Source organism: Gopherus flavomarginatus, chromosome 22 (genome assembly GCF_025201925.1).
Source record: "Gopherus flavomarginatus isolate rGopFla2 chromosome 22, rGopFla2.mat.asm, whole genome shotgun sequence".
Lineage (NCBI taxonomy): Eukaryota > Metazoa > Chordata > Testudines > Testudinidae > Gopherus > Gopherus flavomarginatus.
Window position 1 is genome coordinate 15,698,929 of NC_066638.1, and position 71,929 is coordinate 15,770,857.

General features: G+C 48.8%; 1 long non-coding RNA gene across 1 annotated transcript; it reads right to left on the minus strand.

Moving 5' to 3' along the window:
• Positions 1 to 760: 760 nt before the first annotated feature.
• Positions 761 to 4,321, minus strand: LOC127039157 (uncharacterized). Its single transcript, XR_007770903.1, has 2 exons — positions 4,040 to 4,321; positions 761 to 1,606 (listed from the first exon to the last, which is right to left on the minus strand). It is a non-coding gene; the product is annotated as an uncharacterized LOC127039157 (long non-coding RNA).
• Positions 4,322 to 71,929: the final 67,608 nt, after the last annotated feature.

The following is a 71,929-nucleotide window of genomic DNA, read 5'->3' on the forward strand; positions in this document are numbered from 1 at the left end:
GCACAATAGCCAGACCGAGAGGTTGAAGCTGAGTGTTTCCCCCTTTGAGCTCTGTTGTGGGTTCATTGCAATGAGGCACCCAAGAGCCTTCACTGGCTTTGCTGTTGCCTACCGACAGCTCTTAGCTAAACTCATGCACCTGCTGTCCACACACAAACACCGGCACCTGCTAGCTAAAAATACACACACTTGCTATTTGTAGTCCACACAGGCATGCGTCTGCTCTATACCTAAATATACACCTGCTTCCTGTGTACACGCCCACCTGCCTTCCCATATTCACGTCCAAACTCATTCAAGGAACTGCTGTCTACATACAAACACTCACTTCAGTACATGTCCATGGACCCCTGCCCTCTAAACACGCACACACCTATCATCTTGTGACCTCTTTCTTGTAGGCTTAGGAATTTCTCAGAGTATTTCAGCTTCTACACACACACACAGCCAGACTCCTAGCCGGTGTAAGTTGATGTAAGTTCAGAGAATATGGTGGAATCTGACTCACTAACGTTCACCTGCCATCTACACAGCTTTCCATCCAAATACTCACTCACACGCTGATACACCTGCTGTCTGCTATGTGGTCACACACACACCCCTCTCATCTAGATAAGTAGCTCCTCACAGACACATCTGACACATCCATATGCTGCCTACTCTTCCTGCAGTCACATGCACTATATAACTACAAGGCACATACACATGCACCTCACACATGCAAATTTCTGCTGGTCACACACTAGAAACCCCCTGCAAGTACAAAGTCTTGCACAACTGGTTTATTTCAATGGCGCTTTTTTTTTGCAAACACATTGTTGATTTACTATGGTTATCTCGGGAGAGAATAAATTGGCCCCAACCCAAACCCAGTAAAACCTGGAAAGTGTTTCAAATTTACAGTCGAGAGCAGCGCAGATGCTGAGTGCTTAGGATCGCTGCAGCTCTAACAGGGATCCTGTATTTCCCAGTGGAATCCAGTGTACACAGCACAGACTTTCAGGTTTAGCTTGAAAAGGAGCCTTACCTGCTCTTGATGAAGGCTCATCTCCCAAGAGATTCGGTGCCACACTGACTTGTGCATATGGTGAGTCCTAGAGAGACCTACAGGTCACTAGAGCAGGTGCTTCTGCAGACCCCATCAGAAGGAATGGGCCAGTCTTACCCCAACTCCTGTTGTGGCCATGGAAGGGATCCCACTGGCCCAGCTATTTCTAAGCCTGTCCCTCACAATCTCACATCCTATGAGCTCTCCTATAGGGTGGACAGAGGAGCCAAGACAGCTCATTGTGTAGTGTCTCTGGGCATGATTTTACCTTCACTCACACCTGTGTAAATCAGGAGAGACCCCACTGAATAATAATAATAATAATAATAATATAAAATATTTAATAACAATTAATACCTAGCTCTTCTATATTTCCATCAGGTGATCAGTGCCATTACCTCTGTTTTACATATGGGGAAACTGAGGCAGGTTGGCAAATTGATTTGACCAAGGTCAGCCAGCAAGCTAGCAGTGAAGATGAAATGAGAGCCCAATGGCTAGCATGCTACACTGGGATTCAGGAGGGCTGGGTCCTCTTCCTGGCTCCACCACTGGCTGCTGCACAAACATGTAATGAGAAATCAGCATCAGAACTTCCTGCAGTCTAGCTGCACATGCTTTTGACTAGACCATGCTGCCTCCCACTAAATCAATGGGTTTACACCAGTGTAAATCAGAGGGAAATAAGGCATTTGTACAAGCATCGAAGGCAAGTGCATTTATCCAAACCAAACCTGCTATTTAACATTTTTTATCAAGGACCTGGAGGAAAACCTACAATCGTAATTGATAAAGTTAAGGGTAATGCAAAGATTGGGGAAGTGGTAACTAATGAAGGTCACTGAGATAATGTGATGTGGATCTCTTGGTAAGCTGCGGGGCATAAGCAAACAATATGTGTTTCAATGTAGCTAACCGTAAATAAGAAAACCTGCCAATCCTGGATGAAGAAATAAATAATCCTGCGAATAATGGAAAAGCACTAGGCTGTGATGGAAACCCAGCGGAACTGATAGAAAGCCTAGGGGATGAAGGCTTGAAAGCCCTGTTAAAGCTAATGAAGGATATGTTTGAGACGCAAGATAACTGGAACACTGTAGACCTTAGCGATCTTATGAGAAGAAAGATTTGATTTGCAAGGCACATTTTGAGGGGCTCAGTGAGTTTATGGACAGTGGAAGGGAAAGCTGATGGCAGAGAAGCACAAGGCAGAAAAAGAAGATCTTGGATGGAGGATGTGTTATCCTGGGTGGATTGAAAGGACTATTCACCCACAAAGTAATTAGCAGAGGAATGAGCTACCATGGGTGGAAATGCCACATAAGAAGAAATGTAACTGTATACACCTAGGAACAGAGAATACAGGCCCTGCTTACAGGATGGGAAGCTGTGACTTTGAAAAGGATTTGGGAGGGGGATTGGATAATAACCTGACCATGAGCTTGCAATGCGATGCTGTGACCAAAAGGACTAATGTGATCCTGGGACGCATAAACAGGGGCATCTCAAGTAGGAGCAGAGAGGTTATTGTACTTCTGTATTTGGCTCTGGTGAACCGCTGCTGGAATCCTGTGTCCATTTCTGGTGCCTACAATTCAAGAAGGATGTTGATAAATTGGAGAGGGTTTAGAGAAGAGCCACGAGAGTGATTAAAGAATTAGTAAACCTGCCTACAGTGATAGACTCAAGGAGCTCAATCTCTTTATCTTAACAAAGGGAAGGTTAAGGGGTGACTTGATCACAGTCTATAAATACCTACAAGGAGAACAAATACTTGATAATGGGCTGTTCAGTCTAGCAGAGAAAGATCTAACACCATCCAAAGGCTGGAAGCTGAAGCTAGACAAATTCAGCCTGGAAATAAGGTGTACATTTTTAACAGTGAGAGTAATTAACCATTGGAACAATTTACTGAGGGTCCTGGTGGATTCTCCATCACAGGTCATTTTAAAAGCAAGACAGGATGTTTGACTAAAAGGTGTGACCTGGTCAAACAGGAATTAATCCAGGGAAGTCCTATGACCTGTGTCATGCAGAAGGTCAGACTAGATGGTCACAATGGCCCCCTCTGGCCTTGCAATCTCTGAGCCCAGCCTCTCCCATCACTAAGAAGGACTTCGCTGGGTAGATGTGGACAGAGCAGGGATGGTAGAACTGGGGGGAGGGGCTAGCACCCCAACAATGGATATACTGGAGGGGGTGGATTGATGGGTCTGTCTCCATAATGTTTTCTACCTCCACAATATCTCGCGGAGGCAAGAATGGGACTAGTCTATTTTCTACCTTCATGCACACATTGGGGAGGGGGGTACAGAGATGAGAGCGGGACCCAGAGCTCATGAGATCAGGCCCACCACCAGGCAGCAAGTGAGACTCCCCAGCCCAGCCAGAGCCCACCTTCCAGCCACTCTGGGTCCCAGCACAGACACCCAGACCAGGGAGGGGTAGGAGCATGTGCATCAGCCATGGGGTGGGGTGGGGGACAGGGCACCAGAACCTGGATGGGAGGCAGGGGTGTGTTGGTGCACAGGGCACAAGCTGCCAAGGAGTTGGGGAGACACGGGGCACTGGGCACCAGCTGCCAAGGAACAGTGGGAACTGCCAGGACACCCCTTCCCAGCCTGGATCCAACTTCCTCACATCCCACCCCTGAGCCTCAGTAGCACCCTTGCTCCCCCTCCTATCCCATCCCCATCCCCATCCTGTTCCCAGGGAGCTGCCACACACACCCTGACAGAGCATGTTTCTGGGCCTTTGTGAGGGAGCCTGTTAGCACAGGAAAAGAGGGGGACTATATGGCACTAGAAGGCCCCAAAGAAATGATCAGAGCTGTGAAACCAATTTCTAGTGTCTGGTCAGCAGACACATCCCTATGTCCAGGACACACTTCAAAGCATGACAGCTGCCACCGATTGCTCTAGGCACAGGCAGCTGAGAGGCAGAAAGTTCTGGGGACACTGTTGTGGAGAGAACATGAAAAAGGTTACTCACCTGCATCTGCATTGCTGGTACATGGACACCCCTCTTTCTTCTTCTGGAGGTCACATGCTGCCATATTTCTTCACCATCCCTCAGTCCCCTCTGTGCAGTGTGCTCCGATTCTTCAGAATGTTGTGCCCATAGAAGCATATACTGACGTCTGTCTTATGCAACGCAGGGTTGATACTTGTTTCTCCAGACTTTGAACCTTCTCTTCCAATATGGAGACCAGCTTGTACTTTGAACAGACAAAGTCACTTCTGTCCTGTGGGAGAAAGACAAACATGGCACATCCTGTGCAGGTCACAACAGCTGATCGCTCACCATCCTTATTACCTTCCTTCTAAGAGTTTCCTCAGCTGTTGCAGTAACTACTCAGAGAAGCCTGCAAGATGAAAGCCTCAGTGGGCTCCCCCCAGGCGAACTCCCAGTCAAACTCCCTCTGTTAGCCTCTCCGCTGCTCCGTCGATTTAGTTGGGAATTGGTCCTGCTTTATGCAGGGGGTTGGACTAGATACCTCCTGAGGTCCCTTCCAACCCTGAGATTCTATGTTTCTATGAATCCTGCATTATGATGCCATTCACTAGTGGGTACCTAAGCCCTAGGGAAGGGCCAAGCCATCAAGCTATGAGCTATGGGGCTGAGGACAGGGCTTGGGAAGGGAGTTTGTAAGTGTGGAGCCATCTCTAGCTGATGCATTTCCTGGCGCCATCAAGGAAAGACACTTTGAGGTGCTGAGCAGGGTGGAAAAGGCCTTGTGCTCCTGCTGGCAGTATTCCTCATGACCTCCAGGTGGCAGTTCTGCTCCTCCCTCCCGGGTTGCGGGGTCCCTGCAGGGCGGGCGGAGCTCATGGTAAATTACCGCCCTGCTCAGCTGGTGCCTGGGGACAGGCAGCTCACCCAGTGTTGTTTTTGTCTGAGGAACTGACGATGCAGCTGCTATTAATTGGACGTGGCTTGTAATGGAACGAGGGGACTGTACTGTAGTGCGGGCGGGCGGTTCGACGATCAGGAGAGATGAAGAGCGGGTGGGATCGCATACGGGACATGCCGCGCACCCCGCACCCACTCAGCTATGAGCCCCCTCTCCAGTCCAGCAGGCTGGACAGGGATGTAGCGAGGATACACACACACACACAATGAGTACTTCTATGGCCTCCTCATCACCGTGCCAAGGCTGACTGATTAGTTCCTGTAGCAGGTAGTCACCTGTTCCTGCCCTGAAAGGACTTGAAGCCAGCCCTGGGAGAGGGCTGGGGCTGCGGCTAGTAAGAGCCGCAAGCCTCGGCTGATCGGGAAGGCAGCCACAGCTGGGGCCACACCCCATCAGACTGTAGCTGGCCTTATAAAGGCCAGGGAAGCCAGGAGTTAAGTGTATCTTTCTCTAGCTTGCTGGGGGAGAAGGGCCTGGCTGCTGGGGGGCTGAACAAAGCACCTAGAGTGGAGCAGGCCTGGGGGAAGGCCAGAGGCGCTGGGGGAGCTCCAGCCTGGAAACCCCCCAGGCTGCAGGCATTGTTCAAGGCCGGAAAGGATCCTGGGGTTGCAGAGGGGCAGCCCAGGAGTAGACAAAGGCAGCAGGTGCAAACCCCCCTTGCCGGTGATGAGTGGCAATTACACTGCAGTCTGCCCCAGGGACTGAGGCAGTGGTCATAGACTGAGGCGAGGTGGGGATGGGGAGGGTGGTTCCCTGCGGAGGGGAGACCCAGATCTGTGGGGGTACTGCCAGGGGGCAGCACCCCTGCCTCAAAGGGGCACCGGGCTCCAGGAGGGACTCAGGCCTAGCGGCCAGAAGGACACTGGCCTGCAGAGGGCGCTGCGGAGGCTGGAAACACTAATTCCCTGGACGACCAACAGGAGGCGCCGCAGGGGTGAGTCGCGGCACCGTGACAGTTCCCCGGTGTCAGGAGCTCCGTGTTGTGCCTTCCTGCTGGTGCCACAATGCCCTGAGCAGCAGCCTGGCGTCCACTCTGAGATGTGCCACTGACGCACAATTCCCTCCTTCCTCTGGGCGCGAGGCGCTGAAGTGATTTGCTTGTGTCACAGCAGCAAATCACCCCTCTGCAGCCGGAGCGTACGCAGTCGCAATGTGCCCACTTCCCACTATGGACCTGGGCCAAGGTGCGGGTAGCCCATGTAGCAAAGAAGTAGAGTTCTCACGCCCCTGTCTGGGGGTGGGGATAGTCCAAGTTATCACGGGGGTAGAATTCCCTGTCCTGGAGCTGCACTCTCTCCTCGGGTATCCAGCACCTCAACGAAGCTAAGGCTTAAGCTGGGCTGAAGGCCAGTGAGTCAACTGCCTTGGTAAGAACTGGGCTGAGCTGGCTGTGGTTGGAAGCTGCTCTTTGCACACACCCCCGTTCGAAAGTGCTCTCCTCCGCAGAATCCTTATTCAGGCATGCAGGTGGCTGGGAGGGGTCGGGGGTAAGAGCTGCTGAGTCACAGCCACTCCTAGGCACTAAAGGGTAAAAGGCAATCCCACCCGCTCCAGACAGGAAAATGTAACTGCTGTCACAGCCTGGGAAGACAAGAGAAGCCACAGGGCCTAACGCACGGGCGCGTTGCCAGGAGCCCTCGCACTGACCCTGGAGTGGGCTGCCTCCAACCAAGCTAAATGGAACCAGGCTGCACAGCCCTGCCAAGCCCCACTGAAATTCACCACATGTTGCAGCTGGTTTTTGAAACAGGGGCAAGTCACCCAGACCCCTGGCAGTTTGGGGCCATGGCATGGGAGGGAATCTAGCCCTCCCCCTTCACAGCGTGTTCTGCGGCAGACGCCTTCCTGATTTATTCCAACAGTGTGAAGAACAGCAAGGGAGATTTTTCCGTGGGATGCAATTTCTGTGGCTTTTAGCTTTGTGACTTGAGAAAGGCAGAGATGGGAGCGTGCATGGGCCAAGGTATTTCTGAAATGCTTCTTGTTGGCCAAATTGATCCCCTCTCCCCACCCCCATCCTAGTTAGACCCTGCGGCAGAAGCAGCCTCTCCCCTGGGCCGCAGAGTTCCATCCCACAGTACAAGAGACCTGAGTTTAGCAATTAGCTGAGAAAGCAGCGTGACCGAGAGGATCATGTGCTAGACTGGGAATAACGAGAGCGGCAGTATATTACTGGGTCTGCTCTGGGCTGCTGGGTGACCTTAGGCAAGTCATTTCAACTCTGTGTGCCTCAGTTTCCCTATGTGTAAAATAAGGATAATGATACTGACCTGCATTGATGAAAAGAGGTTTTATTGTTATGAATTAGAGCAGGGGTTGGCAACCTGCGGCATGCATGCCAAAGGTGACACACGGGCTGACTTTTAGTGGCATGCTGCTGCCAGCCAGGGTCCTGGCCGCTGGCCCCACTCAGCCCGCTGCCAGCCTGGATGGATGGAACCCAGGCTGGCAGCAGGCTGAGCGGGGCTGGTGGCCGGGACCCTGCCTGGCAAGGGGCCAGACGACGGAACCCCAGACCAAAAGTGAGCTGAGCCGCTCAGCCCACTGCCAGTCTGGGGTTCCGTCTGCTGCCCGCGCTGCTGGTCTGGCACGCAAAACCTTTTCTGGAAACACGAAACCTTAAATTAATGAAGACTTGGCACACCACTTCCCAATGGTTGCCAACCCCTGAATTAGAGGCAGCACACTCTTGCCCTTGCAACAGAATAGGGTTGTTTTTCCAGCCATCGGAAATAGCAATATAAGTGGATACAAGTGCTGGAAAGAGAGTAGATCTGGGGCCAGAGCCTGAGCTGGTTTCAATTGGCCTAACCCCACAGATTTCACCAGAGGCACCGTGACGTACGCTCACCGAGGCTGCGGTCTGATGGAAATGAAATTAATTTTCCAGCCTGCTTCAGGGATCCGGAGTTGTATTAAATCTCTCTCTAAAATTGTTGGAAAGTTGGTGCTCAGAAGGAAAGGTTAGGTGGAAGGAGAAGAGACTTTGGGATCCCCTCCCCAGGTTGCAGGATCTCATTTACACCAGTCTGGCCACAGTTGTAGTCACTGGTCCTGATTCTGCTTTTGGGTTTACCAGTGTAAACCTGGAGTAACTCCAGTGAGGTCGTCACACAGGGATAAAAGCCACCAGGGGCAGCTCTAGCCATTTCACCGCCCCAAGCACGGCGGCACGCCGCAGGGGGCGCTCTGCCAGTCGCCGGTCCCACGGCTCCGGTGGACCACCAGCAGACATGCCTGCAGATGCTCCACCGGAGCCACGGGACCAGTGGACCCTCCTCAGGGACGCCTGCGGGAGGTCCCAGGAGGGCCACCGGAGCCTTGGCACCGGCAGACCCTCCGCAGGCACACCTGCGGGAGGTCCACCGGAGCCGCCTGCTGCCCTCCTGGCAACCGGCCGAGCACCCCCCCACGGCATGCCACCCCAAGCACATGCTTGGCATGCTGGGGCCTGGAGCCGCCCCTGAAAGCAGCATGAATGAGATCACAACCAGGCCCAATGGAGTGTAGCGGGAGTCTCGCGGGTCTAATTGAAGGCAGGGTTTGGCTTGGTTTGTTTTAGCTCTTATGCAATATGCCATCTTTCATGCTGCTCTTTCTGGGAGACAGGAGGCTGTTTGCTGGCTTGGAAGCTGCAAAGGCAGGTCTGGGGTTCAAGGAGACCCTGGCATGGTTCCATCTTCCTGCTTACTTTTGTAACTATGCCTTAAAGGACAGAATGAACCATTTGTTCCCTCCTGAGCCCCCCAGCCACAGGAGATGCTTTGGTTAATAAGATCAAATCGTCCCTTCTCAGACGTGGGAGCGTGTCCTTGTGGTATATGGAGAACTGGATTGAAGCTGTAAAATGTCACTTTAAATAAGCTGGTCCAGTAAACGATATTACCAGGCCTCCCATATCACTTGAAATACTCAGGAATTGTTCCTTGTCCAGCCTGCAGACTAGCGACTCTGCAGGGAAGTATGCTATCCCACTAGAGTCACCGGGAGTTCTGTCCCTGACGGCAAACAGAGCAGGAGCGAGCCCTTTATGGAGAATTCTGCCAAGCACTAGAACACTGGTGGTTGTTTGTGTTGGTTACGGGGCTGGCGGGTACTGCAGAGTCATAATTGTGCTAACCACAGACACAGTCAAAATGTCCAGGGGGCACTATTTCTGAAGGAGCATATTGCTAAACATGTAATAGCAGGAGCATAGCACCTTGTGGCGCCGTAATTAGGGATGCCAACCCTCCAGCATTGCCCTGGAGTCTCCAGGAATTAAAGATTAATCTTTAATTAAAGATTGTGTTAAGTGCTGAAACCTCCAGGAATATGTCCAAGCAAAATTGGCACCATCCGAGACTGGGGCCACATTGCAATCTAAATAAACAAGACAAAGGTAGGAGGTGAAACAGAGGGAAAATGACTTGCCCAGAGCAGGACTGACAAACCAGGTCTCTTGGCTCCCATGCCCTACATCAAATTGCTTTCCTTTGAATTCCAGGGCTGTCTTTGGCCCTGGTTGTCAAACGTAGCTCTGCCTCGGCTGGACTGGCTAAGCAGCTCTCTTTGTTTGTTTCTGTGAAGATCAGGGCATGGAACCTGGAACAGCTGACATTGCCCCATTGCCACTGGCAGGGCAGGCAGAGCCCTCTCCAGGGAACACTGTGGAGGCTGAGCACCACAGGAAGTACAGTGCAAAAAGTCCAGGGTGACAGTGCCCTGCAGCCTTCTGATTGGTCGAGTGCACTATTTAACCAGAAGGGCGCCTCTGGACGTTGTCTGGGCAACCATATAGATTTCTGCCCTGCTGCAACTTCTGACCACCTCTTGTTTTCTGCTCTCCAGTCTCTGACCCTGACTTATTGAACCCAGTTTTAGCGATTCCTCTGACTCCTGCACACGGATTGCATCTTGCGGCCATCCTTGAGATGGGGACACCAATCCAGCTAGGCCAGACCACCTATGCCTGAGTCCCTTACACTTTCCTTGACTTTTCTCACTTTTGTGTTGAAGTCACAGAACACACACACTGTGTGACATCTGATATGCATGACACCTTGGTATGATCTGGGGAACAGGCTTTATTTGAACTTCTTAGTCCTTCCACTTAATAATGAATTGAATAGTAAGAATCTTTACTTATTGTGCTCTTTACTGAAAGATTTCAAAGTGTTTGGCAAAGGCCAGTCAATATTTTAGTGTCATTCCATGTTACAGTTGGGGAAATTGAAACACAGGGGATAGAAGTGACTTTCTTATTGTTGCATAGCAGAACATTGGCTGGCTCAGGCCTACAAGCCCATGCCTCCTGATGCTCTGACCAGTAGACCTTGCTCTCCTTGCAATTCTCCGTATTGGTCTATTGTGTAAGCAGAGTCAGGATAAGCTCTACCCTGACATCTGGTGGAAAGAATTTCAGAGAGTGTATTTGCATAGGCATGCCTACCCTATCCCAGACTGCCGAGCTGTGGGACTGCTTGGTGACAAATGACTCACCCTCAGTTGGGTGGTACTTGCTAGACAAGGGACATGGGTTCCAAAACCCAGTGAATTGAGAGAGGCTGGGGACAGGTATTTGTGCCTGGTGGTGCAGTCTCCTTGTGGAGCCAGAAGCACCAGTTCCACCCCCTCCTCTCTCCACTACAGAATGTCAGAGTTGATTTTTTTTATTCCCTCAAGAATCTAAATACAGGTTACTGAGCTGAACTCACTTTGGGCTAATGGTGCACTAGCACTGGGACTCCCCTACTAAGAGTTGAAATCACTAAAGAGCTGAAATTACTGAGCTGAGAGCACTGAGTACTGTGCTAACTAGTGGGGGAGCGTGAAGATATAGTGTGGAACAGAGCAGTTGGCGGAGTGGAGCAGTTGTGGGGACGGCTGGAGCGGATCACGGGACAGCTGGTGGCAGCAGAGCGGCTGGTAGAGCGGAGTAGCTGTGGGATGGGTGGAGTGGCCCACAGAGCGAGCGGAGCAGAGCAGTTTGCAGAGAGAACTGGAGCAGCTCATGGAGCAGAGCAGCTGGTGGAGTGGAGCAGTTTCTGAGGACGGCTGGAGGAGCAGAGTGGAGCGGCTGGTAAAGCGGAGCAGTTCGTGGAGAAGGCAGAAGCAGAACCCACGGAGAGGCAGGGCAGTTGGCCCCGGACCACGTAAGGTGCCCCTTTCTACCCAGGCTGGGGGAGAGGGACCTCTACAGATAAACTCTCGAACTCTGGGGTGGCATTGACCAGAGACTTTTGGGTTGTTGGACTTTGGGGTGATTGGACTTAAAACCCTAAGGGGAAAAAGGACAGTGCCAAACGTACTTGGAGGTGGGTTTTTGTTTATGGTTTGTGTTATAACCTTGTTTGTGGTGTTTCTCCAATGGGATGCCGCATTGATTCCTTCCTTTATTAAAAAGATTTTGCTACACTCAGACTCCGTGCTTGCGAGAGGGGAAGTATTGCCTCCTAGAGGCGCCCAGGGGGGTGTGGTATGTGAGTGTCCCAGGTCACTGGGTGGGGGCTCGAGCCAGTTATGCATTGTGTTACTGAAACGGAACCCCTGGATACTGAACCCGGCCCTTGTTGCTGCAAACTCAGAGGGGCAGAAGGGTTACATTTGTATTTGGGGAACAACAGAGAAATCCTCTGGTCGTTAATTTGTCACCTGTATGTTTCTGTGGCTGGAATGTATGACTATACAGTCTGCTGAACACCACGACTGTGAGTTCGGGTCAATGAAAAGATTAGCCTTGCACTCGAATTCCTGTCAGTACATTTCAATCAGTGCAATCGTAGAAAAATGAATTGATTGCAAAACATGCCATGTAAAAAAGACAATGGAAATAAACCAGTTCGGCCCTGGGAAGAGATGTCTCAAATCAACAACAGCAGAATAAAGCTAAGGACAGGCTACAGCTCGTAAGTAAGTTTGTCCCCAGCTGGGGTCCTGTGTGCTCTGTAATTGCTTGTAAGTAAATAAAATACACAATCTTGGCTCCTCAGCCAAGAGGCTGTCATCTATTAACAGGATGAAGCTGAAGAAATCCCGTGCCAGCTGGGAATCATTCTGGAACTTCCCAGAATCGGAGAGTTCTGCAAACTAGGCAGTAGGGAATATCTTGTGGTCTAGACTTGAGCTGGTTATTCCCCCAGCGTGTGACCCTCCAGCACAAAATTAGTTGACAACGTAAGGGAAACATGCTGCAGAATGGCAGCCGAACATGCACAGCACTGCCATTTGGAACACTCGCTCTGCGGGGATGGATTGATGTCAGCGATGCCCATGAGGGGAAGTGTCTGTATGCAGCCTATGAAAGACAGCTGCGTATGTCTACATTGGCTTGGGAATTGCTCAGGTAGACGTAGGTGCACTAGCTTTGCTTGAGCTGGCGCACTAAAAGTAGCAGTGTAACCATGGTGACGTGACTGACAGAAGGGTCTGGCCACCCTGAGTTCAGTCCAAAGCCCTGGGAACACTGGCTGCTGGCCCCTTGCGCCCGTACAGAGACATTGGATTTTAGCATGCTAGCTCGGCCAGGTACGCCGCCCTGAGCTAGAAATCACACCCTCAGCTGCAGTGTATCGATTGTAGGGCCCAAGGGGTAAGGAACTCTGTACCCTGTGTGTGCCATAAGGTGTGAGACGTGCTTTCAGCTAGACCGAGTAGGCTAGTTCTAAAATACATTCCCAGGGATCAGGCCTCTTTAGCTCCCCTGCCCTTGGTGATGATCTACTGCCCAGTGCTGGAGAGGGCAGCGTACCAGATCAGTAACCTCTGCCGGCACCAATCCAGACACCTTCATTAATGTTGCAGGAGTGAGCATTTACTCCTCATTTGTACGATGAAGGGCCTCAAAGTCCTCTCTCATTTGTTGTCATCGTGTTTCAAAAGTGGAGTCATCCAATCAGGGAAAGGAAACGATAGTATGCGACCTAAGTGTCCAGTCACACCCCTCGAATCATCGAATTGAACAATTCATGAACAGGACTGGAAACGTTGGCCCTGATGTACAGAGCAGCTCCCGGTGGTTTCGGCTGGTATTGCGGGCTCACCGGCTCTGTCTACACAGCAGCTCTGCCCTGTGGCTGGCCCATGCTAGCCGACTTGGGCTCGCAGGGCTCGGGCTGCGGGGCTGTTTCATTGCCTTGAGCAGGGGCCTGGGCTCTAGGATGCTGCGAGGTGCAGGGTCCCAGAGCTTTTGCTCTAGCCCAAGGCTGGAAATCTACGCAGCAATGAAAACGCCCCGCAGCCCAAGCCCCGTGAGTGCGAGTGGTGGCCCAGACCAGCCATGGTTTTTCTTGGCTGTGTCGATGTACCTTCAGTGACTTGGAAAAGCAGAGCCTTTCCTTGTTCAAAGCCTGCGGTGAGACAGTGACTGTGGTCACATGCCCCCATCACACTAACCTGGTGCCAAGCTCTGCCCTTCCCGCTCCAGTCTGAGCCCTGTCTGAGTCCTGCTAGTAGGCGGCAGTACACTGCTCATAAATGCAGAGCTGGATCCCCTGTGCCACCAGCCCTGCTTGCCACTAATTGCCTTGCATGCAGCGCGAGTGGTACCAGGCCTGTGCACGCAGCTGGAAATGCGGTTCTCAGGATTAGCATCACAAGCTTTAACTACTCTTGTCTGGTCTCCTCTGAGGCGATCACAGATTCATTTATAGAGGGTGGGGGTGAGGAGGAAAGATAAAGCATCAATGATTGAATTGCTGTATGTTTGTAACGTGCCCCTCTTGGGGCTGGCAAGCCCATGGGGAATCCGAGGCAGGGCTGTCTCTGGCTCGGTGCTCTGTTTGAAAATAGGCAACGTCGCTTGGCAGTTTGTCTTACAAAAGCCAGATAGTTGTGACTGTTACATTGCCAAGTGAAGCTGAGTTCAAAACCCAGAAGGAGCCAGTTATTGTCCTGGGGCCTGGCGTGTTTCAATCCCTACTGGAAAGCAGGCAAGGTTTTCGGATGCCACTGCCTAAGGCATACAGAGTAAAAGAAAAGAAGTGCCCAACTCCCATAGGAGCCTAGATCCCATTTTCAAAAGGGACTTGGGAGCTCACAAGCCTAAGAGCCAAAGACTTTCAACGAGCTTTCGACTCCGAAGGGCCAATTCTCAAAGGTATTTAAGCACCGAGGCCTGGCTCTGTGAAGGGACTCAGGCCCTGTGATGCTCAGTGTCATCAGAGCCACAACACCTGAATTCAGCACCTAGGTTCCCTATACAACGAATGGGGAGAGCCAGGTGCCTAGATTGCGATCCACAAAGCCAGTGCGTTAGGCGGGGAGCCGCCTGAGCTAGCCAATGGGAGATACCGATGAGAAGGGCTGTGCTAAGCCCCGCCCCTCTTTCCGAGTCCAGGCTGTAGGGAGTCGCCTCCCTGCTTGGGCATCATGAACTGGGGAAGCCTGGGGAGGGTTGAATAATTAAATATTCCCTGGGCCAGAGACAGAGCAAGAATGACTTGACCTGGGGGAGGGTCTCCGACATCCCAGGTGAGTACCCTACCCACTGGGCTAAAGGTTGCAAGGGAGGTGCTCCGCTTCCACCTGCTTTGTGCAGAGTTAGGTGGCCTCTGAGCACACATACAGGATCAGGCCCTGCACACAACGTAAGTGGCCGAACTCCTCTCTTCCCCTGCTTCGTGGATTGCTCTGGGCGTAGGCAGGCACTCGGACACTTGGAGGGAGGCAACCATGTGCACACCAGAGGCAGAAAGGTCGGCACCGAGAGAACTTGGACTGCAAAACCATAGGAACCGAGTGCATTTATGTGCCCACTGGCAACCAAGCGGGAGTTTTGTGGATCGCAGTGGTGCCGAAAACCAGCTCTTAGGCATCTGAATCCCTTTGTAGAGCCCACCCCTAATTCCCACTGACTTCAATGGCAGTTAGGAGTCCAAAGATCTCTGAGGAGCTGGGCTAACTGCCAGCATCACTTCTGAAAGGGGGGCTTGGGGCATTTGAAAACGTGACTCTCAGACTGGAATCGGGTCCCTGAAAGCTGATTGGTTGCCCCCTCTGGTGACTGTTCACCTTCTGAAAGATAAGGATTAACACCCCTCCCCTGGTGAAAAGTGACTGCGCTCCACTCTGTGCTGCATTTCCCAGCTATACAGCAGGGCGTGAATTCCTTGGGACTCCTCATTCAGAGTGAAGAAACCAATCCAGTACCAGGCTCTGTGTGAGCCGTGCTGGTCACTCTGTCACCATACTCACACCACTGCCTTCCTGCAGAGGAGAAGAAACATAGCGCTCAGAGCAGTCCCTTCTGTCCTTCAGCTCTATATCTACACTGCACCCAGGAGCTACATCAGACCTGAAAAATGGCACCTCATGCTGGGGCACCAGTTACCCACTGAGATGAGCTGCTTTCCTCAAGAACCAAAGCTACTTTTGACAGCAACCTGGATTTTTCCTACAGGTCTCCCAGCCAAGCACTAACCAGTCCTCACACTGCTTAGTCTGTAAGAGCCAGTGAGTGCACAGACAGGTGACATGACTGCAGGCTGATGCGTTAACTTTCTGCTACCAATCTGTGATCTCAAACAGCTGTTCAATTTTCGTTTCCTCACCGTGGTTTTGCCCTGGAGGAAAGGCTGCATGAGATATGAACCTACGGCCTCATAAGAACTGGCAATTTGTGTGCAGACCCCAGGACATGCAGCCAGTGGATTGTATTAAAGGCAGACTTGCGGTGATGTGTAGGCTATCTGTGCAGACAGACATAATTTTTTCTGTTGTACGCTGTTGAATACGTGGGCTTTCTATTTTTATTTTATTCCTGGGTTAACACATTGGGCAGCAGCAGGACAGGGCTTTCTTTTGAAAGAGGAGGGGAAGAATTTTACATAATTCAGTTAAATTAGGCACCCGGGGAAATCCAAATTGGACTTGATCATGTTTCAGTGCCACATAGAGCCCCGTAATCAGCATCTGGAGCCATTAAACATCTCCCAGATGGACCTTGGAGCATGTATAATTAATTATGGAGCAAAGTCACTGCCTAGACTTCAAAGCAAACGCTTCCCCTCTCAGACAAAGTGGCAGTTCCACTAGCTAACGTAGCCCAGAGGGGGTTTATATGCGTTCGGCCCAGGTTCTCCCCGACCTGTTTTGCTACGTTCACATCTAAGCTAAAACCCAGGAGTCATAAAGCTGAGGCCCCAGTGAGTGCATTATAATGGGCCTTATGCACTATCCCTGGCCATGCCCGGGGTATAAGGCAGAGCTGCTGGCTGTTCAACACAGAGACATTTGGGTGATGAGGGGCAGGCCGGTTAAAGCAGCAGGAAAAATCATTTCAGGTCGATTGCAACTCCCTGGAGGCAGGGACTGTGTCTTTCTTTGGGTGCTGTGTAATGCCCTGGTGAGTGTGTGTTACAAGGCCCTCATCAGTTGGTCCAGCCCCCTACTCCACAGGCGTGGCTCTTCAGCTCAATTTTAGCAGCTTGTGCTTCTAGCTCTGGAGAGCCCTGGTTCAGTCCCCAGGGTGGATGGCATCTGCAATAGCAAATAATAATAAAAGGCTGGGAGGGAGGCCCAACATGTTTGGGGAAAGGTAATCCAGGAGCAAGGCCCCAGAAACTGCAGGCTGGTGGCTAAGTGCACCAGCCCAGTGGAGATAGCGGCCCGGGACTGGGCAGTGCCAGATGATGAGGAGCAGGGAAGAGGCAGTGTGTGCCAAGAAGGTGCAAGCCAACAGGAGCGGCCTGACCGCTGCCGTGCTTGAAGCCGTCCGGAGCAGCGGGGAGAGGGAGGCTTCTGGGGAATCGCTATAAACTGGGGACAGTGGCACTTCCCCCACCCCACCCTCATAAAGTGCCGAGAGCGGCAATGGTGAAAGGCAACGTCCAAGCAAAACACAGAGAGATAGGCCAAGATCAGAATGCTGGGTCTGAACACTTCCAAATGTGGCTCGCTTTGAAACGTGGAGCCATTGCCCAGCCTCAGGCCTTTTTACTTCTCTCTATCGTGTTCTGCAGCTGTGGTTAAGACCCGGGACCCAACTGGGTGTATTGCCCCTGTAAGCCATTAGCAGCAGGGACTGTTCTAGTGTATCTTGGTACAGTGCCCAGCACCATGGGGCCACATCCTAGCTGGGTGCTCAGCACATTGCTGTAGCACAAAGGCTGTTACTAGGGCTGTCGGAAGAGTAGCTTCCTGGGAAGCCAGGGCTCGGGGGGGAGTCTGTTAAAGGGAGCTGATGGAGAGCAGGCAGAGGTGCTTGGACTGCTCAGTGAAATCGACATCTGGGGCAGTGGGCTGCTGAGGAGAGGATTTAAACAAAAGTCTCCAGGAACAGAAAATCGGTGTTATTTATTAACCACGTTTTAATGCACACCCGGGCTCTGCTGCAGCTGGAGTTGATTAGCAGCGCCTGATCCTAGTGTGTCTCACTGACATATCTAGCGTAGGAGGGAATGGGATCTGAGAGCTGGTTTGCTGGGGAAAGCCGGGCTGTATTAAAAAAAAACAGATCCAGTTCACCCACCGATGTGAATCCGTGTAGCGCTGTGGATGTGCAGGCAAATGAAAGAAAGCAAGGTCCCTGCCCTGGCTCCACTTCTGGTGTCTAGCTGCTTCTAAGGACCTCCAGGATTTTCATTATTAAGAAGAACCCACGTGCCTGCTCTAGGAGAAGGAGGAGCCAATCACTCGATGCCTCAGTCTGTCCATGTCAACATCGGGGTAATCGCACTGACTAACTTCCTCTAGGTGTCATGAGCAATGTTAGCAAAGTGCTTTGGGATCCTGAGCTCACCGGCGCTATAGATGTGCTCAATGCTATTGTTTTAAATCAATGGAAGAAACACCGTTAATTAACAGGTAAATAGATATATTATTGTAAAGAAAGTCAAAACCATCCCAAATGAACATGTTCCCACTCAGGCTTCTCTCGGTAAACACACATCAAACAGCACATTACTGTGCTAACCTACCACGCCTCTCCACCCCCAACCATGCCGCAGTAACAGGCACAGTGCAAACACAACCATGCTGATTGTGTAGCAGACTAACTTACTTTTCAATTGTTTTTGTTATGATGTCAGACATTCGTTATGCAGAAAGCAAGTGATTTGAGGCTGAACAACAGCCTGGCTGCTCTGTCTCATGGCTTGGCATTGAGCTGCATGGCAGATTCAGGACACATTTTTTCCTGTATGTTGGACCTGTGAATGTTTAGATACAGTATGATTCCATTGATCGCAAGGTGAGGAAGGTTGGGTATGTGGGTAAAACATTTTACTGAGTTTTAGCAGAGCTGTGCATTCCAGACCTTGGGCAAATCATTCAATATTTCCAGACCTCAGTTCCCACAATTGCAACCATTGTCTGTTCAGAGTGTGAGCTCTCTGGTGCAGGGACTGTCTCCTTCTGTGTGTCTGTGCAGCCCCTAGCACAATGGAACCCTGATCTCAGTTTGCAGCCTGTAGGTGCTACCACAATACTGCTAATAATCTGCAGCTCCCTGTACTGCGTGCAGAAAAAAGAGGAGAGCCGATTAAATCGACACTCAAGCACTATTTGCTTTCAAACCTCGCTGTAAGCAGCTCCTGATTTCTCTCTCTGCCTCTTTCCTGGGCTGCTGATTCTACCTTCTGTGTAGCTTAAAAAAACCCAAACAAACTGGGACCTTGGTAGAAAAACATCTGTATCTATAAATAACAGCTGATCTGAGTGGGAACAGACTGTATCTTCACCAGCTCCCTGAGGCAGCCAAACTGCCTCAGCCCAGCCAACCTTGTTCCCTCACGTGCTCCTGTAACATACACAAGTGGCTGCAGCTTCACAGACAATTTCTGAAAAGAGCCTTTTTTTAAGAGAAAATATTTTTCCAGTTGTCGTTCACAGCTCAACTTTTCTCGGCCCTTTCAGGGCTGATCTGGCGGAAATTCGGGGAAGTTCTCTGGCCTGTGTTTTACAGGAGGTCAGACAAGGGTAGTCAATTATTTTTTGTCAAGGTCCACATTTCTTGGTCAACGTACAGTCAAGGTCCAGCCTACAGAGAAAATAATTAACAAAATAACAATAATGATAAGTTAATAAAAAGATTCTCCTACCTGTCCAGTTGTCCGTCCCCTCTGCTAATCTGTCTGTTATCTGTCTCCCACTCTGTCATGTTTTGCACAAAAGACAGCTGGGAAAAACTCAGTCCTAGGCTTCCACCAAAGACACCAGCGGGAGGTAAAAGGCCTCCATCCCTTTCCTACAGGCAGAGAACACCAGCTAGGAGTGACGAGGTTTGCCAGAAGCTGTGCTGGTCTGACTGTATCAGCATTTACCTGCTGTACGTTTAATGTGACTCGCACATTCCCTGGGACTGAGGTGCTGGCCAATCTTTAATTCCCAGGCCCCACTTCACATCCGCCCCCTTGAGTCACTGGGGCCAGTGGCTGGCTCTAATAGCGCATTGCCTCTGACAACAGCCCCACTAGGTTGCACTTATTTTCCTCCTGAAGTCTCAGCCATCTGACCCACTGCAAACAGGCCTGCTTGGCATTCTGTGCCTTCAGTCCCCCGCGGCTCCCAGGAGCAATATCTGCACACCTCCAGTTCCGAGACAGATAATAATACTCGGCTAAATTGTACAGCCCTCACTCAGGCAAGGTGAAGGGAAATGTTTTGATGCAATGGACAGGGCATTTGGTCGGGACTCAGGAGACCTGAGTTCTATTTCTAGCTTTGTTACTGATCTGCTGTGTGACCTTGGCAAGTCCATTCTCCTCTCTTGCCTCTATTTTCCCTTCCATCTTCTGTCTGTCTCATCTGGAGCAGGGACTATTTTTCACTGTGTGCGGCCCAGCGCCTAGCACAACGGGGTCTCAATTTCCTTTGGGACCACCAGATGCTACTGGAATACTGCTCATAATAAATGCAATTTGGTCCAATAATCAACTATATGTCTTCACAAGCAATTAGGCAGTCATCTAAATACATGTGGCCAGCACATCACATGCATGGTATTCTGGAAATCATCTAGCAAAAGCCCTCTTGTGCCATTGCAATCAGCATTCATGATGAGAAGAAAATTAGATTCCTTAAAAATGTCTCAGATCTAGTAAGATAAGGGACATTTGGCTGCTAGTACAAGGCATCATTCACTCCTCATCTATGCAAAAGGAAAGTGAATCAGGGATAGCAGTGTCAGTGCATGCAGTCTGTTAAATCTTAGATGCCCTGACTTTCTGTGCTAGTAATTTCAACATCACTTTAACATCCAGGACCTTAGGAAGTGAGATTCTTGCTAGACTTCTATGTGTTACAGCCACACTTATAACCAGACACAACCTGAGCTCACACTTAATTAGCACAATTTGCTGCTTGGGCCCAACGAGGGAACCCAATTAATCCTTCATACAGAGGGTTGGCATGCAGGAAGCTTCATGCAGACACTGTAATCTGCCCTATTCCAAAGGGTTTTCATGTTATCCTCAAGGGGGAGAAAAACCAGCAACAACCAAATCTGCTGCTTGTAGCAGAAACATTCAAACAATGAGAGACGCAGCCAGGCTGAAGACCCTGGGAAATAGCAATGCTGGTAATTTTGCTGGTGGATTATGCATGAGGACAGAATATTCTTAGCATGGTCTGACAGGAAAGCTGCAGTGGTAAGCAAGGAAAGAGCAGAGGCCGTGTGTGCCAGAGACAGGGACCTGTTCTGATGGCACTAAGCCTGACTGTACCCAATTCAAACTCAATTGGCTTATATGGAGTCACTCCCCATTTACACCTGTGCACATGAAGTCAGAATCAGACCCAAGGGGCTGGGAGAACCTGGCGCAGAGAAAAGGAACATCAAAAGGTTCAGAGTGGAGGGTCACATCAAAGAATGGCTGCTTCTCTGATGGGCTGAGGCATGAAACATGGCAGAGGGGAAACTGTAGGCTAATCCCTCATTAGAATCACTGCATGGCTTTTCCTTGAGCCTTACCTTTTAAATTAGCATCTGCGCTCAGGAGAGAAAAGAACTCCAGGCTGTCCACTCCACTATCAGATGAACGCAAAGCCTGACTCACTGGTCAAGACCAGCCTGTACGTTTTAAAGACTCGCTGTTCAAATGCAATTTGCCTGAATACAATTGCGCCATGGCTAATGCAAAGGCTGTTGGCAGGAAATTGAGGAGAGCGGAAGAGGCATTTTCTTTTTCTGACCAAAAATAAACCACAGCGCTGAGTCCGCGCTGCATTACTCCTGTTCTATAAGACTATAACTCGGTGAAAACCAGTGCTGTGGCACTGGATAGACTGGGGAATCAGACTCCTGCCCCAGTCATGGCAGGGGTTAGCTGTAATGTTTTTCCAGACTGCTTTGCCTCTCCCTGATTTGAATGGGGCTCACTGAGGAACTGTCTGAGACCAGCAAACTCATTGTGCTAATGGTCCTGTCATAAACAGATAAGAAAAGTTAATAGCACAGAAGTACTTTATATCTCTTTGACTGTAAAAGGTTAACAAGTTCAGTAAGCCTGGCTGTCACCTGTCCAGAGGACCAATCAGAGGACAGGATACTTTCAAATCTTGAGAGAGGGAAATTTTTGTGCTGTGCTGTTAGTTTTGGTTGTTGTTCACTCTGGGTTCTGAGAGTGACCAGACGTGCAACCAGGTTTCTCTCCAATCTCCCTGATATAGGTTCTTATAAGTCCAGAATAGTGAGTACTAGATAGATAAAGCGAGTTAGGCTTATGTTTGTTACCTTTATTTGCAAATGTGCATTTGTCTGAAAGGAGTTCAAATGTGTATTTTTGCTGAAAGGATTTTAATTTGTACTTGAATACTTAGGCTGGGAGGGTATTCCCAGTGTCTATAGCTGAAAGACCCTGTAACATATTCCATCTTAAATTTACAAGATCATTTTAACTGTTTTTCTCTCTTTAATTAAAATTTTCTTGTTTGAGAACCTGATTGTTTTTTTATTCTGGTGAGACCCCAGGGGACTGGGTCTGGATTCACCAGGGAATTGGTGGGGAGAAAGGAGGGAAGAGGGAGAGAGAGGCTAATTTCTCTCTGTGTCAGGATTACTTTCTCTCTCAGGAAGAGTCTGGGAGGGGGAAAGAGAAGGAGGGAGGAAGGTGAATTGTCCTCTCTGTTTTAAGATTCAAGGAGTTTGAATCACAGTGGTCTTCCAGTGTAACCCAGGGAGGGGAAGTCTGGGAGAGGCAACAGTGAGGGAAACGGTTTACTTTCCTTGTGTTAAGATCCAGAAGGTCTGGATCTTGGGGGTCCCTGGGCCAGGTTTTGGGGGGACCAGAGTGTACCAGGCACTGGAATTCCTGGTTGGTGGCAGCGCTACAAGTACTAAGCTGGTAATTGAGCTTAGAGGAATTCATGCTGGTACCCCATCTGTTGGACGCTAAGGTTCAGAGTGGGGAATTATACCATGACAGGTCCCTTGTAGGAACCTGCTGCATTCAAGCCCTCACTCAGCCCAGTAGCTAGTCCCTACAAGGGAAAAATGTTCACCTATGCAGCCAAACAGCTTCCTGGTTGTTGGCCTCCCCTGACAATTCAAAAGGCTGCACAGCGGCTCTGAGGGAAAGGTCTGCCTTCTTCAGACAGTGGGTTCTAAACCCCAGGACTCTCCAGCCCTAGCACCTGGAGAACTTCCTGCCTGCTTTCGGGTCTGTATGATTAGCAAAAAGCAGTTTCTACCTCAGAATGACTCCAACCAGCTCAGCCAAGGATCCTTTTCAGATTACCTGGTTTATCAGCTGCTTAGAGACCAGGAAGGCCCAATCCCTGCTGCCTCCATCCAGCTGGCAGCAAAAGCATTGTCTAGATCTGATACCAGCCTGCTGTGAAAGGAAGTTGGTCGCTGTGGGGGCAGAGCTCCTGACTGACGTCCACGTAGGGTGCTGCGCTGTTTGCCCAGGCAGGTGGCTTCTGAATTCCAGGATTCTCCAGCCCCAAATCTTGTGTGCAGACAGGCCATCTCTGCAGTGACCAGTGCATTAGGGGATAGCACTGTTTGTGCTGGGATGGCAGTGAAATACACCCTTACTTTTAAATAGTTTAGTATTGAATCAATTTAATTAATAATTAAAGTAATTTAACAAATGCAATAAATGTAATACTTTAATTTAATTATGTAAACGAATTCCACAGATTAAATCAGGGAAGGCCAATGGCCTGTGTTATACCAAAGGCCAGATGAGCTGATCTCAATGGTCCCTTCTGGCCTTTGAGTGTAGGAATCTATGAATACTGGCCCTAAACTAAGTGGGGCTGGAATGATGGAGACGCAGCTCCCATTGTCTAAGCCAGCGTTTCTCAACTGGGTGTCTGAAGCCCCCTGGGGGGCCACAAGCAAGTTTCAGGGAGTCCACCAAATAAACCAGAGACCAGGGCCAGTGTTAAAGTTGTCGAAAGCCAAATCATAGAATCATAGAATATCAGGGTGGAAGGGACCTCAGGAGGTCATCTAGTCCAACACCCTGCTCAAAGCAGGACCAATTCCCAACTAAATCATCCCAGCCAGGGCTTTGTCAAGCCTGGCCTTAAAAACCTCTAAGGAAGGAGATTCCAACACCTCCCTAGATAACCCAGTCCAGTGCTTCACTCTCTGAGTGAAAAAGTTTTTCCTAATATCCAACCTAAACCTCCTCCACTGCAACTTGAGACCATTACTCCTTGTTCTGTCATCTGCTACCACTGAAAACAGTCTAGATCCATCCTCTTTGGAACCCCCTTTCAGAGAGTTGAAAGCAGCTATCAAATCCCCCCTTAGTCTTCTCTTCTGCAAACTAAACAATCCCAGTTCCCTCAGCCTCTCCTCATAAGTCATGTGCTCCATCCCCCTAATCATTTCTGTTGCCCTCGGCTGGACTCTTTCCAATTTTTCCACATCTTTCTTGTAGCGTGGGGCCCAAAACTGGACACAGTACTCTAGATGATGCCTCACCAATGTCAAATAGAGGGGAATGATCACATCCCTCAATCTGCTGGCAATGCCCCTACTTATACAGCCCAAAATGCCGTTAGCCTTCTTGGCAACAAGAGCATACTGTTGACTCATATCCAGCTTCTCGTCCACTGTAACCCCTAAGTCCTTTTCTGCAGAACTGCTTCCTAGCCATTCGGTCCCTAGTCTGTAACAGTGAATGGGATTCTTCCATCCTAAATGCAGGACTCTGCACTTGTCCTTGTTGAACCTCATCAGATTTCTTTTGGCCCAATCCTCTAATTTGTCTAGGTCCTTCTGTATCCTATCCCTATCCTCCAGCGTATCTACCACTCCTCCCAGTTTAGTATCATCAGCAAACTTGCAGAGAGTGCAGTCCACGCCATTCTCCAGATCATTAATGAAGATATTGAACAAAACCGGCCCCAGGACCGACCCTTGGGGCACTCCACTTGAAACCGGCTGCCAACTAGACATGGAGCCGTTGATCACTACCCATTGAGCCCAACAATCTAGCCAGCTTTCTATCCACCTTATAGTCCATTCATTCAGCTCATACTTCTTTAACTTGCTGGCAAGAATACTGTGGGAGACTGTATCAAAAGCTTTGCTAAAGTCAAGGAATAACACGTCCATTGCTTTCCCCTCATCCACAGACCCAGTTATCTCCTCATAGAAGGCAATTAGGTTAGTCAGGCATGACTTGCCCTTGGTGAATCCATGCTGACTGTTCCTGATCACTTTCCTCTCCTCTGAGTGCTTCCGAATTAATTCCTTGAGGACCTGCTCCATGATTTTTCCAGGGACTGAGGTGAGACTGACCAGTCTGTAGTTTCCCGGATCCTCCTTCTTCCCTTTTTTAAAGATGGGCACTACATTAGCCTTTTTCCAGTCATCCGGGACCTCCCCTGTTCGCCACGAATTTTCAAAGATAATGGCTCTGCAGTCACATCTGCCAACTCTTTTAGCACCCTCGGATGCAGCGATTCTATGATTCTAATAAACCTCACCTAGCTCTATAGATGCCCTGGTTGCAGACACGGCCACCACAAACCGGCTGTTGGCTGGGGACCCAGCTGAATGTCTGAAAGCTCATCTGAGAACTTTGGCCCTTGCAGATGGCAGATATAACATATCAGAAAGGAGCAAAGCTGCCCTGGGCAAACTCATGCTGAGCACCTCCCAAAAGCAGGAGGCTGCTAACAAGGAGCTGCCGTGTTACCAGGGAAATGAGCCTCCATCCTTGAGGCCTCCCTGCTGCAGGAGTGCCTCCCCCTTGCCAGCTCCCCCAGCCTGTGATCAGAGTGTGAGCCCTGAGGGGGCCTGTCCAGGTTTTTCTGAAGGAAGGACGCATCAGGTCCATTTGGCTTTGGATTTTGGCAGCCTTATCCCCATTTGTGCTTGCAGAAGCGGGAGGGAAGCTTCATTTGCTGCCAGGAGAGCTAGGATAATGAGGGGACACAGGAGGCTGCTCATTAAATCACTCAGCTCAGGAGAGGATGCTGAATGAGGAATGAAATTCTTCCGATTCCTGAAAGGAGCGTCTGCCCTGTAGACTTCCAGCCAAGGTCACCACGTAGCTCTGCAGAGAGAGACCGGCTTGTTTTATGGCTGCCTGTCTCTGCGTCTTCTCTGGGAGTGTCAGCTGTTCACGCTTACAGCCTCACAAAACGTCACGTGACTGTTCTCCCACTGCCAAGAGGAGATCAAAAATAAATGAGCAGCTCAGGCCTTTACTTGGTGTGTTACAATCTATCTATCTATCTATCTATCTATCTATCTATCTCCATCCACTCCCTCTATCTATCTATCTATCTATCCCCATACCTCCCCCATCTATCTAATCTATCTATCTACCCCTGTGCATGATCCATTTGTCTCCTTTCTGATCCGCACTCTCTAGTATTGTCTCCATTTGGAGTCCAGGCCCTGGGTGGCAGGAAGAACAGTAGTACAGGAGGGGAATGAAGCACGTGTTTGGTGGCTGTAACCACACCAGCCCCTGGCATTCCCTACTCCTACCCCCATTTACACTGTGCTTCTCCCACTGGCTTCTTAATTCCTGAGCTCTCACCCTGCCACACCTTTTGGAATCAGAAGTGGCCGTGCAGGAAGCCAAATACCAAATGAAGCCCAAGGTATTAAGAGATTATATAACAGTCTAATTACAAGTGTCAATAGCTCCTCCTCACCTCCTCCAGGCCCTGGATCTGTAATTGCTTCAGACTCTACCCAGGGGCAGCAGGGAGGGGGGAAAGGGAGGAATTGCAGAAAGCCGCATGGAAGAGAGAGAGGGAGATGCAGGAGGAGAACCACGTTTCTCTCCCCCCTAGGCACTGTGCCCAATGGAATTCCCCTCCCGCCTGTTACTGGACACACACAGGGCACCGATAGCTCCAGCAGGGAAGGGGAACTAGTTAGTTCAGCTCGCTGCCTGGCAGTGCTCCTGGGTGTCAGCCAGCAGCTGGTTTAACGCTCTCGGAAAAATGAGAGAATCTTGTGTATCCTTCAGGGGCGCTGTGAGAGAGGAGGGGCATGCAGAACTTTGAACCTGTAAAGCACTATGTAGCATAAATGCTAACTGCTATTGCAGGACCAGCAGTATTGCTGAGGGCTTGTCTACATGGGGATGTTAATTCAGATTTGCTTCAGAGTAGCAGCCGTGTTAGTCTGAATCAGCAAAAAGAACAGGAGTCCTTGTGGCACCTTAGAGACTAACAAATTTATTTGAGCATGAGCTTTCATGTGCTAAAACCCACTTCATCTGATGCATGCAGTGCAAAGAAACAGGAGGAAGATATATATACACAGAGAACACGAAAAAATGGGTGTTGCCATACCAACTGTAATGAGAGTAATCAATTAAGGTGGGCTATTATCAGCAGGAGGAAAAAAAACTTATACACAATAAACGTACTGCAACCCCAGAAAGGACTGAAGTGTGTTGGTGCATTGATTTTATTAGGAATTGGTAATAGGGAGGATGTTATGCAATTGATGGAGAGAGCTGTACATCAAGAAAAATTTTCAGCTGAATTGTAAAAAATTGTTTTTATTAACAAATGACAACGGCAACAAAAAAACACCACTCAAATTAAAAAAGCAGTTAACAAAGAACATAGCATAAGCTGCACATCAGTGCAACAGCGGCATGCTCAAAGTCCTGCACTCACATATTGGTGAAGGTGGGGTGCTCAAACCTGCTCTCTTTTTCAAGGGGGTTGATTGGTGTGCGAAGGGTCTGCAAGTTGGGTCAGTTAAAGGGAGAGTCCAGTGTGGTGTGTTCTCCATAGTTTGCAGGTTAGGGCTTGGCTGGGTGATTGATCTTTGGAACAAAATGTGTTCCAACACAGCCGTTTGCCTCTGCATCATGTCCCTTTCCAGGGCCAAATTCTCCATCCAAGCCTATCAGATTGCACCAGGAAGTCATCCCTCCACAATTCCGCCATCATGGTCCTCTCTTGGGATACAGTCTCTCGTTCTCTGAACTTCTCCTCTCTCATGTTCTTTCTCTTCCCTTGGAGGTGTGCCAGCATTTCGGTGAGCAATAAGACCCCTGTATGCACAGGCCAGAGCCTTGCAGGTGCTGAGGGAAATCTGAAAAAGCACAGGCACTTTTTGCCCCAATACTAGTTGTGACGAATTGGGAAAGTTCTTAATGTTTTCTCTGAATACTGTGTTGGTGCCTCAGTGTCCCCCGTGGCAGTTCTTGGGTGTCTGGCAGAGCAAAGGGCCAGTGCACCTAAATGCCTGACACTCTGTCTCCTAGCAACTGATGGCCTGGGCCCCTCCCCTGCAAAGGTGCCAACTGAAGGTGTTGGAGACAAAGGGATCAGGTGACCTCCTGGGGCTGAGCAGAGAGGAGGGGCTGGGAGGGTTGTTAGTCTGGAGCTGGCTGGGGTCAAGGGTGGAGGGCAGACCTGGGGGTCTGGCTCACTGCCCCCCAGAATGGACCCAGCCGAGGGGTCCGGTTCGCTGTATCTACAAGCTCTGTTTTAGACCTTGTTCCTGTCATCAAATAAACCTCTGTTTTACTGGCTGGCTGAGAGTCACGTCTGACTGCAAAGTGGGGGTGCAGAACCCGGTGGCTTCCCCAGGACCCCGCTGGGGTGGACTCGCTGTGGGAAGCGCACGGAGGGGCAGAGGATGCTGAATGCTCCAAGGGGAGACCCAGGAGGTGAAGCTGTGTGAGCTTCTTGCCCTGAACAAGTCTGCTCCAAGGGAGAGAAGGCTCCCCAAAGTCCTGACTGGCTTTGTGGGGAGCAGTTCCAGAGCATCGCCCGGTGACTCCGTGACAACTGGTGGCAGCGGCGGGACGTACTGCACCCCGTGAATGGCGCTGCTTGCAGTAAGGGACTGGGGAGGAGTAAAACAGAGGAGGGATAATGAGGACCAGGCATGCTGAAGGCTCAGAGAGGGACGGTTTCAGGGGGCAGTTAACCTCTGGGAGTGTGTGACCAGTGAGAAGGACTGTTGGAGTAACGGGGTCCCCCTGAGGACTGCAGCGAGCAGTCTCAGGGGTGGAGGAGCTTGCCGCTCGACCCTGGGAGAGAGAAGGATTTTTGCAGTAGCAGGGTTCCCCGGGGGATTGCAGGAGCAGTCCCAGGGGCGGAGGAGTCTGCAGCTCGACCCTGGCAAAGAGGTGGTGATCACGAGAAGGGCTGGCACACCAGGGGTTCTTCCTGGAAACCATGGGGGAGCCAAGAGCACACAGGCCTGTGAGTCCAGAGCCACTTGGGAACGGTGAAGTGATGGTCTATCACCATCTCCTTAAGAAGGACATTGTGATCCTGTGCACAAAGAGAGGGTTACGCATGGGGACATTCACCAAGGCACAGTTAATTGTGCAGTTGGAGGAGAAGGATCGCTCTGAGGAGCAGATTCCTGGCCCAGATGGGGCTACAAGAGGATCTGAGAGCAGCTGGAGCATCAGCCAGGCATCCCCGGGAGTCTGGTCCCCAATCAGACGAGGGTCTTCACGATTGGGTTCCCCATCAGGAGATTGGAGAAGGATGGGATGGGAGCAGAGCCCAAGAGAGCGAGAGGACCGTGAGAGAGAGCAAGAGCCCGAGGAAAAGCTTCAGGACAAGCAGCAGCAGCGTGGATTGGTGATGGTGGAGCAGAGAGACATAAGGGGCTGCCCAGGGGTCAGTGGGGAAATACGCCTGCGGGGGCGAGACCCTGGGACAGAGAGAACTGTGGTGGTGCAGCCCCAGATGCTGAGGGACTGTGGGACCTGGGTGAAGTTCCCTGGGGTGAAGCCCCTCGCCCTGCCTATGGCCCAGATCCCTGTGCAGACCCAGAAGGGGTCAGGCTGGCTGGTAGTTGGGGTTCTCCAGGATATCGGCTGGGAGGCCCTGTTGGGGGGTGACTGTCTCCCCATGGGACAGGATCCAGGCCCTGCTCCTGTAACGGCCGAGGGTTTGAATTCAAATCCAGGGAACCAATTGGCTAGGATGGAAATGGTCAGTGAAAATGCAAATGACCTGGCTGGCAGGGGGGAGGGGCTGCTGGGCTCAGGATACCTGCCTACCTGTAACCAGCCCCCTGGGGCTGAGTGGGAGGGAGAGATGCTCCCTGCCCCCCTGCACACTGGAGTGGGGCTCACGCTGGCTCTGATGCTGTGACCAGAGCAGAGAGCTCGCTGTCTGCCCCCACTGGGACAGCAAGGGCAGTGCTGAGCATGGGGGGAGCTGAAACCCCAGCTGAGTGCAGGGACACCCAGGCAGGGCAGGTCAGCTGCCAAACAGGTTTGCCTGGTCCAGACGTGCTGCTGGGAAGTGATTACACAGCAGGGAGGGAGCTACCAGGGACAGGGCTCAGGGGGGCTGTGACCCCAGGCCCAGCCAGCGAAAGGGAGCAGGTCCCATTCCCTGCCCCAGCGGCTGAATCCCAGACCGAGCTGCAGAGAGATCCCTCCTTGGAGAAGCTGAGAGAACTTGCTGGCCACAGCGCTGCAAACCCCCTTGGGGAAGGCTGCAGGGACAGAGTCCTGCAAGAGAAGGGATTCCTGAACCGGGAATGGGCTCCCCAAGGAGAAGTAGAACTGGGGGGAATCGGGAGGCAGCTGGTGGTGCCCCAGGAATCCACAGGGTTCTTCCCGTTTGAGCTGCTGGATGGGAGGAGAGTGAGGGGACCCCTGGACCTGAAGAGGGAGGATTGGATGGAGAAGGGGGAAGACCCCCGGGGGGATCTCTTCCCTGAGGTGGGAGCCAATCTCCCCATCAGGTGTTCCCCGTTCAGAGTCACTGGGAAAGCAGCCCAGAACTTGGAGAGAGAGGTCAGGGACATGCTGGCTTTAGATGGGATCCAGCCGTTTTACAGCCCATGGGCCTCACCTGTGGGGTTGATCCCCAAGGGAGACAGGATGATCTGGTTTTGTAGGGGCTGTGAGAAGCTTAAAGCCATCACAGTGTCTGATGTTGACCCCATGCCTAGGCCTGGGGAGATTCTAGACAAGCAGAGGGAGATGGAGAACTTGGCCCTGGCAGACACTGATAACGTGTGCATCTTTAGCCAGACCTGGGAGGAACAGGTGTCCCAGGTGAAGAGGGGGCTGGGCTGCCTCAAGGAGGTGGGACTGACGTTAAAAGCTGGAAAGTGTAAGGGGGGACGGCAGAGGTGTTGTGTCTGGGCCACAAAGTGGGAAGCGGCTGCCCAGGCCCAGAGCTGGCCAAGGCCAAGATGGGGGCTCTTAAGTGCTGGGAGAAGACCCCGTCCCAGTTTGGACCCCAGAGGTATTGGGGTAGCAAAATGTTCAAGCTGCATAAACCTTCCCACATGCGGCCTGCAAGTGCCATCAAGCACACCCGACCTAAGGGAGGGCATGAGACTGGACTGTCCTGGTGTAACTCACACCGAGGAATGGGAGAGATGCTGGGGCATCCATGGGAACGTTGGTGGGTTCGAACTTCCCCAGGTCACTGGCAGGAGTGACCTCGCTCAGTTCGGTCTCGAAGGGGGGAGAGATGTGACGAACTGGGAAAGTTCTTAATGTTTTCTCTGAATACTGTGTTGGTGCCTCAGTGTCCCTGTGGCAGTTCTTAAGTATCTGGCAGAGCAAAGGGCCAGTGCACCTAAATGCCTGACACTCTGTCTCCTAGCAACTGATGGCCTGGGCCCCTCCCCTGCAAAGGTGCCAACTGAAGGTGTTGGAGACAAAGGGATCAGGTGACCTCCTGGCCCGGGAAAGGGGCTGAGCAGAGAGGAGGGGCTGGGAGGGGTTGTTAGTCTGGAGCTGGCTGGGGGTAAGGGTGGAGGGCAGACCTGGGGGTCTGGCTCACTGCCCCCCAGAATGGACCCAGCCGAGGGGTCCGGTTCGCTGTATCTACAAGCTCTGTTTTAGACCTTGTTCCTGTCATCGAATAAACCTCTGTTTTACTGGCTGGCTGAGAGTCACGTCTGACTGCAAAGTGGGGGTGCAGGACCCGGTGGCTTCCCCAGGACCCCGCTGGGATGGACTCGCTGTGGGAAGCGCACGGAGGGGCAGAGGATGCTGAATGCTCCAAGGGGAGACCCAGGAGGTGAAGCCGTGTGTGCTTCTTGCCCTGAACAAGTCTGCTCCAAGGGAGAGGAGGCTCCCCAAAATCCTGACTGGCTTGGTGGGGAGCAGTTCCAGAGCATCGCCCGGTGACTCCGTGACACTAGTCTCAATGCCACCAGTGATAAACGTTCCTCTTTGCACAGTTTGGAGATCCAGTTCCAGTTTCACAGCACTGCAGGATCAAGTCAGTGGCCTGGAAAGTGAGACAGTTTGGATACAAACAGAGGAATTTACATTCCCCTGCCTCTGATCTATAGGGAAGGTGTCAGGATGGGAAACATTCCTATGATGCAGTTGGCCAAGAGAATTTAAAAAGAGCATGTCCAGGTACTTTCCTTAATTATTACACTCTCCCCTCCACCTTCTCTGTTGTAGACAAGATTCCTTGGACATCTTAAAATGAAATCTCTGTCTTTACTGACTCATGGGCAACCAGTAGCACTGAGACTGCACATTGGTTTCTTATCGTAGGGTCCCTCAGGCATGCAGGGCTGCAGATGTTTGTTATTGTAAGGTTGCTCAGGTATGCAGGGTTGCATATCTGGTTTGTAATTGAAAATTAGTTCAGTTATACTGGGCGGCACTTGTTGGTTTGTTATTGTAGGGTAGCTTAGTTATGCAGGGCTGCACCTGGTGGTTTGTTATCATAGGGTTGCTGGTGAGTTCTTGGCTGGTTATTCTGAGTTAAAAAAGAGCAGTGAAAAAGAAGCGAGGTTGGGGCCAGCCAAACTTGGCAGTGCCCCTGTAAGAGTTTGGCTCCATCAGCCTATCATACCTGTGGCGGATGCAATCTCGTGTCCCCTTGCTCCCGAAGCCAATGAAGACTGGATGCATCAAAGAGGTGATGTGCTAGAAGTCTGGCAGGAAAAAGAGGTGCTTGAGAAAGCGGCCTTTTCTGGCTATTGTTTAAGTGCCATCAGCATGATCAGCCCTGGATGAGACTGCAGCCCTCCAGGCACCCTTCACTTCAGGCACCAACATCAAGCTGTGCTGCTCTGCCCATCCCATGCAAACCGTGCCCCTCTGTGTGGTTAACAACCTCCTCCTTTCTGCTGCTAGCGAAAGATCCTGATCCTTCCTCACTCTCCTGGGCTTCACTGCAGGCTTCAGCACTGCAGGCTATTCCGCCTCCCCTCTCTATAGTCAGCTAAGTGTCTCTGCTTCGCAACTGTGGTGTCTCTGTCTCTGGTGAGGGGCCCTGATCCACACCAATAACCCCCTCCAGGAAGTCCTTCAGCACCAACTTCTCCACCCTGTGCTAGTTTTTTGTCTGCTGCAACCTCATTCATCATGTCTGTCTTTATTATTCATTTATATTACAGTTGCTCCGCCAGCCCCCAGCCACAACCAGGACCCCGTTGGGCTGGGCATGCCACAGATACACAGGAAGAGGCAGTCTAAAAGGACAGGACAACGGATTGGACAGGAAACAGAGGTACCAAGAAGTAAAGTGACTTGCCCACGGTCCCCCAGGAAATCAGTGGCAGAGCTGGGAATGGAAACCCTGTCTCCAGCTCACAGGCCAGTGCCCTCATCACTAGATCAGACCACCTCCTGCTTCCCTTATTAATCCCGCTGTACGTCAGCGTGCACTTCTTGCAGGTGGGAGTGATAGTTCCACCCTCCATCACTGCCTGGGATGGAAGGTGATATACCAAACGGGAAATGTCACCAGGTCTCTTCTGCCTCTGGCTTTTACGAGCAGAGCAGCATTGGATGGAGCAGGAGAGAAAATTCTCAGACTTCCATGGAAAAAGGGAAAACAAATCATTTGTGTCTGGTGAGAAGACGAGAGAGAGATTGCTGGAAGCTGACCATACTTTAATCACGGGGGGTGAAATTCACCCTGTGAATTGGCCCACACAGGGCCTCTGATCCCACTTCAGCGTAAAAGTTGGGGCATACACCTTGTACCAGGCTTTTGAATAGACTAGGGGTGAATTTCACTCTAAGTTCAGCCTGTTATTACTGCTCTCTCTCTCTCTGTCAGCATGTATGCTCCTCTAACTGTCTAGGTTTCCATACAGCACAGAGGAATCAGTGTAGGCAGGGTGTCTTGTTTAAGTGCACATCCTTATTTGGTGTACCCCAGATGAAATCCTACCCCTCCTACTTGGCCAGGGCCGGTGCAACCATTTGGGCGGACTAGGCGGTTGCCTAGGGCGCCAAGATTTGGGGGCGCCAAAAAGCGGCGCCCCCAATTTTTTTTTAAATGGTTGAGCAGCCGCTGCTGCTGGGACAGAGAGAGAGTCTGAGCTGCCGGCGGCAGCGGCCGCAGCAGCTGGCAGCCCAGGGCGTCCCCTGGGTCAGGGCGCCGCCGCGGCAGCTGACAGCCCAGGGGGTCCCCTGGCTCAGCGCGCCACAGCGGCAGCCGGCAGCCCAGGGTCCCGCCCGGGTCAGGGCACCGCCGGGGCAGCCGGCAGCCCAGGGCCCCCCCTGGATCAGGGCACCGCCGCGGCAGCCCAGAGGTTCAGGCTGCCCGCGGCGCGCTGACCCAGGGGAATCCCTGGGCTGCAGGCAGAGGCTCAGAATCCCTCTCCCTCCCAGAGCAGGGGCTCCAGCCTGTGCCATTTTTCTCATTGCCGGCGGGAGCGCCGGCGGCTGGGCAGAGCTGCGCAGCTCTGCTTAGGGCATGTGGCAGGAGCCCTGCGAGGGCAGCGCGACACCAGGGCTTCTTGAGAAAAGCGGGGGCTGCCCCCGGCTCAACCTCCACGTCAGCCCCAGCGAGGGGCATGGAGAAGAAAAGAGCCTCAGCGGTGGTCTGGTGGAGTGGAGGAAGAAAGAGGACCACGATGCTCATGCGTTGGGCAAGGTAAGCAAGTGCTTCCCCACAGCTTGGCCTCAGGTGCCTGTGCTCCTGCCCCCTTGGTCCTTGGCTGGTCCCTGCTGCTGCTCCCCTTGTGCCTGGATGGCTGGAGAGAACAGCAGCCTGCAGAGCTGAGCTGCCCCAGTGCCCCCAGGCACCCCCCTGACCCCATCCCCCCCACAGCCCTGACCCCCAGCTCCGAGCCCAGTCCCTCTGAGCTGGAAACCCCCTCGACCCCATCCCCCCCACAGCTCTGATCCCCAGCTCCGAGCACAGTCCCTCTGAGCTGGAAACCCCTTCACCCCATCCCCCCCACAGCCCTGACCCCCAGCTCCGAGCCCAGTCTCTCTGAGCTGGAAACCCCCGACCCCATCCTCCCCACAGCCCTGACCCCCAGCTCCGAGCCTAGTCCCTCTGAGCTGGAAACCCCCTCACCCCATCCCCCCCACAGCCCTGACCCCCAGCTCCGAGCCCAGTCTCTCTGAGCTGGAAACCCCCTGACCCCATCCTCCCAACAGCCCTGACCCCCAGCTGACAGTTAGTGTCCCTAACACAGTTATTGCCCTTCACATCCTCTTGACTCTCCCAGTTTCTGTGGCCAGTGGTGAGCGAAGCTTCTCGAAGCTCAAATTGATAAAAACATACATTCGAACATCAATGTTGCAACAAAGACTTGTTGGGCTATCTACCTTGTCACTAGAACATGACATTGCTCACAGCATTGACTTGGAGGAACTTGTTTCTAAATTTGCTAAACTTAAAGCGCAGAAACATAAATTCTAAATTATAACATGTTACTCTGTGACTGTGTATTGTCTATAATGTATGTGATTTTTTGGGGGGGCGGGCGGGCGCAAGATGGAAGTTTCGCCTAGGGCGCAAAATATGCTTGCACCGGCCCTGTACTTGGCCCCTCCCTTTCTGGTGCCCAGCATCCCTATGGAAAGTGGCCAGATCCTTGGAAGCAGGTTGTAGGGGTGTCTCACAAGGGTCAGAATTGTTCCCTCTAACCGGTTTGTCAACACAAAGTAGCTTGTTGGCAAAAGTTCTGCAAAAATTTCCAGATTTGAGACTAAAAAATTCCTGAAAATACTGAAAAATGTCAGCTCCCATTTGCAGAACCAGTAAGAATAAAAAGAAGAACATTTAAGATTGAAAAATTTTGCTGCATCAAAATTTTTTGCAGAAAAAATATTCCCCACCAGGTGTACAGAGAAGCTCACCCCCCTGCGCTGGCCCGAATGAGGGGAATCTGGGAGCAGCAGTTTGTCAGTTTCTTAAGCCACCTCTCAGCCTTTTATCCGACAACAAGAAGGAAAACAAAGAAATCAGTCAGTCAAACCCAACCAGCCATAATTTGCTTCCAGCTCTATATTGAGCGGTGGCTGAATTATGAGCAAGCTTCTGACAATGCCATTAGCCGCATTGTTTCTCAGTGCCTCGTGAACCCGCATTGGAAGCGCTGTTGCTGCTAACAGCAAACATGTGGGCCCTGTGCTTCCCTTTCCTAGCCAGTCCTGCTTTGTCCTGACAGGCCCTGGGTGGAGATCAAGGAGCTGCAGCACTTCATCTCTCTCTTCTGTCAAAAGCAGGTTGGGTTGGCAAGCTGCAGGCTCCCTGTTCAGCCCATGAATGCTGGCACGGCTTGACCCAACACTAATCCTGGTTGACATGATTCATGTTCACTTTCCCATGCTGGGGAGCCTGCCAGGTAGAAGGAAGGGCAGGATAAGTGAGTTTGTTAAACGGGCAGCGTCCGCCGCAGAGTGAGCCCTACATCTGCACTCAGTGGGCAAACCCTGCTTAGTTGAAATAAAGCCTGACCCAGAACTAGGAACAAACAGGGACCTCTGGGATTCCAAGAAGCCCAATACAGTCTCCTGGTGTTTGGGGATTTAGTTCCTTTTCACCTCCCTCATTGTACAGCTGGCTGAAAGGCTATTTCCATCCTACCTCCTACCAGCAAGCACCTGGAATATCCCTGAACTTTGACAAAGCTGCTTGTTTGAGAATTGGAAAGGCCTGGTGATCATGTACCAACCCCTCCAGCCTAGGCCATGAAGCCGGGACAGCCAGTCCCAAACACCAGCCTCCACCACTTAAGCTAAAGGAGTAACTTCATTTACTGGTAGCATTAGTAGGTTGTTACCCTCCTGTGGCTCACTCGATGTGTTTCCTTCCAGTAGCTAAAATATGGGCTCACTTTGATTTGAGAGCTCCCCTTCAATAAGCAATTATTCTAATTCTAGCATCCATCTATTCCCTTATACTTTCATGGTACCCCTTCCTGTGCTGTCTGAGTTTCACAAAAATGTGACCCTACAGCTGCCAGCTTGGCTGACACATCAGGGATTCGTAGATTCCAAGGTAAGAAGGGACTGTAATGAATCTGACCTCCTGTATAGTGCAAGCCAGAGACCTGCCCCACAACAATCTAGAGAAGATCCTTTAGAAAAGCATCCAATCTTGATTTGAAAATGGTCAGTGATGGAGAATCCACCATGACCCTGGGTAAATTGTTCCAATGGTTAATTACCCTCACTGCTAAAAATGTATGGCTTATCTCCAGTCTGAACTTGTCAAGCTTGAACTTCCAGTCTTTGACTGTCCTGCCCGGCCCTTGAGCTCCCGGTTGGGGAGGCTAGCCCCCAGCTCCTCCCCCACAGCCATGCCACCACGAGGGCAGCGCTCTGGGCGGCAGGGCTGTGAGCTCCTGCCGAGCAGAGTGACAGCATGTCTAGCTCCGGCCTGGCGGCGTGGCTGCCAGACACGCTGCTCTGAGTGGCATGGTAAGGGGGCCGGGGCTGGGGCCGGGGGGGGTTGGATAAGGGGCGGGTGTCCCGGGGGGCAGTCAGGGGACAGGGAGCAGGGGGCGATTGGATGGGACGGAGGTTCTGAGGGGTGGTCAGGGGCAGGGAATGGGGGGGTTCGATAGGCATGGGGTCCCAGGGGGCCTGTCAGGAGGCAGGGGTGTGGCTAGGGGTTGGGTGACTGGGAGCAGGGGGATTGGATAGCGGATGGAGTCCCAGGGGGCGGTTAGGGGTGGGGGTCCCAGTAGGGGGCAGTTAGGGGACAAGGAGCTGGGGGGTTGGATGGGTCAGAGGTTCTGAGGGGGGCAGTCAGGGCACGTGAAGTGGGAGGGGGCTGTTTGGGGAGGCTCAGCCTTCCCTACCCGGCCCTCCATACAGTTTTGCAACCACAATGTGGCCCTCGGGCCAAAAAATTTGCCCAGCCCTGTGTTAGACCTTTCCCTGCTAGACTGAAGAGCCCATTATCAAATATTTGTTCCCCAAGACAGATTGTGATCAATCTTAACCTTCTCTTTGTTAAACTAAGTAGATTGAGCTCCTTGCGTGTATCACTATAAGGCAGGTTTTCTAATCCTTTCATTAGTTTCACGATTCTTCTCTGAATCTGCTCCAGTTTGTTAAGCTCCTTCTTGAACTGTGGACACCAGCCCTACACACAATATTCCAGCATTTCATCTACCTTATCTCTCTAAAGACAAGTAGGAGAGTGATTATTTTATCAGTGCCAATGACAGAGGTAAAAGAACTTCTTGCCTCCTACTTGAGATTCCCCTATTTATGCATCCGAGGATTGCATTAGCCCTCTTGGCCACACATTGCACTGCGAGCTCATGTTCAGTTGATTATCCAAACCCTCCCAAATCCTTTCAGAGTCACTGCTTCCCAGGATAGAGTTTCCTAGCCTGTAACTAGGGCCTATATTCTCTGTTCCTAGAGGTATTCATTCATTTACATTTAACCATATTAAAACACATAGTTTGCTTGAGCCCAGTTTACCAAGTGATCCAGATCACTCTGCCTCAGTTACCCATCCTCTTCATCACCCCCGGTGTTCTTGTTATCTACCTTGGTGAATAAGGACCACCAAAGATAAAAGCATGATTTGCTATAGCTTGAGCTAAAGCTTCCTAGCCAGTGCTGTAATAGACTCTTATCTTCTGTGGATCCAGTAGAGATGGGAACCTGTAAAACATACTGATCAATTGTTTCATGTCCTCTGTGTGTATATATATATCTTCCTACTGTATTTTCCACTGCATATAAAGTTATTAGTCTCTAAGGTGCCACAAGGACTCCTGTTGTTTTTGCGGATACCGCCTAACACAGCTGCTACTCTGAAAATTGATCAATGGGTTACATAAGGTTGTCTGCAGTCACTGACAAGATACCCAGAGATGAATTATTCTTTTATGACTACCAGGATAAACCCCATGTGGTACTGGGGAAAGTGACAGGGTCTATCAGGCCTTCTCTGCCCCCTGCTGGAGACACTGGCATCTTGACACCCCCCGCCGCTCAGGCTGTGCTACCAACAACACTTAATGATCCAGGGGTCTAGAGGGGCTATGAGGACACACTGGCCAGCTGGGAGCCAGCAAGCCAGTTAAGAAGGTCTGCCTGCTTCTTCGTGGGGCAGTGTGGGGTGAGACTGGGACAGGGAACCAGTTCCTCAGAGCTAACCCAAAACCCCAAGGCCAGGCTCTTGCATTCAGGTGTTGCCTGTGAGGTTTTGTTTGTTTCTTTAAAGGTGCAGACAGCCAAATTCTGAGTTTAGAGAGACACGGTAGGTGAGGTAATATCTTTTATTGGACCAGCTTCTGTTGGTGAGGGAGTTGGTCCAATATAAGATATTACTTCACTGTAGGGAGGCGCCCTGGCTCCCCGCCGTGCCTGAGAGGGACGGACCAGAACTGAAGCCAGAGTGGGCGGAGCCACTGCCGCCTGTCCCCGCCCCCCGGAAGTCCAGGGGCGGGACAGGAAGTATAAAGGCCCAGCCCCAGCACTCAGTTAGGTGCAGGCTGCTGGAGAGGACAGACGCAGGTGCTTGAGCTTCCGCTGGGCCCAGCTGCCCTGTGCTCACTACCCTGAGGAGCAGTGGCCGAGCCTGCCCCGTGCCCGGTATCCAGAGGAGCCGCCTGAGCTCCCCTACACCCGGTATCCAGAGGAGCCGCCTGAGCTCCCCTACGCCCGCTATCCAGAGGAGCCGCCTGAGCTCCCCTACGCCCGCTATCCAGAGGAGCCGCCTGAGCTCCCCTACGCCCGGTATCCAGAGGAGCCGCCTGAGCTCCCCTACGCCCGGTATCCAGAGGAGCCGCCTGAGCTCCCCTACGCCCGGTATCCAGAGGAGCCGCCTGAGCTCCCCTACGCCCGGTATCCAGAGGAGCCGCCTGAGCTCCCCTACGCCCGGTATCCAGAGGAGCCGCCTGAGCTCCCCTACGCCCGGTATCCAGAGGAGCCGCCTGAGCTCCCCTACGCCCGGTATCCAGAGGAGCCGCCTGAGCTCCCCTACGCCCGGTATCCAGAGGAGCCCATGGTCTGGGACCTGCCGGACGAAGCTGGCGAGAGACAGGTACCCAGGGAGGGGGAGATTGGAAGTGGCCCGGGGGAAGCCGACCTAGTCTGGCTCCAGGGGACCCCGAGCCAATGTCACCGTGTTGTGGCCAGGATCCCCACTGACAGCAGCGAGGCTTGGCCGCTGCCAGGGCCCCGGGCCGGGACGCAGTGGAGTGGGAGGGCCTGCGTCCCCCCTGCCACCCTTCCGAGGGTGGCAGACTCCCCCTCCCCCTGGCCTGAGGAGGCCTCTTGTGCTGTTTAACTCGCTGTTCAGCCCCTGCCTGAGGGTCAGAGCCCTGTGCCTGTTTATTGCCCTGCCCTGAACCAGGGCTTGGGGCTTTATAGACTTCCTCATGGAACTGGTGCTCAGCCCCTTGCTGAAGGAGCTGAGCCCTGAACTGCTTACTGCCCTGCCCTGCCCAAGGGCCTGGGCTTCTATACTGGGTTTGCTCAGCCTGCTGAAAGGCCTGAGCCTGATTGCTTACTGCCCTGCCCTGCTTCAGGGCCGGGCTTATAGACTCCACGTTTACCCGGCCCCTGCTGAAGGGCCGGGACTCTGCCTTGTTTAGAGACCATTTGTTTGCTCAGCTCCTGCTGAGAGGTCTAGGCCCTGGACGGATTGCCGCCTGTAGGGAGGCACCCTGGCTCCCCGCCGCGCCGGACTCTTACACTCACCCATCTTGTCTCTCTAATATCCTGCGACCAACAGGGCTACAACAACACTACAAACAGCAATGGAAAATTCTGAGTTTATTTGTATTTAATGGTGTAGACACTGGCACTCAGCTTACAGCATGTGGCTCAAACTTGTGGGCTAAGGCAGGGAGTGTTTGCAGTACCATGCTTGGCCCTGCAGAGGCGCTACAGAGCAATCTGACCAGTCTGTGATAGTGACAGGACCTTTAATGGCTGAGCTTCCCAGACAGAGAGTTTAGGCAGGGAAGTGTGAAGCACCTGCTGTTATGCACAGTCAATTGGAACTAGACACAGAACTTGCAAGCATCTTAAGTACTGAGTCATCACTGACCACCACACCCAAAGCCCCTTCTCTCTTCATCTCAGTGGATCTTTCCACCTTCCTGGTGATATTTAAATTGTGGAGCCCAGACTGTAAAAGCACCTGTTTCTCTTCCTACTGAACAACACTGTGCAGGTAACTCTTTCTCTGACAAGGCACCCACAATGCACTTGGATATCTCCTCTAGATGTATTTGCTGGCAAAATTTAATGGCTAAGACCAAGAGAGATGAATTCACAGAAAATATTGTTCTGAAAAATGTTGATAGTTATCAGGAGTCTCTGTCAAGCTGGAACAGGCTGTTGAATTTCCATCCTCCTCTTCAGCCAATTTGCAGTGAGGCAAACATTGGATTCACTCTCAGGGAGGGTGTATGAGGTTGTTTTGATAAGATTCTTTCAACACTCCAGCTGGGAATGCAAGTACAAAATACTCCTTGGGCAGATGGGCAAACTCAAGGGCTCTTGTGCTCTGCTAGGTAAGGGCCTGTCAGACTGAGAGATGGGGCTGTTGAAAAATTGCGCTTTGCTCATTCTCTTTTTCCCTGGTGTCCAGCCTTGACACATCTGATGAATCATGGAGCTTCATAGCACTCCTCTCTTGTTTTGCAGCCAACTGTGCTCTGGGAGAACATGAAGGATTGACACACTGTCAAGTTCTTGGCTTCCTTGCTGCTATGTGGGAATATTTTCCTCCTTCTCTTCTGACTTCTTAATGTTCTTCCTGGAAAAACTTTCCTGGAATTCTGGTGGAAAGGGACAGATAGTCAAGCTAGGCTCAAAGCCTGCTAAATAAGCCCATTTCATTAACCATTTAATATTAGGTGTATGCTTCCTCTTGCTTCTTAATTCATCATATAATATATATGCAGAGAGGAACTTCAGGGCACCAAGGTCTTCCCATATTTATTTGCCATTAAACTCATTGAAAATGTGAGCCTAAGCACATTTAAGAAGCAAGCCCTGTTATTTGGACAAAAAGAGAATTATATATATATATAGACACTGGTGCATATATGCAAACGTACAGTCATGTGATTGCATACTCCAAACGTGAATGCATGATATACAGCTGTTTCCACATGCAATTACTCAGTCTAGGCCAGATTTTCAAAAGAGCCAAGCACCCAATATGCACCCAATATCACAAAGAGGTCTTTGGGCGTGCCATCATTTGGCTTATATGTTATGGTGCACCTCAGAGATTTGCCTTTTAAAACATTTCTTCTTAATAGAGTTGGGTGAATTGTTTATAGCAAACAATTTATTCAATGAATCGGGGCCATGCGCTCAGCTGGTGTCCATCAGCAGAACTCCATTCAAATCAATGGAGCTATACTAGTTCACACCAGCTGAGGAGTTGCCTCCACACTTAAAACTATCTGTGAACCAATGAAAATGGTCTTAAGCTGGTTTGTTCCTCCCAGCTGTTTAATCATTGGCCCAAACACTTTGCAGCCTGTGGATTATCCACAATTGATAATTTGTCATTGTTTGTGGTCTAAGTTCCATGGTATTTTTTCTGTTTCCTGACTGGATGACTGAAACTTTTTAACAATTCAATGACCAATCACAGGAAACCTGTGCCCTTGATAAAGGATGGGTATAGCTATGTGAGGAATAAATGCCCCCACAAACCTACCTATGGGTTTTGAAGAACACCCTATCTCCTGTACGAAATTGTACACTGATCTCCATAGGATATAAGCACTCAAATTCAATGGCTGTTCCTTTCCACCAGGGCGTTGGTATCCCAGATGGGGAGAAAGCAAATGGCTTTAAGGGGTATGGGGTTCAAAACCTTTAGAGCTTTTGTGGAAAAACCACAGTTAAGGGTTTCATGAATGACTTCTGCCTCTAGGGCACTTTCCCCAACCTCTTGCTAACTTTAGAAAAAGCTCAGTAAGCTTCCAAATTGCATGGCTGTATCAGGCATTCCACACAGCTCTCCTTTCTCCAAGCCCTATGTCACGGCAGGGCAAAGGAAAGGGAAGTAACGTTTCCTTGCAGCTTCAAGAATCAGCAGAAGAAAGTGTCAGAGCCCAGCTTAAGGTAACGATTCCCTGAATAAGTAGAAGTAGTATGAAAGAGTGAGGCTAGCCCATGGAGATACGCTATGGGCGTCTCTTTTTCCTTGGCCAAACAGTGACAAAATTATAGTGCTCTGACCAAAACCAAAGAGTCACATTTGTTTGACGGTGTCACTTTGGTTGAAGGGACAGCTCTAGCAACTGCCCTGGGCAAAGAGGCAACCAGCCAGCAGTCACCTACTCAGATCTTCATTGTTTCCTCCACTTTTTCTCAGCCTCCTTTTGCAATAGAGCATAGAGCGTCTTCTGGTTAGGGAACTGGGTTGGGAGTGCGGTACCTGGGTTCAATTTCTGAGTCTCCTACAGAACTCCTGTGTGACCTTGAGTGAGTCTCTTAATCTCTCTGTGCATCAGCATCCCATCTATAAACTGGAGAGAATCATTATTTCTTCTTTCACCCTAAGTGCATCTTACCTGTTAAGAGTTTTAAACTCTTTGGGGCAAGATCTGTCTCTGAACTTTGTGTCTGGGCAGCAGAATGGGCCCCTGATCTTGATTTGAGCCTTACAATGGTAAAAATAGGTACACTACTAGTAATAATATGTAGCCATAGCAGTCTACATATTGGGGGCGGGGAGGCTGCCTTGCATATGTTTGGGAACATCTGTGGAACATGTTGACTATCTCTTGCAGCAATATGGAATGGGGCTGCTTATTGGATTGGAAACACAGATATAATATGTTTAAAGGCTTGTAAAACCTGACCCGAATTGCATTCTTCTTCTCATTGCAGTTGGTTTGAAGTTTGGAGTTGTTCATGTAAAAACATAAGTAACATAATTAGTAACAAACACCAGCTTGGTGAGGTTTCTTTTACTGCTGCATAATTTAAAACAGAAATTGTACATGGTGTCTTCTGGGATAAAAAAAGTTCACAAAATGCCTGTTCCAGACAGTTTGACAGGAACATGCTGGATTTAGTGAAAATCAAGGAACAGACTCTAGGGCCTGGAAGTCTGTTGATTTCTCTGTCACTGCTATTGCCGCATTAAAGTGTTGTCTTAGGTGCAAGTTACACCAAAACGTTTTTGCTGTAAGTGAAGGGATGTGTGATCCTGAGTCCCCCAAAAGGTGTGACCCCACCTATGGTAGCAAAAGGCTATGCTATGAACTGGAGCATTCTTAACCTCTCTCTGGCTCCTGATCAGCCGATGGAAACTAGATATGTTAAACTTTCCTTTTACTCTCAAGGCCATACAAACCCAAAACACACAAACTTCACAGATAACCTGAGTTCTCTTGTTGTTCAGTCGTTTGTGATGTCATTCTCTCTGAGGAGTATTAGCAACTCCCCCCTTTTTAAGGGAAGGGGCAAGAGACATACACTGACCCCCTAGTGAGTCAGTGAGTTCTAATTATAGGACTTAGTACAGTCTTGAACTCCGCTATCAGGATCTGTAACAGGACGTAGGCTATGCCTGTGATTGGAAAGTGATAAAATAAAGCAGAGTGACCTGCTGACAGCAAATTAAAAGGTCTGTGACTTTCCTTGCAAAATACCCGAAATCTTGCATGTGTACGATTTGCTAGTAACACAGTGACCATTTAGGCTGCCACAAAGCTGTGTTCAGGGAGCTTTTCCGCCACACAAAATGTTTTAAAAGCAGCAACCAAACTTGTGTCCAGAAGCCCTGAGTTCCCAAATTGGATCCAATAGCATATGCATTCAGGAGGCAGCGGACCAAGAGCTGACGAGGTTAGTGACTAGTTATGTAACGTCCACCTCTTGAGTGATGCCAATAGTCACATTACCAAAAGCAGACAAGTTAGTCCAAATTTGCAGTATCTGCGAGGTCACCTCGGTGCAGCACCAACAAGAGATTTATTTGCAGGGGTCACTTATTTTGGTACCGTTGATGTATCCAACACTCACCAACAGCTGGCAGTAAGAAGCACATTAACTGCATAACAACTACTGAGGAATTAAATTAAGCATCCTTAGAAAGTGTTATCTGAGGTGCAGAAACCAAACTAAACAAACTAACAGCTGGAGCTACAACACCCAGGAAAGCAGAGTGTGAAGTCCAAGAGGCTTTTGTTTAAATTGTAGAATGATGATGGCAAGGTCTTGCTGTTTCACCTACCAACCGTTACTAGAGGGAAATTGTCAACAGGTCAGTTCAGGGAGAAGGCTACTGCCTTTGGAATCCTAAGAAAGGAGGAGGACAGCTTGCAAGAGGCTTTCATGGTCTGGCCAGTCCTTTTCTCTGTATTTTTGACATGTGTGTTGTCAGCTACTACCAAAGGACTCACTTAAGACTGCATCTTACCCCTGCTTTCCGACCTACATGCATGGATCGGGCCTGTTGACTCAGCCAGCATGAAGTGGGGAGGTGCAGAGGGCATGGCAGAATTCTCCTGTTCAGCCCTGGCTCCAGAGATCAGCAGCAGCACGGTGAACACGAGGGCTGCCACACGCACACACGCGTGCACACGCGCACACACACACACACACACACACACACACAAAACCAGCTCTCACCTGACTGGAGAATGGGGCTGCTCTTTGAGAATAGACTGTGTGGCCTGTAGGAGAGGGTGTGTGCTGCACTGCAGGGACGCAGCAGGCTCAGAGCCTGGAGCCTGAGCCCAGGGGTGGGTGACAGGCCCAGGGAGCTGCCGGAGTGCAAGGTCCCGATAGGTGTGCACCACACACAAAAAATGGCCTCTGTACTAGGGGAAGGAGGTGCCTTAATCTGGCAATGAAGAGTCGAGGCTGGAGGTGCCATAAATTCCTTTTAGGCTCCTGGGGTTTATGACAGACTCTCACTGCCTCATTCTGTTTTGCAGTGACACTGGGAGCTCTAGCTGTGCTGATAAAGGCATTGGGAGCGGTCTGGTCCTAGGTGAATTCCTGCCTCCCCAAAGGGGGTGAGAGTTTGGAACAGCTCCTATCACACACCTTTGCAGGTAGAATGATTATCTCAGTGAGGGAAAGCTGACTCTTGTACCTTTTTTTGGAGCTACAGAGAAACTGGGTTCATGTTTTTCATTTCATTTTCCAGCAGAAGTAGAAATGCAAAAATATTCTTAGTGTTTCCAGTTTGGCCCAGATCAGGCTGTCCTAGGAATTTCATGGCAGCGCTGATTCTGTGGGGTTCCCAACCCCATATCCTGGCTGAAGCACTGTGTATAATCTCTGTAGCCAGAAGAATTTGGAGCAGGAGAGAGGGAGTTTCCATCATTTCCATCCACAAAGTGTTGCAGCTAAAGACCAAGGCTAATGTTTTTATGGTGATTTTAACCTCCGTGCAATTTGCCCTTCAGCTCAACAAAGAAACATTCTGAAGCATTTGGGAAGACAGCACAGAAAAACCTTGACACCTGTAACCATGATGTATCAGCTTTACTTTGTGAGCTGTGAGGAGCGAAAGTGAGTAATGCACTGGCTTTGTGTGGCTGAGTGAGTGATTTGGTCTTTAAGTGGCTTCCCAGGGAGAGGAGCAGGAATGTAGTGCTCCTCTTAGCTCCAAGTATGGTTTTGTGCTTTAGTTCAAGAGGTGAACGTCCATGGCTTTGGGACTGAGGAATTAAGGTTCTGGTCCCAGCTCCCCAGCGTGTGTGATTTATCTAGTAATTGTGAGTGTCTGCAGAACGTGCATTTGAAGTGGAAACTTCATCAAAGGCTAGACTTGAGGTTAACAAGACAGCAGCTCTGTCCTCCCCCTTCTTCTCTCCAACACACGTGTCAAGAAATAAGAATGATCCCAGGAGAACGTCCCACATTTGCTTGTGGGAGAAAGGCATCTATATTTGTAAGATGCACCACAAGTCAGATTAGGGACTTGAACCAATATAAGAGAGAGACAATGGAAGTTTCACTTCTCGTATGCAACGAGTAGGGGATATTGTACTTTAGAGTTATAAGGAAATGGCCTGACAAAAGGCTCAGACTCTTAGAATGTGTGACCATGAATAGTTGGGCGTAATGCTCCCTTCGTGGGAGTCTGCAGAATGAAACACTTTGAGAACCAAGCAGTGGAGGTCTTACAAGAGTCCAAAGGAAGATCCCTCCTGTCTCTTACTGAGCTGTCCACAGAATGGAGACAAACCATTGGAGATTCCATTGTCCTAGACCAATGTCCATGAGATGGCAGAATGGTAGCCAGCACTGCTGCCTACTGATCAACTTATGACACTTTTCACCCGGATGTGGCTCAGAGAAGGCTGTGTGGGCTAGTGAATAGGGCAGTAGGCTTGGAGTCCTGCAACTTGGGTTCCACTCCTGTTTCTGCTACTGATCTGCTGTGACACCTTGTAAAAAACTTTTTTCAGCTCTCTGACCTCTATTTCCCTTCCTACCCTTTGTCTGTCTTGTCTAGCTAGACTGGAAGCTCTTCAGGGCAAAGGTTGTTTCTCACTATGTTCATGTGAAGTGCCTGGCACAATGGGGCCTGGTCTTGCTTGAGGCTACTGTAATTAAAACAATTAATAACAAATCTACAGAGTGGTTTTGATTAAGTAAACATCAACATCTGTAGGTTTGATTTAGGAACATAAGATTTGTGGTTTGGGATTGGATCATCAGCCCTTCAAAGGCATAACAAGAACCAATGGCTGGAAGTAAATGCCACACAAATATTAATTGGAAATAAGGCATAATTTTTTTTTAACAGGGAGGGTGATTAACCTCTGGAACAACCTACCGAGGGAAGTGGAGTCTCTGTCTCTTGATGTCTTCAAATCAAGACTAGATGTTGTAATCAAACACAAGTTATTGGATCCAATCTATAATATATGAATCAAGCCTGGCATCCCATAACCTGCCCTGTCCAACCTTTAATGCTGCAGAGGATGGAGACTCTGATATGAGCTGCAATATGGTGTCAGGGAAGGAGTTCTTTCTGACTCCTTACATCCTGCAGCCTGAGAAGCAGTTACTCTCACCTACCCTATAACTAGAGATGTTAATATTGGCCATTCAAAGTTAGCCAACCTCTTTTAAATCCAGCTCTGGAATATGAGTCTGGCCTCCTTCACCAGAGAATTTCACAGGCAGAATCTATGCTGTGTGAAGAAATATTTCTTTTCATTTGCATTAAATTTACCAGTCATTAACTATGGGTGACTCCCTTTCCCTCATATCATGGGACACTTGGAAAAGAAGGACTGATCAGTTTTTACTCTGTGCTTCTTGAACATCTGAGTCAGGATACCTCTAGGATGCCTTTCTCAAGACTGCATAGCTGGGACCTTCTGCATACACTCCACAAAGATCTCAACCGAGCTTTGAAGTCCCAGATTATAAGGTATCCATATGTCTCTGCCTGCTCTCCAGATACTAGCAGCAGACCCAGGGGTGCCTCACTGAATACAGTACGAAAGATAGGCGATAGGTCTGGCTCTCTAGTGTAAATCAGAAGTAACTCCACTGAAATCAGTGGAATTACACTGGGCCAATACTGCTATAGTAGCCAGAAGATAAGATATAGAGCAGATAAGCCTCAGAACCAGAGTCCATAGAGTGCAATGCGGTATGAAGGAGCAACTTAACTCTGTGCAAATACAGAAATGCAATGTTCGGTTCCGTCCCGCCTCTCGCTCCTGTTTTATATTGGTGTAACTCCAGTGACTCATATTGCATATTACATCTAACTCCATTAGACCACACAGCCTGCTCAGAACTGCAGAGGGGTAGGAGGAGTCATAAGGTGAGCAACATGCAGCAGTGCTGGACAAGCTTCTGCTATCTCATGAGCACTGGTCTCTAGGACAATAGAGTCTCCAGCGTTCCCTCCCCCACATATTGGTCTATTCCATTTACTTCAAAGGAGTTCCTCCTGTTTTACATCTGTGTGAGCAAGAGGAGAATCAGGCCCTTGGATCTTGCTCATGTGAATTTAACTCAATTTCTTTGCCTTCAAAAGTTTATTTGTAGTGTCCAGTGGTTCAAAGGACTCCAAGATACCAAGAGGCATTTTCACAGGGCCCTTAACTGAGTCTCGCCTCCACACAGGGGAATGGGAAGCAAAGCAAAAATGCTAGGAATCCTCTATGGTGTTGGGCTAGGCTGCCCGGCCCGGGGCTAATAATGCAGAACGCAACAAAAAGTCTTCATGAAAAATCCACCCTCCACATCTGTTTGGTTTTAATCGGAGATTTATTATGAACAAAGGCAGCTGTTGGAAGAGTTACTTTGCTCTGACGTGCCTGCATTGCCTGTTGGACCAGATGGACAGAAATAGTTTCACATATTAGTCAAATTCTGGATGGCTATTCACCATAAACTGTGGGCCTGCATGAGCAGAATGGACATCATAATATTACTGATTTATGGAGAGCTATGGAAAATAAATTCTAGTGTGTGTGGGGATGTTAGCCACTTATGTTTCAGTATTGATCTCAAAGCCAACAGACTGAGAATCCAGCTTTTGTGTAACCCTAAAGTCAGTAGCACTAAAAGTTTGTTACCCCTGGTCAATTTGTGCTGCACATTGAGTTTGGAAACTGATCCAAGAGGCAGGATGTCATAAACAGATAGCTAAGGGTTAATGTTCTTTTACCTGTAAAGGGTTAACAAAAAGTGGCCTGAAACACCTGACCAGAGGACCAATCAGGAAACAAGATTTTTTTCAAATCTGGGTGGAGTGAAGTTTTGGGTGTGAGTTCTTTGTCTTGGTTCGGTGACCCTCCCGGCTCTGAGAGTGATTTTTCTACCTCCAGGCTTTCTAATCTTCTGTTTCCAAGTTGTAAGTACAAGGATAGTAAGACAATAGGTTTATATTGGTTTTTTGTATTTACATGTGTGTAGTTGCTGGAATGTGTTAAATTGTATCCTTTTTGGATAAGGCTGTTTATCCATTTTTTTCTGTTAAGCATTTGACCCTGTATATTGTCACCTTGATACAGAGACCAATTTTATGTCTTTTTCTTTCTTTTTAAGACCTGTTTAAGTGTCTTTCACTGGTTAAGGCTAAGAAACGAAGGGAGGGGGAAAATCTTTGTGTTAGATTTACTAAGCCTGACTTTGCTCTGGGTGAGGGGGGAGAGAGATTAGATCTCTCGGTACTTGTGTTTCAAGGACTTGAAGCAGGGAATCTCCCAGAGTACCCAGGGCAGGGAAATCTGGGAGGAGGTAAAGAGGGTGGAATCCCTTTGTTTAGATTCATGGAGCTTGAATCTGTATATCTCTCCAGGAACCCAGGGAGGGAACACCTGGAGGGGAAGAGGGAGAAGGGAAGTGGTGAGACTCAGGGCATCTGAGTGTTGGGGGCTCCCCAGGGAAGATTTTGGGGAGACCAGAGTGAGCCAGACACTAGAATTTTTCTGGCTGGTGGCAGCGATATCAGATCCAAGCTGGTAATTAAGTTTGGAGGTTTCATGCTAGCTTCTTATGTTCTGAACTCTAAGGTTCAGATCTGAGTAGGAAAGTTATGACACAGGAGAGTAGATTAAATTGTTACGTCAGAAACCATATGATCGGGGGACACATTTCCTAGGCAGTAATTCCAGAGACTTGCTGCTTGTTACCTGATTTTGAATATAAACATTTATCAAGGCAAATGTATCCACTTGTGCTCATAATCAAGAGGAGATAAATCACATCCATAGAATTTCCTAACAAAAGCAAGCAATTCTGTCAGTCTTCCCTGGCCCTTCCTCTGATTGTTTTGTGCTCATGGAGACTTCTCAAGCCACTTGGGAGAAATAAGATCTTTGGAATGAATTGGGTGGGATATTGCACTTAAACCAAAGCAGGATATTTGGAATTTGAAGAAAAATTGACAGTAATGCTCTTCTCTATTGTGTCCTCTTCCCTGGCTCTGGGAGGAAAGTGAGGTTTACTGAGTTAAAGAAGGAGATTCCGGGGTTCTCTTCCTGGCTCTATCACTGACTCATGTTAGCTTGGGAAATGCCCTGTTTCTGTGCCTCAGTTTCCCCATCTGTAACATAGGATAGTTCTGACCTTGCTCACTTAGTAGTTATGGTAGTAATGAGGCTTAATTACTCTGGGCTAGACTCTGCTGGCCTGACATGCTGGAGGGATAAGAGTCAGCAAGAAGGCACGATTTTCAAAAGCACTTAAGTGATTTCAAAGATCAGGACCCATTTTTAAAAGTGAAAATTTTACCCTGAGGCTCCCAAGTCACTTAGATACTTTTGCAAATTTTACCCAGGACATTTTCCTATTGCTCAAGGGAGCTCTAGGAGATAAATGCACCATGTCAGGGGTGTGTTGTGCCCACTACGGTTGTCTATCTTGCACTCCAGCTGGCTAGCATATATGGAGCAGCCAATGTCACGCACCATTCAGGAGTTCCCACAACTCCCTCTGTGCATCTCCCAGGCTCACAAGGGAATCACGCCCTGACTGGCATTTAGGCAGCACTTGATGAATCTGCCAGCATCCGTGCCCCTGCTCATAGTGCTGGCCTGGGAAGGACTTGGCCCTTAGTGCCTGTGAAGCACTTTGAGATCCTCAGATGGCAGACCCTATGTTAGGGCTGGTCTACCTAAGGAACTTACATAGGTATAGTTATCTCTCTCAGGGGTGTGAAAACTCCACACTCCCAGGAGACATATCTATGCCAAGCTAACCCCTGGTGTAGACAGCACTAGGTTAATAGAAGAATTCTTCTGTCAACCTAGGTACGGCCTTCCAGAGAAGTGGGAAGATGGGAGAACTTCTCTCTGTGGCATAGGTAGTGTCTACACTGAAGTGCTACAGCAGTGCAGCTGTAGCTTTTTAAGTGTAGACACACTCTTAGATCAATGTATTTATTAAGTCACTTCAAGAAAAATTAGGTGGCTATACAGGTATCCTGCATTCCTTCCTGGTGGATAGGTCCATCAATGGCTTTTAAATTGGATTGCCAGAAACTGGGAATGAGCAACAAGGGATGGATCACTTGATGATTACCAGTTCTGTTCATTCCCTCTGGGGCACCAGGCATTGACCACTGTCAGATGACAGGATACTGGGCTAGATGGTCCTTTGGTCTGACCCAGTAGGGCCGTTCTTATGTGTAACGCCACTGGCTTCAGGGAATTTGAGCTCTGTGATAAAACCAGGTTCATTATACAGAGATATTTTCCGTTGAAACCAGGATGTAGAGGGCTGATGATTTACACTGCAATGGAAGAAGCTTAAGTTTGATCCCAAATTCTGGGATTTTGCTTCCCTAGGCAGGCAAAGCCTGGCAGCATAATGGACACTGCATCTCTGGTATGCCATACTTCTGAGTGCTTTGCAGTGTAAATACCCCGGCCGCTGCCAAACTGAGCCACTGAGCTGCTGCTTCAGATAGGAACATAACGGGATCCACTTAGAATACACGAGATAGAAGATTAAGACAATGAAGGTATAACATTTGAACAAAACTTGAAATGGTTGAGATCATGAAGCTCCACAGCAAGAGAGGAAATCTGCACTGGGATCTTCTGTGGGGATCCATGTTTCCGTGTTTGAAAATGCAGGTCAGGATGTTTCCAATGTCTAGGGAGCCCTCTATCAAGGAGAACATCTCATCATGGTGCCAGCCACTCTGGAGAGGCACTTGAGGAGCAATGAAGAGCCTGGCAGAAAGCAGAATAGCTCTTCTTCTTTGCATGTCTTCTTCTCCATCCCCTCTGGACCCTGTGCACCAACTCCCAAGGGTGTCTTAGTAGTGTCTATCGTGGGGCTAGGGACCAAAAAGAAGTACACCTACATACCGTACACACAGACAGACCCACATCCAATCTTACCAAGAAGCAAATTGGGAATGAGATGGCCTGCTGGCAAAGGTTAAATGGGGAAGCCCATAGAAGGTTCAAAGCACAGCCTTCTTCTACTGTGTTTGAACAAAGCATGAGGCATATGAAACCAGCTATTTCTATGCATTGTGGGTTGACCAAAACTCAGTCTAGCTAGAGAACAAATGCAAGGAATAGGAAGCAGTTGGTTAATGGTTTAAGGGGGGAATTTTCAAAAGCACTTGAGTTAGGAGCACAAGTCCTGTTGACTTAAAATGGGACAAGTGCTCCTAAGTCACTCACGCACTTTGGAAAATTCTACCCTTAGCCTTTAACATACAGGTATTTTCACCTTTCCACAGAGATTTACAAGCATTTTAGAGTCATTAATTTACTTAATCCAGCCTGAGCCCCACCCTGAATTCATAATAATAATCATAATACTTTTATTTAGGAAGTGGGCCTTGCAAGGAACTCAGGGCTCTGTGTAACATTTCATAATTATTGAAGTAGGTCATGTAATTAAAGACTGTAGCATAATGCACACATACAGCGGGGCCAAATTAAGGTTGCACAGGCCACCTGAATTCAGACATTTCCTGACTTGGGAATGCTTGACTTTGCAATCTTAATACTTTTCTTTCATTGTAATTTTGTGAGTTTAATTTTCTAAGTATTTAAAAAAGCAAACTAAAAAAGCAGAAATTCCATCATGTGACATTATACTGATACCCAAGTGGGTCATCAGCAGAACTTTAGATCCACCACAGACCTCGGCCACTTGAGCTAACTGGTAGCAGTAGTAGGTTGTCACCCTGTATGTGGACCAGCGGTAGAGAGGAATGACACACACTTTGCCAGTGGGTTTCACTGATATTTGTTGACAGCAGAGGAATGGTGAGACTCAGTGTTCTACTGGGCACAGAGTCTTCTGCCTGTTCCTCCCAGCCCTGACCCCCTTCTCTCCTGGCCCGCTCCAACCTGCTCTTGTTCCAATTCTGTCTCTTCTCTGCCCCTGGCTCTTTGTCCCAGTTCCATTTTCCTGCCTACCAAGTCCCAGACTCCACTCATCAGGTTCCCACCCTGGTTTCATTGCCCAGCCAGTCCTAGGCTCTTCCTCCAGGCTGTCTGAGTCCCCACTCCCAGTCTTTCCCACTTCCACACTCCCAGTCCACAGTCTCCTTTCCCAGCCAGATCCACTTCTTGTCCATCTTGTTTCCCCCTCTCCACTGGATCTCAGTCCCATTATTCCTCCTTGTGCTACCCATCCAGTCTCAGACTCCCCCTCCCTCGGGCTTCTCATTGCGGTCCCAGGCTCCTTGCCCAACAAGTCCTAGTCTCATCCCTCCCAGTCTCCTTACCCAGCCAGTCCCAGTTCCCTCTCCCATCTCTTCATTTGATCTATCTCTCTCCTTTAGCCCCAATCCCCCTCCCTTGCTCCTTCTCTAGTCTTCATGTCCCTTCCCACCCATCCTTGTCCCAGGCTTTGCCCAACCAGTCCCAGGTCTCATCAGATCTGTCTTTCATCCACCAAGCACCTCTCCCCCCGATACTCCACTGGTTCTCAGTCCCAGTCTCCGCCCTCATCCTAACTCCCAATCCCAGTTTCCCTCCCCTCCACCAGCCTCTAGTTTCTGCCCTGCCCTGTCCTCTAGGCTCCTTATTCCAATCTACTCCCCTAATCCACACCCTACCTTCCTGTCCCCTCTGCTGTCTCCTCCACACTGCCTCGGCCCAACAGGGGGGGTCACTGAGAGCACCACAGAGGCTGTCTCCCTGCTTTCAGTTCAAGGCCTGACACAGATGGTTACAGCACGCCCAGTGCTCATCTCCAGGCTGCAGAGTGCCCAGTGCAGATCACAAATTTAGCTGCTAAAATCTAAGAAATATCTGCTGACCGTGTGCAAACTGAGATTTTTCAAAGGTATATGACTTGGCCATATATGGGCAGATTTTCATGGGGATGGCAATGGGCACAGCCCTGACACAAAGGCTACCCGTCTGCCAAATTTCACATCCCTGCACCAAAGCACAAGGGTACTAAAGCTTCTGAAAGTAAAGATATACCAGAATTTTCTAACATAGGCAAAGCAACATATTTTTCTCTAGCCTCGTTGTTGGAAACAGCTGAACTGTTTTAGCTGTAATTTTCTAAAATAATTCAGCCTGAGGCTGACATTTGGCATAAAAAATGTCGACCCAAACAATTAAAGTTTGACAAAGTTATAAACAACTGAAAACAGAGTCTGATAATGGGAAGTATCAATCAATCTTAACAGTAGGTGGTGCTGCCAGTTCTTCCTACGAGATTAGATTAGATAGATAGATAGATAGATTAGATAATTTCTTTTTAAAATGGATAATACGAATCTCTCACTTCATTTGGCTTTATCTAGGAACATTGTTTAGGATGGGCTTCAGAATAGATACACCCTCAGCTAGATTTTCAGCCATGTAAATGAAAAACGTGAAAGCGGTCACAGAATAATTACTAGCTTCCTCTTTTTTAAAATACCCGGCTTTTTAAATGGTGAGGTTTAAATGATTTATCTACCAGGATCTCTCTCTTCTGCATCCTTTGGACAGTTTAAAAATGAGACTTTTGTTTTAATTAAAAACTAGCTGTGATGTCTTGGCTGAGGGCTGGCTCACTCTGGGAAACAAAGTGTTTCATTTGTTTAGCTTGTAGAGAAGGGAACAGAGTTCTACATGAAGGTTGGGGAAAAGGGTGCCAAGCATTCTGTGAAAACAAAGAGATTCCATTATGCAACAGAGGTGGGCGAGGTGGGGTACCTGCCGTTCTTAAACCTGCCCCAACCACGTTTGACAGCTGATTGAAAAGGAAGGCAGGAAAGTCAAAGTACATTTTTCTCTAACTTTACTTTCTTCCAGTCCAAAATACCCTGCACTCATGTTTAAGGCCATTCCCAGAAGGCAAACAATCTGAGTGTTATCTAAGGCTATGAAGGAGCTGTTTGTATTTTGTACGTTGTCCCTGGAAGGCAGTGTCAAATAGCGTCCTATCACAGGCAGTTTATATTGCGACATCTTGGCAATTGGAGGGCTGAACTCAAGGCAATTCTAGAGCCATTTGGAAGAGAATGCTTTCCATTTAAAGTTAGGTTGCATAAAACTAAACCCCACAAACATCTCCCGAAGAAGACAGCAAACCAGTGGAAGGAGGAGTTAAATTTACATTTTTAAAGCAGACTTCCTCATTTCTTCCGGAGGTAGGGGGGTTTTAAATGTGAACGTTAGTCTCTGTGGGAAGAGGAGCAGAGAATCCTGTGGCACCTTGTAGACTAACAGACGTTTTGGAGCATGAGCTTTCGTGGATGAATACCCACTTCGTCAGATGCATCTGACGAAGTGGGTATTCACCCAAGAAAGCTCATGCTCTAAAACGTCTGTTAGTCTATAAGGTGCCACAGGATTCTTTGCTGCTTTTACAGATCCAGACTAACATGACTACCCCTCTGATACTTGTGGGAAGAGGCACACTCCTCACACTTCAGCATCCGGGGACAAGGACTAGAGACACGAGTCCACGGACACTAGTCCATGGACTGTGCCATTTCTGTCACCTGACCCCTTAGTGAAGTGGGAGAAGTTGTGGCACAGGTTCTGGAGTCAGGTCGGCCTGCCCAAGGATAGAACTTCGGAGCCATTGAAGGAAGAGGAATGGGAGAGTCACAGAGTCAGGCAAAGTTATTAACAAATCCACATGGAAGGGCCAGCACCAACTGAGCCAAGGCCTCCAGTGCTGACAGCGCGAGTCTCTATGGCTTGAGCTAAACCCAGGCTTCCAAGAAGAGATTGACATACTCACACCTTCTGTGGACAGGGCATAGTGGGGGGACACATAACACACACTGACCAGGGAGGCAGACGCGTGTGCACGCACACGTCTATTTTGTAGAGCTAATGAAGACCAGCCAAGGGAATTACAGCAGTACAGTTCCTCACTCCCAGCCTATACTGCAAATTCCAAGACAACCACCCAGGGCCATCCCTAGCCATTTTGGTGGCCTAAGCAGCACCCCCAGGCCTCCTCAGGGGGCAGGAGCAGGCTTGGGGGGCAGGGGGAAAACTGCCCCTCAGCACAAACTGGCGGAGCGGGTTGGGAACAGGTTGCTCCACTTCCTGACGCCCGGTGATTGCAGACTGGGCCCAATCCCGCATTCACGGGGCGGCGGGAAGTGCAGTGACTCGGCTCCAGCCCAAGCCTGCTCTGCTCTGCTCTCCTGGCTCCCAGCCTTGGGACTGGGGGACAGGGGGAACCACCCCCCAGCACTCACCAGCAGCGTGGCCGGGAGCCAGCTGGCGCTGGGTCACTCCACTTACCACCACCCGGTGAGTGCAGGGCGCCCGACCCCTGGGGCAGTCCTCAGGGGAAGGGATGGAGTGGGGGGCGGGGCTGGGGCGGAGCAGATGTGGGAAGAGGCGGGGCATGGTGAAGCAGAGGCGGGGGCTTTGGAGAAGGGGTGGAGCAAGGGGAGGGAAGAGGCAGAGCAGGGGCGAGAGCAGCACGCAGAAATTTGGTTTCCTGGTCCCCTACGCAGCTGGGTACTTTGCATATGGCTAAGGACGGCCCTGCAACCACCACCATCACCTCCCAGACTGCCCTGAACTGGTCAACTGATCATGGCTGGCACATCTACATACACTATTCATTTGACACCCCTCTCCCAAAAAATACAGTTTAGAATAAACACAGTTTAAGAACAACCAGTCAGTTGACTAGCAAGACCTACCCACCTTGGGGACCGTACAAAGCACCAGTCCCACAATCTGGCTAGAATGAGATAATAAAATACTGTAGAAAAGCCTAGCAGGCCAGTCCATAAAGTAGGAGCTGAGGAATCATCAGAAGTAGATGTGGTTTTCTCTGTTGCATAACTGGCAATGGGAGGCTGACGTTTGCAGCACTGGAGGATCTGGATGTGCAAGATGCACTGGGTCAAACACTGCAGCCCAAATCATGCCCCCAGAATATGCACATACATGTGAACACAGGTCACTGTATGTGCAGGATGGGTTATTGTGTGAGCAAAGACGTATTGCAATAGTTGGGCTGTGAGAAAAGCATGGCCCTTGTGTATTAGGGTCTGTTCTTGTGTTATATGTAGTAGGAATCTCAGGTGCCATTGGCCAGTGCCAGGTGGCACCTTCTGGAGTCTTAAGGTTTCAGAAACATTGTTTTGTTGGGGCTGTAATGCCCCTGTTATTCACTTCCTTTATCACTTTCTCTTCTGCCACTGCTACGCAGTATAGCCCTGTACTTAAACATAAAAGAGAATTCAAGCAAGACAGCATCCTCCCCAGCTAGGATCAATAATGATGTTATCCTTTAACAAAACAAGTTACAGACATTTCCATGCAGCCCCTGGACCATGTACGTAAAGTCCATTGAACTACCAACTAAGTTAAAGCACAGTTCTGGTCTCTAAAGGGACCCCCTTCTTCCACAGTAGACCTTTCCCATATATGTATCCAGACTGAGAAGCTGCTGACTTTTGTGGCTAAAAGAACATTTTACTGTATCTGTTAGCCCTGCAAATCCAACCCAGCTGAGAGGCAGTGACATGGATTTTATGACGTCTTGTTCATCATCAGCAAAATTGTTTACTAAATTCCAGATGTGGGCCAATCAGCTACACCTGTGCAAACCCATGGAATATAATGTGAAGGCCATAAGGATGCATAGGTGGGACTGAGGGCAGAATTTGGCTTCCAGAACCTTTATTGACTCAACCCAGAATCCAATTCCTGGTTGACCCGCAGCCACTTTGTGCCAGCTACACCATTGCAAAGTGGCCCAACCCACTGGGAATTACCACAGCACTGTGGGTTCTGTACCACCTTGCACAAGACCACCCCATGCAGGGGGGATGTTGGAGGCAGGCAAGGGGTCTGCTGAGTGTAAGGAGGGGCATGGCAGGAGCCTTGAGCAGCCAGGCACAGGTTAAGACAGTCCTTGGGTCTGTTCTAACTGCACCAGAGGCCAAACTGGTCACCAGCAGCCCCGAAATCTGGGAAGCCCAAACTAGCCCCTCCCTCATGCCAGTCTTGAAGCTGGGCTCTGCTTTGGATCAGCAATGAATTCTTCAGATATCAGGGTGAGTTTGCACAGCCTGTACACAGCAAAAAAAAAAATAATCATCATATTTGTCAGCTGAACACAGCCAGGCTGGAGCCTCCTAGAACAAAGGCATTCCATACGGCCATTCTGAGGGTTAGGGCTCAGAGTGGAACCACACTGTAGGTTCCCAAGCACAAGGGGACCTTGCTGTGAGGAAGTGATGTTATACCCACTCAGAAGTCCAATTCCTGGCAGGACTGGAGAGGAACATCCCAGACTGAGCCGTGAGCTTGTTCAGGAACAAGTTATGCTTCCCACCAAATGAATGAAAAGCCACAGTGGCCTTGATGTTCCCCCAACCCCGACATTCTAAATTTCTTCCCCTGTCACGCTACCTTTGATAGCACAGCTCAGCAGGTAACAGACACAGCAAATACAGTCATATGGGGAGCTCTAGGAAGATGTTTTAATAAAAGACCTTATCAGAACAAAAAGAAAAAAGTTGCCACATAGCACTCAAAACTGCAAGTCAAGATGTATGCCTTCTACTCCACCCATAGCTTGACTATCCCCATTCAGAGCACCAGGGAAAATTAGCTCCAGATACATGATTTCACTGCTCTTCCTGTCTCATGCTCCTGTTCATGGCTGAGGAGTGATCACTGATCATTAATTTTACTGGTAACTGAATAATTTACATACCACCTTCTCATTGCAGAGCTCCATCACCACCAGCACCATCCACCTGGCCACCTCACCGCAGTTGATGCATGTGTAAGCCCTGTTGCTCAAAGCTCTAGAGGGTAAGGAGCTATCTGGTTAATAGGGAAAAGAACAACCACAGAGCTGCTTCATCTGCATAAGTGATTTACCCAGAACTCCAGATGGACAGACACTCCAGAGAGGAAGAGCTCTCTGCCATGTCTACTCCTGAACTGGGGGAAGTGCAGCGAAAGAGAATGCTTCATATACACAAGCTTTCAACCAGAGTACCTCTAGTGATGCTGTGGGAACCACCATAATTGTACAGGAGCTCAGAATTTGGTAGTGGAACTGACCTGCTAGAGAAGAAAAGTGTTTTTCCTTTGCAGGGAAGGGAGTGTTTTGGGTGATAGAGACTGTCATGGGTTGGGTCACAGAGACAACCCCCTTGGGACTGCCACTTGATGTACTGAGACTATTTCTGAGCCTATTTCCCCTAGCACCTTGGGACTTAAGTAACCTGTCTTGTTAAGCCAAACATGCTAGCCTGCTGCAAACACAGACCCAGGTCTGCACCACATCCCCAAAAAGCTGCAGGCTTAACTGAAAACAGCTTAAGAAGTGCTCCTGTCTCCAATACCCAGCTCCTAGTGTGGTCCAAACCCCAAATAAATCCATTTTATTCTGTATAAAGCTTATAAAGGGTAAACTCATAAATTGTTCATCCTCTATAACACAGAGATATGCACAGCTGTTTGCTCCTCCAGGTATTAATACTTGCTCTGGGTTAATTAATAAGCTAAAAGTAATTTTATTAAGTATAAAAAGTAGGATTTAAGTGGTTCCAAGTAATAACAGACAGAACAAAGTAAATTACTAAGCAAAATAAAACAAAAACACACAAGTCTAAGCCTAATACAGTAGGAAACTAAATGCAGGTAAATCTTCCAATAAGCTTCTTTCACAGACTAGACTCCTTTCTAGTCTGGGCCCAATCGTCCCCCCGATACAGTCCTTGTTCCAGCTCAGGTGATAGCTAGGGAATTTCTCATGACTGCAGCTTCCTTTGTTTTGTTCCAGCGCCTTATATATCTTATTCACAAGGCAGGAACCTTTTGTCCCTCTCTGGGTCCCCACCCCTCCTTCTAAATGGAAAAGCACCAGGTTAAAGATGGATTCCAGTTCAGGTGACATGATCACATGTCACTGTAAGACTTCATTACCCACTTGCCAGCACACACCTATACTGGAAGACTTACAAATAAACAGAGCTATTTACAACCAGTTGTCCTGGTTAATGGGAGCCATCAAGATTCCAAGCCACCATTAATGGCCCACTCTTTGCATAATTACAACAGGACCTCAAAGTTATATTTCATATTTCTAGTTTCAGATACAAGAATGATACATTTATACAAACAGGATGAATACATTGAGTAGATTATAAGCTTTGTAACGATACCTTACAAGAGACCTTTTGCATGAAGCATATTCCAGTTACATTATATTCACACTCATTAGCATATTTTTATAAAATCATATAGAGTACAACGTCACAGAGACCTTGCTCAAATATTGTACTATGCGTTTTTTTCTTACTGAGGAGTTCAGAAGACTTTGTGAAGCATTTCCTCAAGGAGGTGCAGCATAGTGAGGAATGTTTGTTGACGTCATACAGAATAGTAGCAATGGTGAGTGAATGGTGGCCCCTCCCACCCAGCAGTTAAACAAAACTGAATTCACTATGCTTGGGTTGGGTAGAGGGGCCAGGGCCAAGCAGTGCTTTCCAAGGGACTGGAGACAGGCCTACCTGTGTTTATTTCTGGACTCTGAGACTGTGCAACCCAACGACTCCAAACTGGGAGTGGGGTTTAGTGGACAGGAACCAAGTTAAGGGATGTGTGCTGAAATTATTGTAATAAAGTTTTCCTTGTTTTGTACACAGCCTCAGTGTTTGTGAGTAGGGAAGTCGCCTATTAAGGGCACCCCAGGAAGGTATTTAGTGATCCCAGTAATGCTGTTTGGGAACTCAAGCCAGTGGTGTTTGTAAGTTTTAAGAGGGACCCTCTAGCTATTTAAACCCGATTCTTGTTGCTGCCAACAACATCTAGCAGGAGGGTTACAGATGGCTAATACAGCTGCATCAAAAGTTCTGACTAAGTCCCCCTTAGCCTAGAATCCAAGGTCTCAACAGTATCTTCTGAAAAGCAAGGGAAAGAAAAGGAAGGGCAGGATGCCAAGGAAATAAATAAATAAATACAAATAGAGCACCAGGTCCTCAGCTGGTGTAAATCAGCATAACACCACTGAAGTAAATGATTACAAGGGCTGAGGGTTGGGTCCTTCTAATCTGCAGTGTTGGCTGACATTGCCATGAGGCTATTACCAACTGGCTAAGCTATCCATTGGCCACCCAGAAGGTTCAGGGGGTTGGTTATGAAAACAGCTGAAAGCACAGCTGCTCCTCCAAAGTTACCCTAACCTGTTTGCTGTGGAGGTGGGCTTGGACACCGATGAACAGATGCCTTCCAATCAGATTTTTCTAGGGCTTATTTTCCATTTCTTATGGGGGTCAGCTCTGGAATACAATGAGAACAGCTTTCCCTCATGTTCTCTGATTGCAGGAAGTGCAGGGATCTAGGGAGATTTATTTAAAAACTAACAATGAAAGCCAAGAATTAAACTTTAAAAAAAAATCTCGAAGATGGGTTCAGTTCAGCGCCAAGAATGAAATCAGAGGGCAGGCTAGTTTTAACAAGGTCTCAGCTACGTCATGTTTCTTGACTCCAAATACTTATCCCTTGTATTTTCCAAGAATAAATAGGGGAGGGGAAAGTGTCTGGAACGTTAATAATGATGCTTTCTATGATCTAATTAATAATGTGAAGTGGGTATTAGTAGCTTGTATCAATGTTCTCCATCAGGAGACAGTCATCCTGTGAGTGGCATCTGAGGCTATACATTACAAGAGGTAGTAGCTCCAAAGAATAAAATCTGCTGGCTGTTTCCCCTCTTCATTCTCTGTCTCCAAGACTGGCTAGACTGTTACTTGATCTGCAGTTCATTTTTGTAGGTGGTTGCTTCCCTTCTGCCCTTTAAAAATTGGTAGTCAAAACAAGAGTGGAAAGTGGAGAAGAATAAAGATTTATGGGTAATGTGAAAGGCCTACCTGGGAAAATCTATGTAACCATGTTTAATTGAGCAGAGATAAAAACATAAAACTAGAAGGGACTTCCCGAGTTATCACAGGCAACCTCACTGTATCATCTTGTACATAAACTTATAAAACTCCATCTTAAAATCAGCTAGGATTCTTGCCCCCCATGACAGTTCTGTGCATTGCCCAAGTGGTCCACAAACATTTTACCTATAATATGTTATACGTTGTGCAGATGCGTTTTGTGCATGTAAATCCTTGCCTCGGGGTGCACAGAGGAAGCTGCACAAAGGGATGTTAGGGGCTGAGCATCCCCACCAACATTTCATAGGAAGCACTTGGCACTTTGCAGAGCTGGTCTCAAGCATGTGTGCAGGTTTGTGCACGTCACTAGACACACGTGCGTGAGTGGAAGCTGAGACCAAGCCCTTGGAAATCAGTGCCAAAATCTTCATATAGCTCAGCCAAAAACCCTTTTCACTGCATTCTGCAATGTTCAGAGCCACACGTACAGAAAGCAATTATCTGCAGCTGGGATTTTCAAAGGAGCCTAAGCATCCAAATCCCACTGCACTTTGACAGAAGTTAGGTGGCTCTTACTTAAGATATTTTCAAAATCCCTGTCTGCATTGTTTAAATAGGAAGGCTCATTACTCAATGAGAAAGGAAAGATAGAATCAGAAAACGCAGCTATGACCGAAGCGTTAAATGCCTTTTTTATTTCAATTTTCACCGAAAAGGTTAGCAGTGACCAAACAGCTAACGTAATGAACATGAGTGTAAATGGGGTAGGATCTGAGCTAAAATAGGGAAAGAGCTGTTAAGAATTACTCAGAAAAGTTAGATCTCTTCAAGTCAGCAGGGCCTGATGATATACATCCTAGCACACTTAAGGAACTGGCTGAAGAGATTTCTGAGCCATTAGCAATTAGCTTTGAGAACTTGTGGAGGATGAGAAAGATCCCAGAAGACTGGAAAAGGGCAAATATAGTATCTATCTATAAAAAGGGGAATAAGGACAGCCCAGGGAATTATATAGCTTAACTTCGGCATCTGGAAAAATAATGGAGCAAACGATCAATTTGGAAACACCTAGAGGGTAATAAGGTGAGAAGTAACAGTCAGCATGGATTGGTCAAGAACAAATCATGTCAAACCAACCTAATATTCTTCTCTAACAGTGTAACAAGTCTTGCGGATGGAGGGCTGCAGTAGACATGACATATCTCAACTTTAGTCTGGCTTTGAGTACTGTCTCACGTGACCTTGTCATAAGCAAACTAGGGCAATATAGCCTTGATGAGCCTATGCTAAGGTGGGTGCACAACTGGTTGAAAACCTGTTCTCAGAGAGTAGTTATCAATGTCTCCCATTCAAGCTGGATGGGACCACTGTGTTTATCAACTGGGGTTCTACAGGGATCTGTCCTGGGTCTGGTTCTATTCAATATCTTTCTAAATGATTTGGATAATGGCATAGAGAGTGCACATATAAACTTTGTGGGCAATGCCAAGTGCTCTGGAGGACAGGATTAGAATTCAAAATGATCTCGACAAACTGGAGAAACAGTCTGAAGTAAATAGGATGAAATTCAATAAGGATCAATGCAAAGTGCTCCACTTAGGAAGGAACAATCAGTTGCACACATAGAAAATGGGACATGACTGCCTAGGAAGGAGTATTGCAGAAAGGGATCTAGGTGTCATAGTGGATCACAAGTTAAATATAAGTGAACAGTGTAACACTGTTGCAAAAAAAGCAAACATCATTCTGGAATGTATGAACAGGAATGTTGTAAGTGAGGCCCGAGAAGTAATTCTTCCCCTCTGCTGAGTAAAGATTAGGCCTCGGCTGGAGTATTGTGGCCAGTTCTGGGAATCACACTTCAGGATAGATAAATGAAGAAAGTCCAGAGAAGCACAACAAAAATGATTAAAGGTCTAGAAAACATGACCTATTAGGGAAGATTGAAAAAACTGGGTTTGTTTAGTCTAGAGAAGAGAAGACTGAAGAGGGACAAGATAACAATATTCACGTTTGCAAAAGGTTGTTCTAAAGAGAAGGATGATAAATTGCTCTTCTAATCCACTAAGGATAGGACAAGAAGCAACGGGCTTAAATTGCAGCAAGGGCACTTTAAGTTGTACATTAGGAAAAACTTCTTAACTGTCAGGGTAGTTAAGCACTGGAATAAATTATGTGAAGTTGTTAAGAACATGTCAGACAAACATCAGTCAGGGATGGTCTAGATAATTCTTAGTCCTGCCTCAGTGCAAGGGTCTGGACTAGATGGCCTATTGAGGTCCTTTCCAGTCCTACATTTCTATAATTCTATGTTGAGGGAACTGAATAGCTAAGAGGAATGGCATTGGAATATAAAGCTTTAGGTCATGGATTTGAATCGGCTCCCATGGCAGCAGTGACCAGAAATTAAGACTTGTGTGAAATGGGTTGGTTGCTCTTCTCTAGTTCCCAGCGGAGCATTGCCTATGTCAACATTAACATGAATTTGCCCCATGTTCATAGATTCCAAGGCTAGAAGGGACCACAGTGTTTATCTAGTCTCATCTCCTGTGCAGCACAGGCCATAGGACTTCCCTGAAAGAATTCCTGGTTGAACTAGAGCAGAACTTTTAGAAAAACATCCAATCTTGATTTTAAAATGGCCAGTGATGGAATTGTAGGCAGTTTCATCACAGGTGTCAGACTGAAGAGTCCATGGAGGGAGAACTCTCATAGAGGGGGTCCCTGCAGGTGAAAACTACAGAAATTTTCAAAATAACTGAGAAGTCTGTGCAAAGTGGAAAGAAATTGCAAACTCTGATGGGACTTCACATTGATAACATTTTTAGGAAACTCACAAAACTTTGCTAAGTGTTTATTTTCACCCTCAAATCTTCAGGCAACAGAAGGCAGAGGATTAGTATGCACAATGCTACAATAGAGATGGGAAACCCTGCCCTGGGACCCTCACGGTAGCTAATCTGCAGTGCAGAGCTCATTTTGAGCCCCTCATCCCCTCCCACTGGCATCTCTTTGTGTGTTGTGCTACGGCTGCATGCAAAATATGTCAGGAGGATCCACACTGGGCAGCAGAGCGTGGACTGTTGCCCACAATATCTATTCTCTTTGTGTCTTATATACTTGTAAGGCACCCATCATTGTGGTAACTGGGCTACTTGTAACACCCTTGTGAGAGAGGGAAGTACTAGTGTCTCCATTTTACGGATGCGGAACTAAGGCACAGAGAAGCTAAGAGTCTTGCCCAAGGTAAAACACAGGAAGTCTGTGACAGAGCAAGACTTAAACCCACATCTCCCCAAAGCCTAAGTAGACAGGCCTTGTGCAGGGGTAGAATCCATCCCCTAACCCACAAGGACATGTGGCCCTGCTTCACCTCTGCAGATGCAACTCCAGCCCCTGAACTAGAATACAGACCATCATATTTGTACAGGTTTCTACACCACAGTTGTGCAGCCAAAAAGTCTGTGATTATACAAACAGACCTGGGATATGGAGCCCAACTCCAGCATGCTCAGAAGTTGTGTTATTCCCCTGTGCATCCCACACATCTTCCACCTTAGTGCAGGAAAATGATGTCATTTATTCTGCAGCCCCAGCATTCTGGGGTGAATCGCATTCTAGTGCTAGATGCACTGTGTGTGTTTATGTGCATGCACCTCCATATGCACACATTATTATTATTATTTATTATTATGTTAGACATACAAAGAGAGAGGGAGGGAAGGAGAGAGAGAAAGACTGTGGTAACATGCTGCTATTGCTTCAAATCGGAGCAGAGAGGTCATTTTACCTCTGATTCTGGTGCTGATGTGACTACTGCTGGAATCCTGTGTCCAGTTCAGGTGTCCACAGTTCAAAAAGGTTATTGATAAACTGCAGAGGGTTCAGAGAAGAGCCACCAGAATGATTTAAGGATTAGAAAACCTCCCTTATGGTGATGGGATCAAGGAGCTATATCTATTTCACCCTCAGCAGTGAAAGAGCAGGTTAAGGACTATTTAGAAAAGCTGGGCATGCACAAGGCCATGGGGCCGGATGTGCTGCATCCGAGCGTGCTGAGGGAGTTGGCTGATGTGATTGCAGAGCCATTGGCCATTATCTTTGAAAACTCATGGCGATCAGGGGAGGTCCCAGATGATTGGGAAAAGGCAAATATAGTGCCCATCTTTAAAAAAGGTAAGAAGGAGAAACCAAGGAAATACAGATTGGTCAGCCTCACCTCAGCTCCCAGAAAAATCATGGAGCAGGTCCTCAAGGAATCCATTTTGAAGCAGTTGGAGGAGAGGAAAGTGATCAGGAACAGTCAGCATGGATTCACCAAGGGCAAGTCATGCCTGACTAACCTAATTGCCTTCTATGATGAGATAACTGGCTCTGCGGATATGGGGAAAGTGGTGGACTTGATTCACCTTGACTTTAGCAAAGCTTTTGATACAGTCTCCCACAGTATTCTTGCCAGCAAATTAAAGAAGTATGGGCTGGATGAATGGACTATAAGGTGGATAGAAAGTTGGCTAGATTGTCAGGCTCAACGAGTAGTGATCAATGGCTTAATATCTAGTTGGCAGCCGATATCAAGAGGAGTGCCCGAAGGGTCAGTCCTGGGGCTGGTTTTGTTCAACATCGTCATTAATGATCTGGATGACGGGATGAATTTCACCCTCAGCACTAAACAAAGGGAGAGTTAGATACACTGGAGGGTAGGGACAGGGTTCAGAGGGACCTAGACAAATTGGAGGATTGGACCAAAATGAATCTGCTGATGCTCAACAAGGATAAGTGCAGAGTTCTGCTCTTAGGACAGAAGAATCCCAGGCACTGCTACAGACTAGGGACCGACTGGCTAAGCAGCAGTTCTGCAGAAAAGGTCCTGGAGATTACAGTGGATAAGAAGCTGGATATGAATCAGCAGTGTGCCCTTGTTGCCAAGAAGGCTAATGGCATATTGGGCTGCATTAGTAGGAGCATTGCCAGCAGATCGAGGGAAGTGATTATTCCTCTCTGTTCGGCACTGGTGAGGCCTCATCTGGAGAATTGCGTCCAATTTTGGTCTCCCCACTACAGGAGGGATGTAGACAAATTGGAGACAGTCCAGCAGAGGGCAACAAAAATGATTAGGGGGCTGGGGAACATGACCTATGAGGAGAGGCTGAGGGAACTAGGCTTATTTAGTCTTCAGATGAGAAGAGTGGGGGTGATTTGATAGAAGCCTTCAACTACCTGAAGGGGGGTTCCAAAGAGGATGGAGCTCGGCTGTTCTCAGTTGTGGCAGATGAAAAGCAAGGAGAAATGATCTCAAGTTGCAGTGGGGGAGGTCTAGGTTGGATATTAGGAAACACTATTTCACTAGGAGGGTGGTGAAGCACTGGAATGGGTTACCTAGGGAGGTGGTGGAATCTCCATCCTTAAGAGTTTTTTAAGCCTGGCTTGACAAAGTCCCGACTGGGATGATTTAGTTGGAGTTGGTCCTACTTTGAGCAGGGAGTTGGACTAGATGACCTCCTGAGGTCTCTTCTAACCCTAATCTTCTATGATTCTATGATTTAGCATAAACAAGATAAGGTTAAGGGATGACTTGATCACAGTCTATAAGTACCTACATGGGGAACAAATATTTAATAACGGGCTTGTCAATCTAGCAGACACAAGTATAACACAATCCAAGGGCTGGAAGCTGAAGCTACACAAATTCAGACTGGAAATATGACATACATTTTTAACAGTAAAAGTAATTAACCACTGGAGCAATTTACCAATGGTCATGGTGCAGTTTCCATCACTGACAATTATTAAATCAAGATGGGATATTTTTGAAAAGTTCTGCTCTAGGAATTATTTTGCGGGAGTTCTGTGGCCTGTGTTATAGAAGAGGTCAGACTAGGTGATCACAGTCATCCCTTCTGGCCTTGGAATCAAGGAATCCATGTTTAAGAGTGAAAGGGCAGGGAATATAAAATGGTGACACCAGCAAGGGGGTTCTAATTGCCCCTGAAAAGGAAAGGGGAAAAATGAAGAATAAATGTAGAATCTAAAACTTCTTTCAGGTAGTCTTGTGCAGAAGATAAAAGCTGATATGATTCCTGATGTTTCTAATGGTGTCATATAAACCATCTCAGAAAGAAAGAGCATCAGCTTTGTGTACGTCCCCTAACTAGATGTGTGAGGCCTGGTCTACACTATGACTTTAGGTCAAATTTAGCAGCGTTACATAGATTTAGCCTTGGACCCGTCCACACAATGAAGCCCTTTTTTTCAACTTAATGGGCTCTTTAAATTGATTTCTTTACTCCACCTCCAACAAGGGGATTAGCGTTGAAATCAGCCTTGCCGAGTCAAATCTGGGATAGTGTGGATGCAATTCAATGGTATTGGCCTCAGGGAGCTATCCCAGAGTGCTCCATTGTGACCGCTCTGGACAGCGCTCTCAACTCAGATGCACTGGCCAGGTAGACAGGAAAAGGCCTGTGAACTTTTGAATTTCATTTCCTGTTTGGCCAGCGTGTTTGCAGAGCTCATGCAGACTCATCAGCATGATGTGCACATTGCGGGGGCACATTGCCTGCTCCGTACTTTGCGAGAAGTCTATGACCATGTCCTTCTCATCACCGCACTGCCGTCGCCTCCTCGCCTGGTTTTGCACTAATCAATTGACTGCCATTGCTCTGACGGAGGGAGGGGCGACTGACAACATGGCTTACAGGGAATTAAAATCAACAAAAGGGGTGGCTTTGCACCAAGGAGAAACACAAACAATTGTCACACAGAATGGCCCCCTCGAAGATTGAACTCAAAACCCTAGGTTTAGCAAGCCATTGATTTCACAGAACAAATCGGGTCAATTTCTTGTTTTGATCCATCTATCTTTTACATCTTAGGCTGGCAGCAGACAGTGCAGTATGACTGCTAGCCATCATCATCTCCTGGGTGCTCAGCAGAAGATGCTGCATTACAACTGTAAGCCATCATCATCTCCTGGCTGCTTTCCAGAAGACAGTGCAGTACGAGTGCTAGCCAGCGTCATCTCTTGGGTGCTTGGCAGAAGATGGGAATGACCTGGCTGAGTCACTCTCATGTCTTCCCAGGCGCCCCGACTAACCTCACCAAGGTCAGCTAAAAGAGCACCCAGGAATATGATGACAATGGCTACCAATCATAATGCACCGTCTGCTGCCAAAAGGCAATGAGCTGCTGCTGTGTAGCAATGCAGTCCCACGTCTGCCAGCAGCCAGGATACATACGGTGATAGTGAGCTGAGCAGGCTCCATGCTTGCTGTGGTATGGCATCTGCTCAGGTAACCCAGGAAAAAAGACACAAAACGATTGTCTGCAGTTGCTTTCAGGGAGGAAGGGAGGGGGGGCCTGATGACATGTACACAGAACCACCCATGACACTGTTTTTGCCCCATTGGCATTGGGATCTCAACCCAGAATTCATAGAATCATAGAATCTCAGGGTTGGAAGGGACCTCAGGAGGACATCTAGTCCAATCCCCTGCTCAAAGCAGGACCAATTCCCAACTAAATCATCCCAGCCAGTGCTTTGTCAAGCCTGACCTTAAAAACCTCTAAGGAAGGAGATTCCACCACCTCCCTAGGGAACCCATTCCAGTGCTTCACCACCCTCCTAGTGAAAAAGTTTTTCCTAATACCCAACCTAAACCTCCCCCACTGCAACTTGAGACCATTACTCCTTGTTCTGTCATCTGCTACCACTGAGAACAGTCTAGATCCATCCTCTTTGGAACCCCCATTCAGGTAGTTGAAAGCAGCTATCAAATCCCCCCTCATTCTTCTCTTCTGCAGACTAAACAATTCCAATGGGCAGCAGAGACCGTGGGAATTGTGGGATATAACCACAGTGCAATGCTCTGGAAGTCGACACTAGCCTTGGTACTGTGGACGCAGTCCACCGACTTAATGCATTTAGAGCATTTTGTGTGGGGACACACACAATGGATTGTATAAAAACGATTTCTAAAAAACCGACTTCTATAAATTTGACCTAATTTCATAGCGTAGACATACCCTGAGAGCGCCAGCTAACACTCAGAAGATATGCATTTCACTGCCACCAGTGACAATTGCAGATGGATGTTTGTGCTCTTTGCCAAGCTGTTGAGAAAAACACTGACACGAATCAGAAAGAAATCCATTCAAACTGGCGGCTTTGACTCAAGGATTTAAGAATACAGGCTCAAGTAAGCATCAATAAACAACTCATGCACAATGCCTGGCTGTGGTCAGGACTGCTGGACTCTGTTCTAGGAACAAGGTTACTAAGATCCAACTAGGATTATATCCATCAGATGGAGATGCCACAAAGCTGCTGTTGACTTAATGTGCTTTGTCCTCCAGGGCTACAATTCCACATGTGTCCTTGACAAGTAATAGAATCCTCTGTTATATAAACCACAAATACACTCCAATGGGATGCATTATCTTTTATGTAGGACCACCCAGCTAAAGCATTTGGTTCCAAAATGTTTGGCTTATGCATCAAAAACTCATACGCTTTCCCCAGGCATTTAAACATGGGCTCTCCCTTCCTGCCTTTGACGCCATGGCCTTTCCCGACAGAATCTATGAGCAAGCAGCAGTATCCAGGAATAGAGTCCATGTAACTGTTAGGACTGAGTGAGGAGAGAGAGGGGAATGAGAAAAGAGCCAGGCGTCCTTGAGTCAGGTTCACCCCATATATATTTTAATGGTGCACCTTTTCTCTTCCTCTGACTTCTGCCAACCCAGAAACCTTCCAACTGTTCTACAAAAGTGAGCGGCATCCTCCATAGACTCTGTGCTGTAACACTTCACATGCCTCTCCGCTCACAGCCACCATCATCAGCTCCTTAGCCGGAGGCCCCGCACCACCCTGGAAAATGCAGCCTTCATATCTCTTCTCAAGAAAACCACACTTTACCCCAGCACCCGCAATAGTTATTGCTCTGTATCCAGCTTCTCCTTTCTCAGCGAAGGAGTCATCTTCTCTCCTTTCTACAGCCCCCGCCCCCCCTCACTGTCCACAGTAGCTCTGGTCTATTTCAGCTGAGTTGATTTCTGCAGGAAAGTGATTTTAGTGCTCTGCTTTGATCAGAATCTTACTATAAAGCCCTTTATAGAGACTCAGGTTTTCTCACAGCTTCTCATCACTGAAGGAAATGTACATACAAAACATTTTATAAAGAGATCCTGCAAACCGTGCATCACTGTATGACCATTTATCCTTCATATGTAGGAAGTGGGGGTCACAACCCAGGTTTGGGAGCAGATTCCCTAACAAACCTGCTGCAATGTAGTAATTGGGTAGTTTTGCTGGGGTCTAGTGGGGATAAACAGCTAGTCTGGGAGGAATTAATAAGTACCCCATTAGTCTTTTGAATGTTTCAAGTAATGCGAAGTCAGAGGAGTCAAGCTCGTTCTATTACACTGCTCTCAACTGATAGGTACTACATGGATGCCACACAACCATGCAGCTAGACAGCTACACTTTGGTGAACAGCACAGCTGGAGGGAATGGAAGGGGTTAACACAACAACGTGCAGTGAGTTACAGTATTGCCAACCCCACGTATTCAAAAATCCTGACTCAGGCCTAAAAAATCATGAGATTAAAAAACAAATATATCTGGTATCTTTTTATTATTTTTCTGGTCTCAG